At 35.7% G+C, this 70,000-nt stretch overlaps 4 protein-coding genes and 2 pseudogenes across 10 annotated transcripts; all 6 read right to left on the bottom strand.

Annotated features, from left to right (window-relative positions):
- Positions 1-10,701: 10,701 nt before the first annotated feature.
- Positions 10,702-19,197, bottom strand: LOC112017132 (elongation factor 1-gamma-like; annotated as a pseudogene).
- Positions 19,198-21,459: 2,262 nt separating this feature from the next.
- On the bottom strand, positions 21,460-25,956 carry LOC136069924 (uncharacterized). 2 transcript variants are annotated; one of them, XM_065779047.1, is made up of 5 exons: positions 25,788-25,954; positions 25,370-25,435; positions 24,382-24,520; positions 24,216-24,283; positions 21,460-21,528 (listed from the first exon to the last, which is right to left on the bottom strand). In XM_065779047.1, exons 1-4 carry the CDS (start codon positions 25,883-25,885, stop codon positions 24,254-24,256), a joined length of 333 nt encoding a protein of 110 aa, XP_065635119.1. In that variant the 5' UTR covers positions 25,886-25,954; the 3' UTR covers positions 21,460-21,528; positions 24,216-24,253. The 2 variants fall into 2 exon arrangements, with proteins under 2 accessions (XP_065635119.1, XP_065635120.1); XM_065779048.1 differs by lacking the exon at positions 25,370-25,435 and having other exon boundaries at positions 25,788-25,956.
- A 19,615-nt stretch (positions 25,957-45,571) lies between these two features.
- On the bottom strand, positions 45,572-48,329 carry LOC136069916 (elongation factor 1-gamma-like; annotated as a pseudogene).
- Positions 46,309-56,791, bottom strand: LOC112017121 (elongation factor 1-gamma). Of its 6 annotated transcripts, none has more exons than XM_065779042.1 (15): positions 56,581-56,791; positions 56,196-56,257; positions 55,466-55,677; positions 53,273-53,412; positions 53,115-53,174; positions 52,492-52,702; positions 51,460-51,593; positions 51,024-51,125; positions 50,325-50,766; positions 50,139-50,205; positions 49,990-50,040; positions 47,733-47,882; positions 47,574-47,634; positions 47,227-47,477; positions 46,309-47,040 (listed from the first exon to the last, which is right to left on the bottom strand). In XM_065779042.1, exons 6-10 carry the CDS (start codon positions 52,523-52,525, stop codon positions 50,180-50,182), a joined length of 738 nt encoding a protein of 245 aa, XP_065635114.1. In that variant the 5' UTR covers positions 52,526-52,702; positions 53,115-53,174; positions 53,273-53,412; positions 55,466-55,677; positions 56,196-56,257; positions 56,581-56,791; the 3' UTR covers positions 46,309-47,040; positions 47,227-47,477; positions 47,574-47,634; positions 47,733-47,882; positions 49,990-50,040; positions 50,139-50,179. The 6 variants fall into 6 exon arrangements, with proteins under 6 accessions (XP_065635114.1, XP_065635115.1, XP_065635113.1 ...); XM_065779043.1 differs by having other exon boundaries at positions 46,309-47,142; positions 55,491-55,677; XM_065779041.1 differs by having other exon boundaries at positions 55,491-55,677.
- Positions 56,792-56,912: 121 nt separating this feature from the next.
- LOC112017131 (uncharacterized) lies at positions 56,913-58,033 on the bottom strand. The gene is made up of 2 exons (XM_024049599.2): positions 57,743-58,033; positions 56,913-57,646 (listed from the first exon to the last, which is right to left on the bottom strand). The coding sequence occupies exons 1-2, from the start codon at positions 57,790-57,792 to the stop codon at positions 57,151-57,153; spliced, it is 546 nt and encodes a 181-aa protein (XP_023905367.1). The 5' UTR covers positions 57,793-58,033; the 3' UTR covers positions 56,913-57,150.
- Positions 58,034-68,413: 10,380 nt separating this feature from the next.
- Positions 68,414-69,301, bottom strand: LOC136069914 (uncharacterized). Its single transcript, XM_065779033.1, has one exon. The coding sequence runs from the start codon at positions 69,299-69,301 to the stop codon at positions 68,414-68,416; it is 888 nt and encodes a 295-aa protein (XP_065635105.1).
- Positions 69,302-70,000: the final 699 nt, after the last annotated feature.

Here is a 70,000-nt window from a genome sequence, read left to right as displayed (position 1 = left end):
CAAAGTGTCTACTTTGGAATTAAACAAGTTTTACTTAGAATCCACCTTTGTGCAAAAGATATGGTAAGAGATCATCAATTCATCATCTTTCAGTCTTTAGCATATTAAATCCGTTATTATCTTTGAGTAGCTTCTAAAACAAACTCAAGTATCAAGTTAGTGTTTATTTTGTCACAAACCCAATATCTAGGAATCAATTATTCCAATGAAAAATTTAATCACCAACTTAATGTTATATTTGATGGCTTGGATTATTATTGTGTACCATGTCGCTTGGGATAATTGCCCATTGAATTCCCAACCCGGCTTAGATATCCAAGTTCAACTTGGAATTGATGTTTTGAACCTCATGTGCTCAATGTATATTGATTGGTTTGGAATAGTAGCAAAGTATATATGAGATGAGTTCTACTTTAAGTAGACTTTGTCTTTACTTGAATTAGTATTTTGCAAGTGAAGGAATACAATTCTATTGATTGAAGGACTTGTATCTTCACCGACTTAATATCCTATATAAGCAGTGTGTTGTGGCAATTGAAAAGTGTGAAAATAGAGTGTGTGGGTGTGAGAAAAAGAGACTCTCCTTTGTTTGGTTCTTTGATATTTGTGGGTTGCAATTTGGAATAGTGAGAGAAGTTTGTTGCCGCTTGGTTTTGGTTCTGCGGTTTGGTGATTTGCTCTCTCTTGGTGCGTTGCAACTTTTGGATTTGATTTGTGGTTCTCTCTTTGGTTTGTGTGCAATTCACATTTGGTATTTGGTATTTATGAACCTTTTAATTTTTTGGTTCGTATTTGTGAGAGAGAGTTATTTGGGTGTATTTAGGATTTGGGTTTGTGAGAATGCCTCTACACCAATTTGTATTATCCCAAATTTGTTATAATAAAATTTGTTCGCTGTTGCTCGTGGATGTAAGTTATTACCGAACCATGTAATTCTTGATGTTTTGTGTTTATTTTCTTTTTGATTAATTTTCTTCATTCCTATTATTAGTTTGAAGATCTTTCACAAGTCTAAAATATTTTCACAATCAATCTTGGTAATTTGAGCTTCCGCTATTTTACAACACTTAATACTTGAGTTACATTAATGTACGGGTGATATATATGGTTAAAACCACTTGATTATTACATTTAATAAAATAAAATACAAAGGAACTATGTATTCTATACACCAAAGTGTGTATCTAAGTAAATAAAGAATTCTTCTAAAAAACTTTAATAAAATAAAAAAGAATTCAAATAAAACCCTTCTATTAGACTCCAACAAAGGGAAACTATCTCTTATTCTTGTCTGCATCTACTATTTTACATTTATTTTCATAATTGATGTAAAATTGTTAATATATGAAAGTTATCGTAAAATAACAGACATATAAAATAAGTGCAACAATACATTATCCTAAGTCCTTACAAGATAAAATGAGTGCACCACAAGTGATTGAAATTAATTCAGACCGTGGAATAGTATTGTACTTTAACTAGTTGTTGAGATTAAAAGTTAATTCACTTTTAATAACCCTTGAATTGATATATATGTATATGCATTTATATATATATATATATATATTAACCCTTTGAACAATTTTTTTTTTTTCATGTGTGCTAATTATACACACGTTACAATACATAGGATTTAAATCCCAATAGAATTATCTTAGCAGGTCAAAACACAAACATAAACCATATAAGAGGTGGTCCCGAGCTTTAGAAAAGATAAAATAAAACAGATAAGTGATTGGTAAGAAATGCATGGAATCAAATAAAAGATTCATCCGATTTAACTCACCAGAGCCATGTCTTCACTGAAAGAAAAAAAAAAACGTCTCTCTCAGATCTCAAAAGTCAAATCTGCCTTTACAAAACAAAAAATAAAACATACACACGTAAAGTAATTAATAAGGGAAAAACAAGGCGTTTGATTCTCTAAGGACAAAATTTTCAGAAAATATCGAATAGTTCCATTGAAACGATCAAGGTATAATCCGAGAGAAGAGAGAGAGAGAGAGAAATAGTGTAAGACCTATGAGTTTCTGGGAGAGAAACTGAGAGTGAGAGATGAGAGAACCAAACAATGGGTTTTGTACGGATCCAATGCAAACAGTGTTTTTATAAAACAAAAAATAACTTCTTTTTTTTTTTTTTGGTGTTTTGTTCACTATTCTTCTATCCTTTACCCTTTACGCTTTTTCGTTTTTGAATAATCTAGCTACCACAACCATCATCATCATCATCATGGTCTTGTCTTAATGATTAGCATTATTCTATCAATATTTTTCTTAATGATTTGTTCGTTTTCACAACTTTTGTATTATAAAACATTCATTTCTTTTGCTTTTGTCCGCCACCTTTCAGTTTCATTATCCATCTTATCGCAATTCGCAATCAATAATACAATGTTCACTGTAGTCTATCTTTGTATTTCCAATTTTCCATACCCGTGCAAAACCTTCTACACATCCATTTTCTTCTACGTATACCTTTGTATTTTCATAACTGTTTGATGTTTGTTATTGTGTTGATGATTCTCTAGAGGAGATGTAGAGTCTAGAGGAGATGTAGAGTCGTAGGTTTACTCTTTCAAGGTCAATCCTCCCAGACCAGAGAGCTCTACCTAGTCTGGATGGTGAGCATGTGTTTGATGTTATTAATTCCTCAAGATTCACCATTGATAAATAACGTACTGTAACCTCTAGATAAGGTGAACAACGTGCTTACTACACAATAGGCGGTTTCCAAGGTGTCGGTGATAACTATGGTTTTGGTGTACGTAGTTGCCACTTTGTGACGTGGGAAACTCTTCAGAGCAGGCTCAATTTTTTTTTTTTTTTGGTCGAAGAAATAATTTTTTTTATAGAAAATTTTACTAAGGTAATCGTATTTAGAGTAGCAATAATGTACACCAAAACTCCAAATTTGATTATCTTAATAAATTTTCCACTTTATTTTTTAGAATTGCAATGATGTACTCCAAAAAACTCCAAATTTGATTATCTTAATAAATTTTCCATTTCTTTTTATAAGAACCAAACAGTGGTTTTAGACTAAAATAATGATTTTTAGACTAAATTGCAAACTACCACCTAAAATTTGGAGTGTTTGGATTTTATATTCTAAAATTTTAGAATTTAAATTTTACCCATTGAAGTTCTATTCCATTTGTATCAACAGTCCCCTCATCCATATTTTTCATTAAGTACCACATAAGCTCGTCACACGTATTTAATCCATTCATATTATGTTATGTCATTTAAAAAAAAAATTAAGCTACAAAAATGATGTAGCATTATTTTATTGAATAAACTAATTAAACACGCGTAAATATTTATGTGACACTTAACGAAAAATATAGATAAAAAGACTGCTAAATGAAATAGAATTATCATCTTATACTTGTTTACATCTACTATTTTACATCAATATTTATAATTGATGAAAAATATCCACATTTTAAAATAAGAAAATAAAATGATTGAGATTCAAACCGTGCAATAGTATTTTTAATAGTTGAGATTGAAAGTTAAAAAATTCAGTTTTAATCTTTTAACTCTTGTATGAAAATTTTTCTAAAAAAAACTCTAGTATGAATTTTTAAATTAGTTTTAAAAGAAATCTTAACCCTTAGATCAATTTTTTCAAACTTCAATTATTATTTTTTTTAATCATTTACACGTTACAATACACCGGATTAAAAACCCAATAGAACTATCCCAGCATGTCAAAAAACAAACATGAACTATGAGGTGGTCCCGAGCTGAGAAAATAAAATAAAATAAAAACATGAACTTCTCCCACATGACCTAGTGGATGAAGAAGAAGAACTGAAGAACATCAACTTCTCCCTCCATCACTACTCTCCTCCGTCAATTGCAACACACTTGAACATGACGGCAATGGCGACAATAAAAAAAAAAAAAAATTAGGTTAAATTTGACATGTTATATTGACACATAATATAAATGTTAGAGACTAAAATAATAATTTAACCTAAAAAAAAAAACATATCTTTCTTTCTTTCTCCTCCAGTTACCCACAAAAATCCATTATATTTATATATAGATAAATATATTTTCTTCCTCCTTACGCCAAGATATTTTTTATTAAGAATTCATATATTGAGAGAATCTAAACTTATTATTTATTAATATTATTATTATTATTTGATAGTTACAATAAGTACAGAAAATTTGAACCTTAGAACAGTTAAGCTATAATTTTCTTGACATCAAGCTAAACTATTATTATGAGATCATGTCTTTTGGGGGGATAAAATATTATTATGAGAGCATTAATATGTAATTGAGCATTTAATGTCATATTGCTTATTTGAGTTGTCTTGCTCTCTAACGACATCGCTCACACCGTAAGACGAGTGTAATTTATTAGGCCCTGATCTCATGATGTCTATGATTCATTTTTTAGAAGAATGATGTCGATGATTGGTGCTACTAAACATTTTTCGAGAGGAAAATGGTTATGCTGATATTTAGGCCGTCATGGAATGAGTGCTATGTGGAAATTAGTAGTGGTTTAAACAAGCTGTGACCTATGCAGTGAAGCTGCCCTACGTTTTTTGTTGGATATTTCGTAGGGAGAAAAATTAGCTTCTCTCTCAACAAAAACAAAAAGTAAAAATAGCCTCTTCGGCCCACTTTGCACAATCCCTGAATTAGCTCCCCTTAGGCCCAATAATCCTAACCAAATTTATTTCAGTCTTAAGCATTTTTATGCCTCTGTGAGCCCAGAATAGAATATGAGCAGAGCAGGAGAGACACGGTCTTAGACATTATTCTTTTTGGCCCTCTCATAATTTAGATCTCATGCACATTTTATTACAAGTTTACAACTCCACACGGTCTCTCTCTTTATTTTCCTTATGTGGACAGTTGACAGTACATACAGTTAAGACAAAACCTGTTAATATTCACAAGCACATTCAAATGACACGTACGGTATATGCCCAATAAAACTGATTCAATTAGACAGAGAGTTACAATATTCCAAATTTCCAACATAATACAACACAGAAAGAAAAAGCTGCAAAACCTCACAGTACATCCTCACGATACCCTATTACACACAATCTTCATCTTAAAATTTTAATTGTGTAAGAATGTATGCAACAAAATGTGTAGAATAAACGCTGCCTATTTTAATAAGAGTTGTGTTAACAGGTATTATAAGATGCTCGTTAATAGCAATTCTGACCTTTTTTTTGTATAATTTTTTGTCTTTTTCTATAATTTTATGTTATATTTTTTGCGTGAGGCCAACTTCGTAGGGAGAGAAAATATTAAAATAACTAAAAAGATTAGTTCAATGTCCTTTTCTTTTATTTAATTAATTTTTTTATTAAATAGTACGACTTTACTACCTACGCTGTTAACCTTTTAATAAACCAACAAAAACCAAACTCCTACTTCGTGCATGGACGTACTTACTGTTCTTCCACAGGTAGATATGCTGGTAATAATAACTAGCAAGCCATGGCGGGACTCACGGCTAGGCAAGTTGGATAACTTGGATCTATAGTGATTTGGGCATTAATGTTGGGAGCACCAACGCCATCATTATCAGCAATGCTCACCCTGGCCGGAGTTTGGCCACCACTATTGGAATTATTATGTTTAAACTTGCGTAGCTGTAGTGCAAAACTGAGTATAACAACGAGGAAGAGGAGGTAAACTAGATGCTCAGCAATCTCAAGGTGCAATAGCCACTTTTCCTCCCTGAGCATACAGAAAGAAATGGTATCAAATAATTAAACTGGGGAAAATAAAATTAGAGAAAAAAAATTATTCAATTACATATTTATTCCTTGACCTTTGCTTTATATTTCAAAATAACACTCATCCCTTGAAATGTTTCATTTTAGTAAGTTCATATAAAAAAACTCCCTATTTTTGTCTATTGTTTTGATTTTCTCTATCTCCGAACAAACATAAAAGAAACAAAACAGATTGAGTATTGTTTTAATTTTCTCTATATGGATCATTTTTTAAAGATGGGACAAAAGTTGAGAACTAAATATGTAGTTGAAAAATAAAATGTATAAGTGCCATAGTTATCATTACCTGTTGAGAGGAGTCGACGGTAAGAGTGGATTTGGCATGGGAAGAACCATTCTAATTGAATCTTAGAGATTTTTTTGTTGTTGTTGTTGTTGGAATGGTAAAATAGTGGAAAGAAGATTTGAATTCTTATTTTTCTAATAAATGAAAGTAATTAATCTGGGCAATGAATTACAAAGCTTGTAACGATTTTTTTAAGCTAGCAGTGTGTGTGTGTTTCTTAAGGAAAAAAGCAATCCGGATAGAACAGTATTATGGAAAGGAGAATATATTTATAGTTACCTCTTCACGAGTTGACCCATCTCGTTTCGAAACGTGATCTATGGAACTAGTTTTACCGGATAAGAACCGAGTGGAGAAAAAAAATCAACTAAAGTAAACCGCGTGTTTTATGATAGTCAAACAGATAATGACTTATATATGTGTGAAAATGTGACAATAGTAATTAAGAATATACACATTTATGTTTAGTCACCTGTCACCCAAATGGTTGCCAAAGCAAAGTTGCTCGGTTGCTCTTGAAGAGAGCAATAGCCACAGCATTTGTTTTTTAGCATTTGTTTCAACCATATTCAGTGAACCATTGAAAAAATGGGTTGAAACAAGTCATGTTTTTTGTAGTGAGGACCCACAGCCGGACCCATGGAGAGAGAGAGAGTATGGGAAAAGGAATTTGGGATACTCACGCCAATATAAACTCATGCCAATATCAAATGTACCCCCTGAATTGGCCCCAAATAAATTATGTATAATATTTTTTTAATCTTGTTTTTGTTTTGACCTTCCTAAAATAAAATTTTAAATACCTTAATCCTAGATTTTTTAAGCCTAGTTAACTCAACTGGTAAAGTCTCTGATGGTTGTATAAGAGATCTGGAATTCAATCTCTGCTTTCACCAAAAACTGATTAATGTCTTAGTCTGATAATAAAAAACTATCATCAGGAGCGAACGCCATAGGTTAAAAACTCTCTCAAAAAAAAAAAAAACACCAATATCTTGGCATTTTTAAACACACAAAAAAAAAGGGTCAATAACAAACCAATTTGATCTCAAATCTAAGAATTTTTTTTTTTTTTTTGATAAGTCCGATAAACAAAAGTAAAAATTTGTTAATCTTAAATCTTAGAAAAAACACATTTTGATCTTAAATTTTTTTTAAATAAATCAATCAAATGAGAGATTAATAGATGAATAATTGCTTGACTGTGTACATTGAAAAATATGTAACTCGTAGAATTGATAATAAAAATATTTTGTAATGATTTCAAAATATGAAACATCGTAAAAAGTAATTATAAAATTTTATTTATTTCAGTTTTTTTTTTTTTTTAAATGTCGATATATTCAAGTTCTCTTTTGTTTTAAATTTTGTATAATTTATATTTCTTATTGGCCCCCCTAAAAAATAATCCCAGAGCCGCCACTAAATATAAACACAGTGTTTCTCTTCCTATCTTAATTACTGTTAGATTAAATGAATAAATTAACTATTTTTTAATGCTTAAGTTTTTTGAAAAATTAGTAATTTAACACTAATGATCCTAATTATTTTGGTTAGGTGGGTTCGTAAGATCCTACTATCTGGATCCCAATTTTGACAATCACGGTATATAGAACTAGTTTTGCCAATAAGAATCTAGTGGAGAAAAAAGAATGAAAGAAGCTGCAATAAGATAGTCAACAAATAATGACTTATATGTGTGTGGAAAGGGGAAAAGAGACTCTAGTAATTAGCCACCTAGTTCATTTTTCATTAATTATAATTAGCGAGAAAATGAGCAATTATTAATAATACTTATTTTTAGGCTTAAGTTTTTTGAAAAATCAGTAATTTAACACTTACGATCCTGGTATGATCCTAATTATTTTGGTTAGGTGGGTTCGTAAGATCCTACTATCTGGATCCCAATTTTAACAATCACGGTCTATGGAACTAGTTTTGCCAATAAGAACCTAGTGGAGAAAAAAGAATTAAAGAAGCCACGGTATTATAGTCAACAGATAATGATTTATATGTGTATGGAAAGGGGAAAAGAGATGCTAGTAATTAGCCACCTAGTTCATTTTTCATTAATTATAATTAGGGGGAAAAGAGCAATTATTAATAATACTTACTTTTACGCTTATGTATTTTTTTGAAAAATCAATAATTTAGAACCTACAATCCTAATTATTTTGGTTAGGTGGGTTTGTAAAATCCTACTATTTGGATCCCAATTTTAACAATCACGTCCTATGGAACTAGTTTTGACAATAAGAACCTAGTGGAGAAAGAAGAATAAAAGAAGCTGCAATATGATAGTCAACAGACAATGACTTACATTTGTGTGGAAAAGGGAAAAGAGACACTAGTCAACAGATAATGACCATTTTGATACAATAATGGTCACCCCATTTTGATACGTACAATAATCGGTCCCCTATTAATGTGATATTTTGTTGTTATTTGGTGCACCAACAAATGATTCTTATTTCTTCTTGGTCAGTGTTTTTGATAGAGTAATGCTTGTGCCATATAAAATGGTACAATTTGTGCTACAACTTGCTTACATGGTGAGTTGTGAGGGGTAGAAGTGTATTCCCATATAGACCCACTATCACACCTTTAACACTCACAATTCACCACATGGGCAAGTTGCAATACAAGTTGTGCTATTTTATGTGGCATCGTCATTACTCTTTTTGATATTCCCAATTTGCCCCTTTGAGATTGGACTCAATCCACCGACATGTTTCTTTTTCGCTTATGAGAAAGCCATTTGGAACAATTCCTATTAATTGACACCTTCTAATGCACAAAAAGTCTAGACAAGAAAGTTTTCAAATTGCAATGCACAGAAATTCTAGAGGAGAAAGTGTTCAAATTACGGAATTAACAACATGTTATAATTATCATTAAAAAAAATAAATAAAGGATGAAAACCATTGGGGGGGTTTTTCATTTTCAGATTGAAAACCAAACAAATGGAACCCTCCAGCAACTTATACTCAAAGATGTTATATTAACCACACATTTTTATTATTACTAGTCAATGTGGGACTTATTTAATTGAGTAATGTTTATTACATACAAACTATTTTATACATACCCAAAAACAATTTCATATTGAAAATTGTGACTTTAAATCTTGATTTTAATTGCTTTTTGGGATGTGTTTAAAACTATGTAAAACAATGTGTGTGAGCAAATTTAACCCTATTTAATTAATTACATTACTCACATATAAATATTATATATAGGTTTGTGTACTCAAACATAACACACATTGTGCAAGAAAAACATATCTAAGAACCTGTTTGCCTTAAATGGTTTTTATTAACTATGGACAAAGTTACAGCTCCACTCAAAATTCTTTTCATTAGATGTAAGTTTTAACAAATCTACTATTAGATTACATTTTCTTTTTATATCCTTCATGCTTGTAAAATTTCAAAAAGATCAAAGATTAATAACTATATCATCAATCAAATGTTTAAATTTCAAGTTTTTGTAGTCTAAAATTAAATTTCAAATAGTAAATAACATTCAATTGAGAAACTTACGTTGAGATGTTGAAGTATAACTTACCTTGTTGATATGTTCAACTTCTTATTAGTTTTCATTTAGGCCCATCATTAATAACATCACTTTTTTATTTACCAATAACTACTCACCACATTAGCAATTTGTAAATTTTTTGTAAAAAAATTAATCTCTGACATTACTCATATGAAAAGAGTAATGCTGCGATCACAAACTATTTTATAATATTTTTACGAACTGCTTATGTGTGCAACTTCTTATTGGATGAACTACCACATGTGGGGGATCTCAATTGTTTTGAATATAAATAGAATACATAATACTCCAAATCTATCAAAGCATGTAATTAACCCCAATTCAACAAAACAAAATATAAACCATATCAGGTCTTTTATGTTCTTTTTGGGGTTTTTTTTTTTTTTTTTTTCTTCACTCTATCATGAAATCAAAGTTATGTTTTGTCCTCTCTCCTCTTTTCTTTTTTTCTTTTTTCTTTTTTCTTTTTTTTTTCCTCCATAACATGGTATCAAAATCATGTTTATCTTTTTTAATAGGTGAGATACAATAGATCGGGAAGTAAACTCTACAGAAGGATTGAAACGCTTCATTATAAATGATAATTAGACAAAGTTTACAAGTGATCTATTTAGAGGCCTAAAGAGGAACACTTACATCACTACTCATTCAATGAGGAGTAATATGAAACTATTATGTATGTATTGTATGCTGTTGTAAGATATCAGAAATTTCATCACATCACTATTCTGAAACCAGAAACTAAAGTTAGGATCGAAATCAAAAATATATGTGCAGCCTTAAATAAGAAAACCATTGCTAGAAAACAATTAATCAGATAACAATCCATTAGTTTAAAATGATAAAAACTCTGTTAATTTACATTTGCATACCATCAACATGCAACCATATATATAGCACAAATGATTCTATTATATAGAATATTGAAACAGCAGAAACATACTTAGAAATATACCAAGTCGCTCAAACCAAAAAAGGCTAGACTTTAGTCTGTTTTGGACAAAGTGAAGAAAAACTCTACTACAAAAACACACAAAATACAACTTTTAATTCAGGGACTAATTGGGGTCATTCACTTGAAGCACTTGGCATCAAAAAGAGGCTTGCCCTCAAAAGGTTCGTGATCTTCAATCATCTGATTCACACGTTCCTTTCGATCTTCATCTGTGATATCAACCTTCTTCCAGTCATATAGCTCCATGTTATAGCACTCATCAAGCACAAACTGTGGTATTTCTGGCCCACGAAAAAGCCAGTCCTTTCACCTTGAAGGGTGGCTCTGATCATCACTAGTATCTTTCCAAATGCATATTTGCGTGCTAAATCCGTCCTCTGAAGAAATTCACCAACCTTGTTTGGTGTTACTAGACATGGCAAAATGGGTCAGAATTTGTGAACCCGACCTGACCCAACTAGAAAAATACCTGACTCATACCCAATTTTTTTTACCCAAAACAAAAACAGGTTGACCTGTGACCCAACCCAAATAACCCCTAACCCAACCCATTAAAAAAATTCACTAAGAAAATATTTAGACTACATCCCAATACTAGGTACATAAAGCACAAAGCACCAGAACCAATAGTCAATAGATTATAGATATAGATAACGAACAATACAATAGCTTCACATTCAATTTAACTATTTGAGCTTCACAATTAATGAGAGCTTCAGAGACATGAGAGTATGAGAGAAGACAAGACAAGACAACCATTAAAAAAAATCTCATTCAATTTGACTAGTTGTAGTCCAATTCCAAAGGCACAAATGTGAAACATGACAAACCACAAAGGCCAAAGCTTCCTCAATTCCTCTACTCTTGCACCTCTGCCCTTCTTTTCACACTTTCACACATTTCACACTTTTTCAATTTCACAAAAAGCTTGCGCCTCTACCATTGATTTCCTTAATTGATTTTATTCATTCTCTCTAAACAGTTTATCATTGATTTGTTTATGTAATTGAAAAAAAAAAAAAAAAAAGCTTGTTTGAAAAATGCGGGTTAACCTGACTCAACCCGATTGACCCGTTTAAAAATAACTCGTTTTGACCCACGACCCGATTGACCTGACCCAAACCCACCCACCCGTTTTGCCATGTCTACCGTGTTACAAAGAAAATGGTATTCTCATCATTCTACCTATAAAAGCATTAGTATTGGTGGTGGTAAAAAGCTATATTACTATTTTTAGCACTACCAACACTAAAAAATATGCTGCAATAGCGGTGTTGTAGCTAAAATTTTTCAACCTCTTACTCATAAGCTAAACTCAAATATTATTTGTTATTCTCACTCTCATTAAAAGAATATTTATTTATTTCTTCTTTCTATTTCTTTTATTCCTCTGCAGTTTCACACTCATTTTCTCTTTCTCAAGACGAAACTCTCGTACTCTCACCTGTTTCTCATTCTCCTCAAACTTTCACCTTCGTTTTATCCATCATCCTCACCCATCATCCTTCTCATCCATCATCCTCACTGATTCGTCATCCTCCTCGTTGCTACCACCGATCGAAGCTCATGCACCATTGCCAACCCGATTCATCATCCTCCTCACCTATCTTCGAAGCCCAGCTCCGTTCATCAATCATCCTCATCGAAGCTCACCAAAGCTCTCTGTTCAATCAGCCAAGACCCACGCTCCATCACCGACCCAGAGAAAGTATCCCTCAGTATACATGTCCCAGAACTCTACAACAAACAAACATGAAACAAGAATGAATTAAGAGAAAAATTTTCATGCAGCAAGTGACATATAAATGTTGTTAACGAGATCAAGCTGTATAAATAAGGATTATTAATGCATGGCGGACTGTAGTGTTTCAAAATAAAAACATGGCCAAGGTACTGGAATTCGGAACTGAATATTCGATATAGACTAAATTACACTTTTAATTCTTATAGTTTAAGTTGTTTTCATTTTGGTCCTTTAAGTTTAATATATTCATTTCGGACCATCAAGTTTGATTCAAAATGGTTATTCCATCCATTTTCATGACTACTTTAACCGTTAAGTACTGCCAACAAAATGACATCCCCCTCTTAGAGCATTCGCATCAGCTCGTTTATAAATTTTTCCATATTACACGTTTAAAACCTACTTTTTCTATTTTATACATTTATTTTTACAAAACACTCACACCAGTTTGTTTATTATACACATTTATTCAAATAAAATATTAATTTCTTTCCCACACAGCCATCGACCCACACCCACGATCCACACCGGAATCCACACAACTCACCGGCAGAAAACTAGAAAAACAAAATCCACAGAATCCACACAACCCACAAAACCCACTAGCAGAAACCCACACAACCCACCGGAATCCACACAATCCACAAAATCCACTGATGATTTGATGATTTGATCGGCGTGGTTGGTGATCGGCGTGGTTCGATGATCAGCGTAGTTCGATGAATGGCTGCAATGGATGATCAGCGTGGTTTGATGATCGGCGATCGCGTGGCTTGATGATCACCCACCCAACCCGAAACCCACTAACGATTTGATGATTTGATCGGCGTGGTTGGTGATCGGCGTGGTTTGATGATCGACATGGTTCGATGAACAGCGGCAATTGATGATTAGCGTGGTTTGATGATCGGGGATCGCGTGGCTTGATGATTTATCGGCGGCAAGTAACAAATGATCGGCAGCAATGGAGGATGATTTGATCAAATGAAGAAAGGGAGAGTGAGGTGAGAATCGTGAGATGCGGATGACCAAGAGACAATGAGAGAGAATAAATTATTAAAATAATAAATAGAAGAGCACAGTAACCGTGTAAAGATACACGGTTACTGTAGCATGTGAATAATTTTATACATTTTTGCACGTTTATAGAAGAACTGATGTGGAGCATTTTAGAGGTAAAATGTGTAAAAATGAGGACTTTTTCTATTATACAAGATTATACATACACTGATGCGAATGCTCTTAACCGCTAGATAAGTCATGAACATATTCGGAATGACCATTTTGAAAAAACAAAAATAACTTTTGATAGACTAAAAAAATCTAATTTAAAGAAATAAAATGAAAATAGTCCTAAATTTTTATGATAAGAATTTAGTCTTCAACCCATTGCCATTTTCTTCAATTCATGAACATAATTCAAGCATACCACTTTAACAAAAAAGATACATACATTTAAAAGATAGGAATCTCAATAAACAAATAACTTCAAGAAGACCTTCGAGAAAATATACAGATAGGAACTAAAATTATAGGCCATGTTGATGAATGCAAATGGTACCAATTATGCCTTCATGTCATTATAACCAACAAGTTTAGGTATGTGTGTATTTGGCTTCAGTTTAAAAAGTCAACTTATTTTATTATTTAGCTTATTTTCGCTACTATTTATGGGCTCCACTGCACTTTTTGGTATTATTTATAGGTCTCACTGTACTATTTCAGCTAACTTTTACATTTATCTACAATACTTTCAACAAAAAGTTTCCAGTTTCAACAAAATAAGTAAATCCTAAACAGACTCTATGTGTGAAAATGATCTTTTACTAATCACAGTCTACCACCTCAAATTTTGCGAAAAAAAAATATAAAATTTATTTTGCAGGTAAAACACCTGTTGCACACACACATTCAAACACGTCTGTACACACTCAAAACAACGGTTGAAAACACAATTTCAAATGGCATGTAATAAACACTACCCATACCTTTAATAGCAACCTCACTGAAGTTGGTCTTGATATTTGAGTACAGCCTCTTCCACTCCTCCATTATCATCTTACTTGGAGGCAGTAGATCAGGAGGATTCTTAGGTTTGGTCTTTGGTGCCTGCTCTTCTTCACCAACTTTTGTTTTGGGCCTTGTTGGCTCCTCCTTTTCGGTTTCATCCTTAGGCTTTGATTTAGAAGATTGTTTTAGCTAATCAGAAGGACTCTTTGTAGATGTAACTAGTGGAACAGGTTTAGTCTGTTTCACCTCACCTAAAATCTTCTTGAAAATTGGTTTATTAACCAAGGGCCAAAAGTATCTCTCCACGTAAGGGAACTTAGATGTAAAGCTCTTAGGCAAGAGCTTGGTGAAGCCCTTATTAGATAAGTATATAACGTTAATTATTATTCCTCCGTCATATGACTTCTTTTTTAATTATCATTGTTTACTAGTACTGTTAAAAGGCTAAAAAAAATTTAAAAAAAAAAAAAAAAAAAAAACCCTGGCTTCTCATTCTCATTCAATTTCTCATTTTTGCTGAAGTAAATGAAATCCATGTGACTGCTTCCTATGTTTAAAAATTAATATTGTAATATCATTGTTAGCTACGTCAACACATTTCATTTATCATTTTACAGTAAAGACTATTTTTACAAATATCAAAATATTAAGGACTAAATTGATGCATTTAGCATATTAGTAACTAAATTAACACATGGTGTAGGGTCTATTTTTGTAGCTCAAGTCCAAAAGATATAGATTGAAAGCCCAACGAACCCGGGACAATAAATTAGTAGAGAGTGGGCGAAAGAGCTAGGCTGGTTATGAAGTAAACAATGGTTGGTTAGGTTAATTGCAGTGATGATAACATGAAATGATGCCTGAACAACTCCATGAATGAATGTCCGAAGAGATGTTTTATTAAGTGAACAGTGATTACAACATTCAGAGCTACAGTAAAGCTTTTTTCTCTCTTTTTCTCTCTCCCCCCCCCATTATCAGAGACCCTTCCTCTTTATATAGCATACTCTCCTATCATCTCCATCGTCCACCTGTTCTTCATCTGTGTATCTACTCAAGTGCATATCACGTTATGTGTCTACTTTAGTTCTTTGTGAGTGGCGGTAGCCGAGATTACACTGTTCAGGGGTCTTCTCCACATAAATGTGGCCAGAAAAGTTGTTGCAGTGCATTAAATACGGTGATAGCAGCTTTTTCTTTAGATATTTTCTAGGTCTGATCCTCTCCGGATCCACCCAGAGCTTATCATTATCATTGGGATTGTTATGAAGATTATTCGGACCTTCCACACGTTTGTTTGATCAAGGCTATTTGTGGCCGAGGAGTAAGACGTTTTCGGACCAGTGATGACCTCTTCGGACGGTACTCCCCCTTTACTTCTAGGCTTCCTGCTTCAGATGGGCCGCCCCAACCACCTATTGCTTCTCGGAAATACAATAGTTCTTAACAGGGTGTCCCGGGCCCATTAAGTAGCTCTGGACCTTTTCCCCCCACACATGGTATAAATGTTCAAGACAAATAATAATTTACCCCCTCCAAAAAAAAAAAAAATTTTTTTTTTTACTCCTTTAGTTACCCATGAAATACATTGTATTAAAAAAACATATATTCTTTCTCCTTAAGCTAAGGTATTTTTTTTTATTGAGCATACATATATTGAAACAAGCTAAACTTTTTTTTTTAATAATTCGATAGTTTACAATGAGAAGAGGAAATTCTTTATTAATTAAAAATATCATAATATATCAACCAGTTGAGCTATAAAGCTCTTAGCATTGAAGCTAAGCTAATCTTACGAGAGCATTAATATGGTATGGGATTGAGCGTTGAATATCTCCATCCTTAATTGAGTTGGGTTGCTCTCCAACAACATACATTCCCACGACTGTAATTTCTTAGGTCCTTGATCCCATGGTGTTTATGATTGGTCTATGATTGCGCGCAATACTCTTTTTTGAGGCTAATGGTTAGGCTGATATTTTGGGCATCATTGGCATGAGTCCAAGTGGAATCTGAATTCTTTTAAAACAAGCTGTGACCCTGTGGAGCTGCCATTCCTTTTTGTATCAGGCTATTCTGTTGGATATTTTAAGGGATAAAAATTGAACCAAGTTAAAATTCACCCCTTATTGAAACTCCACGGTCTTTCTATTTATTTTCCTCATCCTCCCGAGCACAGTACAGTTATACTCAGAAGTTACAACATTTCAACATATGTACCCAATAAAACTAATTCTGCCAGACACAACGTTACAACATTTCTAGACAATACAGTTAAAGGCAACAAAGCTGCAAAACCTCACACACCTCCTCAAAACAGTTGATTTTTATGAATACAAACCCTCCTCTTGTATCACTTTTTGTATTCCACCATCAAAACTTACTGTGTTTAATTTGTTTTTTCATTTTAAACTTTGACTATTTTATAATAAAAAAAAGTCAAATAAACACATGACAAATTATGATTGATGAAACATAAAGTATAACACAAAAAGTGATATAAAGAATTTGTATTGGTTATTATACCCTATTTAATAGTATTTAACAAACCAACAAGCATAGAATTCTAACTAATATTATGCATGAACATAACAACTTCAATTAACAAACCATCTTAGTCTCAAGGTAACAACTTTTACTTCAGCATGAACATGATTTTCTTCGACAGTTACGTAGAAGCTTTGGTAATCAGCAAGCCATGGTGGAATTCAGAGCTAGGCAAGTTGGTTCGATAGTGATTTGGGTATTGCTAGTAACATCGCTCGCAACGTTGATACTGGAATTATTATTTTTGCCCAGCAACTTCAATGTGCAATAGCATTTTTTTTTCTCTGCATACCCAAAAACAATTTGTATCAAAACTAGGAAAAAAAAAAAAAAAAAAAAAACCCAGAATAAGTTGCTCGCCCTCTAAACATTCATGATCTAAAATCATCTGATTCACACGTTCCTTTTGGTGTTCACCTGTGATATCAACCTAATTCCAGTCATATAGCTCCATGTCATAGCACTCATCAAGCACAAATTGCGGTATTTCTAGGCTCTAGCCAAAGAAAAGCTACAGTCCCTTCAACTTGAAGGTGGCTCGGAACTGATCACCAGCATCTTCCCAAAAGCATATTTGTTGCTAGATCCATCCTCTGAAGAAATCCACCAACCTTGTTTAGTGTTACAAAGTATTCTCATCATTGTACCCAGAGATAGCAGCAAGTAACATATAATGTAGAGAACAGGCTCATGAAGAAAAAGCATGACAAATGGTAGACTCATAAAGGTGCTAAAACAAACGAAATGGGCCAGGTGGTTGAACTGAAAACTTAACGAATGCTACTATTATATAAGCCAGTCACTTTCTTCAACTAATGTACATAATCTAAACACACCCCCTTTTTTAAACTGATCATACAAACATTTAAAAGATGGCAACTTCATCGTATGAATGATAACTTCAAGGGGACTTCTTGAGAAAATTAACACATAGGAACTAAAGCTAAAGGACAGATTAAATGCAAATTATACTACCAATGCCTATATATCATTATCAAAGGAAGATGACTAAAGCAGAGGTTAATAGCAACCTCACGGAAGTTGGTCTTGGTGTTTGAGTACAGCCTCTTCCAGCCATCCAGTATCAATTTGGGGGCAGTAGATCGAAAGGATTCTTAGGTTTGGGCTTTGGAGCCTCCTCTTCTGCACCAGTTTCTGGCTTGGGCTTTGCTGGCTCCTCCTTTTTGGCTTCTTTTTTGGATTCATCCTTAGGCTTTGATTTAGCAGATTCTTTTGGCTGAGATGGCTTCTTTGTAAAAGCCGAAAAGCCAGGACAGACTCAGTCTGATTCACCATGGTTCCAGAAGTATCTTTACACATGAGGGAACTCAGAGGTAAAGCTCTTAATCATCAGTTGACTGAAGCCCACATAATTTGTATGGTGTAACAATGTCAGCCAGGATCACGGAATGCCCAACCATGAAAGTGTTTTGAGGCAAGACTAGTGTTTAGAGCACCCAGTTCTCTCTTCAATGAAGAAGTTGCAGCTTCCTCGTTCTTCATGCAAAAGTTATACGCATCAGATATGGCCCATATAGGCAGTGCATAGTGATGCTGGGATTATGAGAATTTAGAATTTTTATGTAGGATATATATAGCCTGCATTAATTTTTATTTTACATTAAGCTTGGTCATCATTTAGACGCCAAAAAAGAATTAAAACAATTCCATAATAAAATAAGATGTAACTAACAGGAGGATGGAATACTGCACGTCCAATTCCAGGTCTATAAAATGCTAGAATAATAGCAACAATCTCAAATGATGCAAAATCAATCCACTGCTGTAAGTGGACCTGAAAATTTATGCATATGTAACAATAAGCATCATAACACACGCACATGCAGAAAGAGAGAACACCATCAGTAGTTATAAACATCTCACATCATCAATACGACAAGAACCATATAAAGGATTGTCAGCCTTCAGGGCTTCAGGTGAGTAACTGCAGCAAACGTTAAAAAGCCCATAAGTCCCAAAATAACAATCTTCAGAGAATCACCAAAATTAATGGGTGGGGGGAGGAAAGTCCCTGGTCTTACCATAATGTGCTATAGCATTGCTCTCAAATACTGGACCATAAGGTGTTTCCAACACAGGAACCAACAAGGATAATAGATTTATTATTAAAGTGTTTTATAATACTAACATACGATAGTAGTATAGATTACCACAAATTCCACAGTATAGAACAATACCTTCCAATAGGGTTCATCTTGAGATACCAATCTCAAAATTTGGGGCCAGTTTGACTTTCTCGTGCATGTACTCCGCAGCAATGGCCGATGAAAATCTTGTAAGAATTTTTTTTGTCTTCCCAGCATGCAAGGTCTGCAATATAGATCATACAGCCCTATTAGCAAAGAATGATCACCAAATACATTGAATCCAGAACAAAAAAGATTTAAAAATTGTGATGGGTTAATGGATTCAACAACAATTTCCTGACAGTTGCATATGCACTCATGGGATGGTCACAATTATCATCATCCGATGCAACCTTCAATAAAAAAAATAATAGAAAAAAATGATGTGATTCAGTGATTCTTTGGCAACCAAAGTAAAGAACATTGATTGTGCTCGAAGGAAAATGTGCCACAGTTGAGCCAGTCTCCCCCTGCCTTTAACACCAGGAACCAGAGGATTTGTTGTGCTAGTACACCCAAAGAGGAACAAAATTCTCTCTCTCTCTCTCTTCTCTTGTCGCCAGATCTCATGGCATATCAGAACCATCAAATTCAGTATTCCTAGTCCTAAATTGGGTCAGAAATCAGAATACTAAACAATTTCAAAGCAGAAGGTTTGCTTTTTGAAAAATACAATCAAAAAAATTTTATAAGTGCCAAAATAAAAGGCTATAATATATATTTTTTAAAATTATGGTATGAAATTCCAAATAGTCCCCCTTAAAAACCTCCAACGAAATAGTCCCTTTCAAAAGCCAAATGGGAATCCCTAGTGGTATGAACATTAGCATCAGTCACTGCAATCCCCAAAGATGTAGGAGTTGGTTGCTCAAGAAAACCACTGCCAGGTTGACAGGTGTCATAGAATTATTAGCACCATCTAGGGAGGACTCCATCATTGTGGCACCATCAGCAAAAGACAGATCAATACTAAGTTATGGAGACAAATTTGGACGCACATTCCACGTGGTACCTGACAGATTAGGGACAACACTAGAGCCTGCCATGTCACAATGTGACAGAAAATCAGTAACCGCACCTAGTCCAGATTGTCATAACTTTGCTATCGGTAACCACTCCCTGGAGAAAACTGTAACGGAATGAGGCTTTTCATCCATCCCCAGCTGAATCAGTGCAGTGGAAGCAACAATCTGCAAACTTTGCACCAGGGACATGATAGCCTCTTTGTAAAATGGACGATCCATATAATGTTGGCCAGGCAAGTAATGAAAGACCATCACATTAAAACGTGAACCAGAACAGAAAATATGGACAGAACGGATGAACACGAACAGAATGCAGAGGTGCAAGATACAAAGCATGGGGAAATTGATGGTGGACTTGAACACACACACAAAAAAATAAAAAATAAAAAAATCTAAAGAACGAGAAGGAAGAAGAAAATTCTGAAGGAGAAAATTTAATAATGAATAGGCTGAAAGTGGCTGTCAGACACAAACCAAGGGAAAAAGAATATTAGAATGGCAAAAGTGGTATTAAACAGACAAGCACATGATATTAAGAAAAAATATTAAGATCTTGAAGGATGTACATGGTTCAAGAACAAACAGTAAGTAAAGACAGAATACATGATGTAAAAGAGATTAGAAATTCAAAAGACTACAGAAAGGGAAGACAGAATTGACATGATTTAAAAGAAAATAGATTCAAAAGACTAAGGAAAACAGAAAATATGAAGAGAGCAGATAAACAGGGAAACAAAGGGAATAAGATCAAATATAAATAAGAAAAGGACAGAAATTCAAACAGAAACAAAAACAGTGACAGGGAAACAAGCTGAAACACAAATAATCCACAGAAAAGCAAACCCACAGAAGACGAACAAGAAAGAAACGAATAACAGAGGGATGAATCAACTATGGATTCAGTATCAATCCTTACTTGCCAGAGGCATTGAAGGGATGAATAGACTTGTAAAGAGACAAATTTGAAATGAAATGAATGCTAACTAACAAGCCCAACAAAATGAAATGAAATCGTAATTAGTTCTTCTATAAAAGTCAAGTACTTTCACACTCTAAAGACAAAATTTTACTTTTCCCCACTAATTTTCTGGGCAACCAAAAACATCTTTACCACAATGAAATTGCCGAAAGAGAAAATACCCATAACAGATTTTTTATTTCATTCATAGAATTGAGATGCACCAGAGCCATGGCTTCAGAGAAAAACATTTCTCTCAGATAAGATCTGAGCACCAAAAAACAAAACCTTTAAAAGAACTTAATTGAAAAATGACTTATTTTGATTCAAAGTAAATAATTCTCGGAAAATTGAAAGTTTTCTATGGAATCATTTTCTGTATAAACAAAAAGATTTCATGTATATAGAGCGACCTAAGGATTTCCTTAAAAAAAAAAAAAAAAACATGTACTCCGCAGCAATGGCCGATGAAAATCTTGTAAGAATTTTTTTTGTCTTCCCAGCATGCAAGGTCTGCAATATAGATCATACAGCCCTATTAGCAAAGAATGATCACCAAATACATTGAATCCAGAACAAAAAAGATTTAAAAATTGTGATGGGTTAATGGATTCAACAACAATTTCCTGACAGTTGCATATGCACTCATGGGATGGTCACAATTATCATCATCCGATGCAACCTTCAATAAAAAAAATAATAGAAAAAAATGATGTGATTCAGTGATTCTTTGGCAACCAAAATAAAGAACATTGATTGTGCTCGAAGGAAAATGTGCCACAGTTGAGCCAGTCTCCCCCTGCCTTTAACACCAGGAACCAGAGGATTTGTTGTGCTAGTACACCCAAAGAGGAACAAAATTCTCTCTCTCTCTCTCTTCTCTTGTCGCCAGATCTCATGGCATATCAGAACCATCAAATTCAGTATTCCTAGTCCTAAATTGGGTCAGAAATCAGAATACTAAACAATTTCAAAGCAGAAGGTTTGCTTTTTGAAAAATACAATCAAAAAAATTTTATAAGTGCCAAAATAAAAGGCTATAATATATATTTTTTAAAATTATGGTATGAAATTCCAAATAGTCCCCCTTAAAAACCTCCAACGAAATAGTCCCTTTCAAAAGCCAAATGGGAATCCCTAGTGGTATGAACATTAGCATCAGTCACTGCAATCCCCAAAGATGTAGGAGTTGGTTGCTCAAGAAAACCACTGCCAGGTTGACAGGTGTCATAGAATTATTAGCACCATCTAGGGAGGACTCCATCATTGTGGCACCATCAGCAAAAGACAGATCAATACTAAGTTATGGAGACAAATTTGGACGCACATTCCACGTGGTACCTGACAGATTAGGGACAACACTAGAGCCTGCCATGTCACAATGTGACAGAAAATCAGTAACCACACCTAGTCCAGATTGTCATAACTTTGCTATCGGTAACCACTCCCTGAAGAAAACTGTAACGGAATGAGGCTTTTCATCCATCCCCAGCTGAATCAGTGCAGTGGAAGCAACAATCCGCAAACTTTGCACCATGGACATGATAGCCTCTTTGTAAAATGGACGATCCATATAATGTTGGCCAGGCAAGTAATGAAAGACCATCACATTAAAACGTGAACCAGAACAGAAAATATGGACAGAACGGATGAACACGAACAGAATGCAGAGGTGCAAGATACAAAGCATGGGGAAATTGATGGTGGACTTGAACACACACACAAAAAAATAAAAAATAAAAAAATCTAAAGAACGAGAAGGAAGAAGAAAATTCTGAAGGAGAAAATTTAATAATGAATAGGCTGAAAGTGGCTGTCAGACACAAACCAAGGGAAAAAGAATATTAGAATGGCAAAAGTGGTATTAAACAGACAAGCACATGATATTAAGAAAAAATATTAAGATCATGAAGGATGTACTTGGTTCAAGAACAAACAGTAAGTAAAGACAGAATACATGATGTAAAAGAGATTAGAAATTGAAAAGACTACAGAAAGGGAAGACAGAATTGACATGATTTAAAAGAAAATAGATTCAAAAGACTAAGAAAAACAGAAAATATGAAGAGAGCAGATAAACAGGGAAACAAAGGGAATAAGATCAAATATAAATAAGAAGAGGACAGAAATTCAAACAGAAACAAAAACAGTGAAAGGGAAACAAGCTGAAACACAAATAATCCACAGAAAAGCAAACCCAGAGAAGACGAACAAGAAAGAAACGAATAACAGAGGGATGAATCAACTATGGATTCAGTATCAATCCTTACTTGCCAGAGGCATTGAAGGGATGAACAGACTTGTAAAGAGACAAATTTGAAATGAAATGAATGCTAACTAACAAGCCCAACAAAATGAAATGAAATCGTAATTAGTTCTTCTATAAAAGTCAAGTACTTTCACACTCTAAAGACAAAATTTTACTTTTCCCCACTAATTTTTTCTGGGCAACCAAAAACATCTTTACCACAATGAAATTGCCAAAGAGAAAATACCCATAAAAGATTTTTTATTTCATTCATAGAATTGAGATGCACCAGAGCCATGGCTTCAGAGAAAAACATTTCTCTCAGATAAGATCTGAGCACCAAAAAACAAAACCTTTAAAAGAACTTAATTGAAAAATGACTTATTTTGATTCAAAGTAAATAATTCTTGGAAAATTGAAAGTTTTCTATGGAATCATTTTCTGTATAAACAAACAGATTTCATGTATATAGAGAGACCTAAGGATTTCCTTAAAAAAAAAAAACTTTTCTAACTTTTAGTCAACCATTCAAATAACTAATAAAAACCAATTTTAGCTCACCTAATTCCACACACATAACTACCTAGAAGAAATTCATAGTTTCAAATCAAAATCACAAAAATTCAACTTTATAAAAAGAAATCAACCCAAAAACGCGAAGAACCCACTAAATAAGTAAACATCAAATACCAAACAAATCTCAGCAATAAGTGAAACAGTTTCTCTATGAAACTTGAGCTAGAAGATGGAGGTGGTGTTAAGAGAGAGCTTTACTGGGAATTATGTTAATTTTCTGGCAATTGACAGAAACGGTTGCTTAATGATAGGGGTAGCCCCTATTAATGGAAAGATGAGGGAGAGTCATTTGAGATGGTTTGGTCCCAAAATAACAATCTTTAAAGGATCACCAAAATTAATGGATCGATGAGGAAAGGAAAGTCTATAGTCTTACCATAACTCTCTATAGCATTGCTCTCAAATACTAGACCATCAGGTGTTTCCACTTTCCACCATAGGAACCTACAAGAATAACAGATTTATTAGGAAAGCCTTTTATAAAATTAACATGCAATTAGTAGAGTATAGATTACCACAAATTTTCCAATATAGAACTATACCTTCCCAGGAGGTTTCATCTTGATAAACTCAGGAGGTTTATTAGAGACACCCATCTCAATAATTTTGGCTAGTTCAACTTTCACAGAAGTGTATTCCGAATAGTGATGAGTGTCTTGTACGAATTTTTCTTTGTCTTCACTGCATGCAAGATTTGCAATATTTATCATACAGCCTTATCAGCAAAGGAAGATCACCAAATGCATTCAATCCAGAAACAAACAAGATTAATCAACTGTGATGGATGTAGTTGCATATGCACACTAGTAATTTTCAAAATTATAACCATCCAAATGCAGCCTTTAATTGGGGAAAAAAGAGAGTAATACAATTCTATCGAAACCAAAATAAAAACAGTCTATAGAAAATGTGTCACGATTGAGCCATTCTCCATCTGCCCTTAACACCCAGAAACAGAGGACTTGGTGTGGTAGCACACCCAGATAAAAGCAAAATTATTTCCCTTAATTATTATTATTTTTAATTGGAAAGTTAGACAAGCACCCACAACATGATCCACACCACACGTTCATTCATGTGGAACAAGTATGAACTGACACTTGAGCCAGACCTCATTGGCATATCAGAACCATCAAATTCAGTATTCTTAAGTCCTTAATTGGGTCAGAATACTAAACAATTTCAGATCAAAACACTTATAATAAAAAAATAATAATTAAAAAAAAGGAAAATATTTTGATCTGAAATGCAAAACTTTAAGAACTTCAAAAATTGAAATTGACATCAAGCAAGCAGCAGAATATGCAAAGCAATCAGATCTGTGACCAATTTTATGGTAATTGCTAGCTAACAAGGCTAACAAAATGAGGTCATAATTAGTCAGATTCAATAAAAGTCTAGTGCTTTCAGATCCAAAAACAAAACTTTTCTTTTCCCAAACAGTTTTCTGGCCAACCAAACACATCTCTACCACACCAAAAAAATTCCAAAAAAAAAAAAAAAAAAAAAAAACCATAACAGGTTACATACACAGAATCGAGACACGCCACAGCCATGGCTTCACAGAAACACGTTTCGCTCGGACCGATCTCAGATCTGAACACCAAAAAAACCAAAAACGATAATAAAATTGTAACTTAAAAAGAATTGAATTGAAAAGTAACTCGTTTGATTCAAAAGCGAAACATTTTCGGAAAATCGAAGACTTTCTATGGAATTATTTTCTGTAGAACCAAACAAATCTTTCCAACTTTTAGTCAACCATTCAAAAAAATAGCAAATAAGATCCAATTTCGCCTCAACTAATTCCACGCACTTAACTTCCGAAAATAAATTCATAGTTTCAAATCAAAATCGCATAAATGTTACAAAAAGGAAATCAACCCAAAAAAAAAAAAAAAAACACTGAATAAGCAAACGTGATTTCAGTAAAATGATGAGCTCTGACAGTTGCGGCTTCCTATGTCGTGAAACCTGATGATACTGGAATTCCAAGTTGACTCGGTGGAAATCGGTATTACCGAGTTTTTTAGGGCAGAGATTCATAAGGTTGTGGTGCCCTTAACTTGGGTCAGGCTGAGGACTTTGATTAACGTCGGTAGTTTTTTTGAAATACGTGGAAAAAAAAATTGTGTAACGTTGTTTAAAAATTAAAAATGAGTTGTTTAGGAGCTGTTGTTATTTTCATAATTCATAATTTAAAATGGAAAATGTTAATGAGTACTCTCAGGGCACTGATTAAAAATTTAGTTAAAAAAAATTTTTATGGGAAAAGAAAAAAAAATAATTAATATTTTGACAGTTTTTTTTATTTCCCATAAAAGTGATGTCAAAACTTTCCTAAAATAGATTGTTAACAAGTGCCCTAAGGGCACTCGTTAGCATGACCCATTTAAAATTTGTAGAATTCATTGTTGAGAAGTTCGTTTGAATTTTGTTTATAGTTTTTGCTTTTATCACTCAATTATCTGATTTTTGAGTGGTAACTGGTAAGTTATGGAAACTGAAAACATATTTTTAGGTGTTTTCAGTTTCCATAACTCTATTTTCAATAGTATTTTCGTAATTAAAACTACATACTGAGTCCCACGTTCAGAGTCAGCCACAACTTTTGAATTTTTTTTTTTTTTTCACTGGGTTCTGCGTTGGTTTCTTCGGATTCAGATCCTCTAAATTTTCTAGGGTACTCTGCCAGTAGATTTTCTTAAATCCTAACCACTCTTTAATGATTTAATGGTCTAGATTCTGCTATGTTAGCATTCCACTAACAATATTCTTAAAATAATAAAATAATGTTGCAAACAAAATAATTAAGATTATTGTTAGTGGAATGCTGACATGGCAGAATCTAGACCATTAAATCATTAAAAAATTGTTAAGATTTAAGGAAATCTATTTGATAGAGTACCCTAAGAAATCTAGAGAATCTGAATCCAATTTCTTCATCAACTTTTTTTTTTCCTTTTCCTTTCACACCAATGGCTTATTCTTCTTCTTTTTTTTCTTTTCCCTTTCACACTGGGTCTTGGTCTTCTTCATTAAGTTTTTTTTTTCTTTTTTCCTTCTTTCACTGGGTGAGTTTGGGTACTAGGGGTTGAAGGGAAAAAAAAAAAAAAAGGTAAAAGTTGCACCAAGTTATAGGTATGGGGCCTATAAACAATTAAAAAATTTGAGAAATGACAAACTAAGTGATGGTGCCAAATAAACTTCGTGTTGGGAGTTGGAATATTTTAAGTGAAGAATGATAAGTGAGGAATGAGGAATGAGGAATGAGGAATGAGAAGTGATGAGTGAAGAAAAAGAAAAATTCAAACAGGGCATTAACAACTCTACCAGAACTTCGACTTTTCCAAACTTTTGGGAACCTCGTTAAGATACTAACGTACAAAATGAACTTACCCTTTTGTCGTCTCTGTGATGTCATGCTACTTTGTCTTTTCCTTTTTCTTTTTGCTGAATGATGTCTTGCTACTTTGCCCCGAAGATGGAAACACGTTGTAGTATTACTGTTTTTATAGTTGATGTAAATCAATAATTATCCTTCTTTAAAATATTGACAACTTTAACGGTATTGACTTTGACTATTGGGTTTGCAAATTACAACTACCAAATAACCGATTATAAAAGTTATTTAAATATTTATTTATGGGTAATTGAAACTTACTGTTTATTATCGCATCATTTTGTAAAGATTCTATGGTAATAGTTGTAGTGTATTTAGGATTATTAGAAAATATTATAAGTCATGTCATTAATATATAAATTACTGCAATTAGGATCAGATAAAATAAAACGTGTCTTAGTTAAATATAATGACGTGGAATATGGGATAATGAATTGGCCAATCAGATCAGCTCATAGAATAGTGAAATTACACATGCCAAATTCAATTTACTCATCCAGACAGAGAATTACAAGAGTTCCAACACAATACAGGGGAAAAGGAAAATTGCAAAACCTCACACACACACCCTATAAAATATATAAGAGAAGTATATTATTTACTAGCCTCAACAATATTTTTATAACACACACTACTAAACAAACAAATAAACAGCGCCAAATACGGGAACTCGACTTAGAAACTTCTATTGTTACTTAAATACGAAAGGCATAGTGGCAGCTAGCGAAGTTGGATCATAGCTATTTTGCCGCTGATGGTACCGCCATCATCATCACCCGCGACATCGAAACGAACTTCCCCAGCGAATTGGCCGCCCATTGTATCATCGACAATGGCATGAACTTCCCTAGCAATTTGGCCGCTGATGGTTTCGCCCCCATTACCACCATCACCACGGACAACGTTGGCACTCCCAGTAGTTTGGACATGGCGACCACCTCTGCGATTACGTTTCCACTCTCCTAAATACAAAAGTACCAAAACAACGAGGACCAGTACATATAGAGCTTTCCCAGCAACTTCAAGATACAATAGCATTTTTTCTTCCCTGTTACCAAGTAAAAAAGAAATTGTATTAATTATTCAAAACTAAACTAAACAAAACAAAAAGATTAACCATAGCTACTGTTCTGTTTATTACCAGCTATAAGGAGGAGAGGAGTATGAAAGCTTGGGCATAGATCGTCTCATTCCAATTTGCTGATGAATTTAGAAGACGGGGCTTAGCGTATGATGATGTCAAAATCGTCAGTTGGATCACTCGTTCAATCCGGAGCTTTAGACGATCTTATAGGACCTGCAAGATAAAGAGAGTTGATCGAAGAGACCACCAGGTTGTGCCTGGTGGAGGAGCCTCCGATGCTTAAGTTAGTATCAACCCATATTTTTCATATTTAGATGGTGGTTTGTAGTAGCTTTTGACGTACCTCCACAAGTGAGACGGACTATCCCTTTTATAGGTGATTTGGATAGCTGTTGTACATAATTGGAGGTGATTATTACCCATGTGTAACAGTCATCGTATTGATGGAAAAAAAAAAAAAAAAAACACTGAATAAGCAAACGTGATTTCAGTAAAATGATGAGCTCTTACAGTTGCGGCTTCCTATGTCGTGAAACACGATGTTACTGGAATTCCAAGTTGACTCGGTGGAAATCGGTATTACCGAGTTTTTTAGGGCAGAGATTCATAAGGTTGTGGTGCCCTTAACTTGGGTCAGGCAGAGGACTTTGATTAACGTCGGTAGTTTTTTGAAATACGTGGAAAAAAAAAAATTTGCGTAACGTTGGTTAAAAATTAAAAATGAGTTGTTTAGGAGCTGTTGTTAATTTCATAATTCATAATTTAAAATGAGAAATGCTAACGAGTGCTCTTAGAATATTGGTTAAAAATTCAGTTAAAGAAAATTTTTATGGGAAAAGAAAAAAACAATTAATATTTTGACAGCTTTTTTTATTTCCCATAAAAATAATGTTAACTTTCCTAAAATTGATTGTTAACAAGTGCCCTAAGGGTACTCATTAGTATGACTCATTTAAAATTTGTGGAATTCATTGTTGAGAAGTTCATTTGAATTTTGTTTCTAGTTTTCGTTTTTATCACTTAATTATCTGATTTTTTAGTGGTAAGTTATGGAAACTGAAAACACATTTTAAGTGTTTTCAGTTTCTATAACTCTATTTTCAATTGTATTTTCGTAATTAAAACTACATACTGAGTCCCACGTTCAGAGTCAGCCACAACTTTTGATTTTTTTTTTTTTCACTAGGTTCTGCGTTGGTTTCTTCGGATTCAGATCCTCTAAATTTCCTAGAGTACTTTACCAATAGATTTTCTTAAATCCTAACCACTTTTTAATGATTTAATGGTCTAGATTCTACTATGTCAGCATTCCACTAACAACATTCTTAAAATAATAAAATAATGTTACAAACAAAACAATTAAGATTATTATTAGTGGAATGCTGACATGGCAAAATCTAGACCATTAAATCATTAAAAAAATTATTAAAATTTAAGAAAATCTATTTGGTAGAGTAACCTAAAAAATCTAGAGAATTTGAATTCAATTTCTTCATCTACTTTTTTTTTCCTTTTCCTTTCACACCAGTAGCTTCTTCTTCTTCTTTTTTTTCTTTTCCCTTTCACGCTGGGTCTTGGTCTTCTTCATTAAGTTTAAAAAAAAAAAAAAAAAGCCTTCTTTCACTGGGTGAGTTTGGGTCCTAGGGGTTGAAGGGAAAAAAAAAAGTAAAAGTTGCACCAAGTTATAGGTATGGGGCTCATAAACAATTAAAAATTTTGACAAATGACAAACTAAGTGATGGTGCCAAACAAACTTCGTGTAGGGAGTTGGAATATTTTAAGTGAAGAATGATAAGTGAGGAATGAGAAATGAGAAGTGACGAGCGAAGAAAAAGAAAAATTCAAACAGGGCCTTAACAACTCTACCAGAACTTCGACTTTTCCAAACTTTTGGGAACCTCGTTAAGATACTAACGTACAAAATGAACTTACCCTTTTGTCGTCTCTGTGATGTCATGCTACTTTGTCTTTTTCTTTTTTTTTTTGTTGAATGATATCTTGCTACTTTGCCCCGAAGATGGAAACACGTTGTAGTATTACTGTTTTTATAGTTGATGTAAATCAAATATTGACAACTTTAACGGTATTGACTTTGACTATTGGGTTTGCAAATTACAACTACCAAATAACCGATTATAAAAGTTATTTAAATATTTATTTATGGGTAGTTGAAACTTACTGTTTATTATCGCATCATTTTGTAAAGATTCTATGGTAATAGTTGTAGTGTATTTAGGATTATTAGAAAATATTATAAGTCATGTCATTAATATATAAATTACTGCAATTAGGATCAGATAAAATAAAACGTGTCTTAGTTAAATATAATGACGTGGAATATGGGATAATGAATTGGCCAATCAGATCAGCTCATAGAATAGTGAAATTACACATGCCAAATTCCATTTACTCATCCAGACAGAGAATTACAAGAATTCCAACACAATACAGGGGAAAAAGAAAATTGCAAAACCTCACACACGCACCCTATAAAATATATAAGAGAAGTATATTATTTACTAGCCTCAACAATATTTTTATAACACATACCACTAAACAAACAAATAAACAGCGCCAAATACGGGAACTCGACTTAGAAACTTCTATTTGTTACTTAAATACGAAAGGCATAGTGGCAGCGAGCGAAGTTGGATCATAGCTATTTTGCTGCTGATGGTACCGCCATCATCATCACCCGCGACATCGAAAAGAACTTCCCCAGCGAATTGGCCGCCCATTGTATCATCGACAACGGCATGAACTTCCCTAGCAATTTGGCCGCTGATGGTTTCGCCCCCATTACCACCATCACCACGGACAACGTTGGCACTCCCAGTGGTTTGGACACGGCGACCACCTCTGCGATTACGGTTCCACTCTCCTAAATACAAAAGTAGCAAAACAACGAGGACCAGTACATATAGAGCTTTCCCAGCAACTTCAAGATGCAATAGCATTTTTTCTTCCCTGTTACCAAGTAAAAAAGAAATTGTATTAATTATTCAAAACTAAACAAAACAAAAAGATTAACCATAGCTACTGTTCTGTTTATTACCCGCTATAAGGAGGAGAGGAGTATGAAAGCTTGGGCATAGATCGTCTCATTCCAATTTGCTGATGAATTTAGAAGACGGGGCTTAGCGTAGAAGCTAATTAAGCTGCATAATCTATCAGAGCGAGAGGGAGAGAGGTATCCCAGAATTTAATTAAAGCGAAATTTATAGCAGTCTTAAATAGAGGATTGTGTCCCATCAAAAGAAAAATGAGGATCCATTTCAGTTGCGCCCGGTCGGCGGACTCAGCACAACTAAAATTTATGGAGAAAGTAAAAAAGTAATTCAAGCCGACTTTTTTTTTTTAGAAACCATCCAAAGTCGACTTGATTCATCGATCCTAGCCTTTCATTTATGCACCTCGTGATTTACGAAAAGAAAAAAAAATCATCCAAGCCGTTCGTTTACTTTAACGGATTAGAAAAATGGGTTGGCCTTGTGTGGAAGCGTCCAGTCAAGTCTTGGTGGGGACCCAAGTTCAAATTCTTTATCCACAGTAGTCGTCTACAGTAGTCGTCCACGGTCATCACATCTATAACTTGACCACATCCAAGAAGGCCGAAAGAGAGAACAAGCAATGGCATTGCATGTAGGAACAATACACGTCTCTTTACAATAAGATCATCTAATTCCAGGATAGTCATCCATAATACAAAGACAAAGACATAGACAACCAAGGCATGGACGACCAGATAATACTAGATGAATCTTACAAGAACTTCTCATAAAATTCTTTATGATCTGACCATGATGTGCTACTCTTAAAATGTGGAGAAAATTTCTCATAATTCGCTCCACGTACCCTATTTATCCACTTTCTCCATTAACTACTCACGTCCCCCATAATGGTGGTGGATCCGAACAAGTAAATTCACTTCAAACTCCCTATAACAAGTCTCATTCACCCAAGGTAACTTTTTCACCATTCACTATTCCTATTCTTATGTTCTAGAGAGAAAACTGACTTAACCGTCGGAGAGTCCTTGACCAGGTTGCACTGGTCACCCTTGATAGTTCTTTCTTTCTTTTCAGGACCTACAGCCATCACCATAGCCCAAAGCATTTCAGCCTACTAATTTTTGTGCATCATTAGTTAGTGCTGTATGTGGGAATGTGAAAAAGTTTCTAAGTGTTAACTTCTTTGCTTTCCAAAAAAAAAATGTTGCATGGTTCGGACTAGGTCGATGGCCACCAGTCCAGGACACCAAAAGAGTGGGAATGCCTCCAGTCATCCAAACCATGCACTAGCACCCCCGATGACTGTCCAACAACAATTGCAGTCCATGGCAACTGCAATGGTAGAATTGATGCAATATAACTAGGAGTTAACTAGAGAAGTTAATAAACAGCATCAGCATTGACGTGGTGAAGAACGGGGAAAAAATTCAAAAAATGAAGGGGCTAAGAACAATGCTGAAAGAAATCAGTCCAAAGGTACCATTACTTGTAGGATACCACATTAGAGATGGATTAGATGAAAAGAGTCATGGAAAAAATGAAAGATTCCATAAGAAGAGCAAATCATGTGGATGACCTTGTCCAAATGATTGATTCCCCCTTCATTGCGTCCATCACAAGTCACCCCTTGCCTTCCTAGTTCAAAATGCCTACCCTGGACTCATATGATGGGAAGCGTGATTCTTGTGATCACACTGCCACATTCAAGACAACCATGCGTCTTCAAGGTGTACCGGATGAAATCATGTGTAAAGAATTTCCTACCACATTAAAAGACCCAGCCAGAGTATAGTTTGGTAAGTTACCACCAAACACCATAACCTCTTTTCAATAGTTAAGCAAGTTGTTTGTTAACAACTTTGTTGGAGGTCAGAGGCAAAAGCGTTCCTCGTCTAGTTTGCTAAGCATAGAGCAAGGAAAGAACGAGAACCTACGTTCTTTTATTAGCCAATTTAACAGAGAATCCCTATTGGTGGATGAGATGGATGACAAGATCCTCTTGGCAGCTTTCTATAATGGAGTTAGTTTAGATTTGTTCATCCATAAGCTATATGATCAGGAGCCATAGACAATGGTTCAGTTGATACATTCAGCCCAAAGTGTCATGAACGCAGAAAATACGATTATTGCTAAGAAAAAGAAAAAGCTGAATGACTGGAAAATTGTTATATACACCATCTAGAGCAAGGTCCTCATCTAAAGAAAGCCAAAGTATGAGAGAAAAGGGATCACGACTAGAAGAAACCAGGGGCAACCTCGGGAAGATACTCCAACTACACTCCCTCGAATACTCCACTTGACTAAATGCTGATGCAGATCAAAGATGATCCATCCTTGAATTGGCCTGAGAGGACGAAAGGAGACCCTAGCAAGCAAAACAAAAGCAAGTACTGTCATTTTCACCTTGACCGTGGACATGATACGAACGAATGTTATGACTTGAAGCAACAGATTGAGGCTCTCGTTAAGCAAGGAAAGTTTTTTTTTTTTTTTTTTTTTTTTTTTTTCTTAGGCGAGACCACAAGGATGAGAGACAGCCAATGAAGTGTAAAGCAGAAAAACTAGCACACCAACCGCTTGGAGAAATAAGGATCATTATAGGAGGCACATCAATAAGCAACTCATCCAAAGCCAAGAAGACCTACCTACGGGAAGTCCAGAATGTTCAGATATCTAGACGACCACCAAGGATGATCAAAGAAGTTGAACTGGCCATTATTTTCACAAAAGAAAATGCAAGACAACTACACCATCCTCACGACGATACAATTGTTATTACCTTGATGATTGCAAATTATACAACTAGAAGGGTGTTAATAGACAATGGGAGTTCAACAGACATCTTCTACTATCCAGCCTTCTTGCAAATAAGGATTAACAAGGAATTACTTCGACCAGTGAGTGTGCCATTGATCGGGTTTAAAGGAATGAAGGTTCTGCCAATAGGCACCATCTCCTTGCCAGTCGTGGTTGGTTCTTATCCACGACAAATCAATAAAGAAGTGAATTTCCTCATTGTAGATTGTTCATCTGTGTACAATGCCATCATTGGACGCCTAACTTTGAATAGTTGGAAGGCTGCAACGTCCACCTACCACTTGTCTGTCAAGTTCCCAACAGAGTATGGCATTAGGGAAGTATAAGGAAACCAATTGACTACTAGAGAGTGTTACTTAGCAATGTTGGCAATGGACAAGCAGATACAGACAATGAACATTAAAGAGAGAAGAACATTGGTTGTGCCGATTGAGGTATTGGAAGATGTACCCTTGGATGAGTCCAACCCAGAGAGGTTCACCAGGATTAGGACGAGTATAGGGGAGAAGATGAAGTAAGATCTCGTTGGGTTCCTCAAAACGAGCATGGATGTTTTTGCTTGTAGTCATGAAGACATGTCTAAGATTGATTCAAGTGTGATTACTCATCATTTAAACGTCCCTGTCTTACAAGTCCGTCCGTCAGAAGAAGAGAGTATTTGCCCCAAAACGAGATAAAGCCATCAAAGAAGAAGTTCTCAAGTTAGTCACCGCAAAGTTCATTCGCGAAGTTTGCTATCCTTATTGGCTAGCTAATGTAGTGATGATCAAAAAGGCAAATGAGAATGTGTGTAAATTTCACAATTTAAACAAGGCATGCCCCAAGAATAGCTATCCTCTTCCACACATTGATCAGTTGGTGGACTCACCAGCTAGACACTAGCTACTAAGCTTAATGGATGCATTCTCAAGGTACAACTAGATTAAGGTTTGTTTTCTTACAAAGTGGTGTCGTTTGGTCTGAAAAATGCAGGAGCTATCTACTAGAGGCTAGTCAATCATATGTTTCGTTCGCAAATCAGGTGAAATGTTGAAGTTTATGTAGACGACATACTGGTCAAGAGTGCAAGGGAGACGCAACATCTGGACAATCTTCAAGAAACCTTTGATACACTTAGGCGATATAAGATAAAGCTGAATCCAAGCAAATGTGCCTTTGGAGTTGCATCAGGGAAATTCCTTAGTTTTATGGTTTCGCAGAGAGGAATTGAAGCAAATACTAAAAAAAAATCCAAGCGATCCTAAACATAGAGCCCCTGAAGAATGTCAAGGATGTCCAGAGCCTCACAGGACGAGGAGCTTCCCTTAACATGTTTGTTTCAAAAACTACTGACAAATGTTTACCGTTTTTCAAAGTATTAAGGAAAGCATTTGAATAGACAGACAAGTGTCAACAAGCATTTAAAGATTTGAAGGCTTATCTCGCTTCAACTTTGTTGCTGAGCCCGTCCAAACCAAGTGAAGAGTTGTATCTCTGCCTAGTGGTGTCCCCCCATGCAAGGAGTTCAGCCTTAATCAGAGAAGAAGGGAAGGTTCAGAAGCTTATCTACTACACCAGCAAAACTTTAAAGGGAGCTGAAGGACGATATCCGACAATGGAAAAGTTAGCATTTTCATTGGTGATAGCAACAAAGAAGCTCAAGCCTTATCACTGGACGAGGAGTTGCCCTTAACATGTTTGTTTCAAAAACTACTGACAAATGTTTACCGTTTTTCAAAGTATTAAGGAAAGCATTTGAATGGACGGATAAGTGTCAACGAGCATTTGAAGATTTGAAGGCTTATCTCGCTTCAACTTTGTTGCTGAGCCCATCCAAACCAGGTGAAGAGTTGTATCTCTGCCTAGTGGTGTCCCCCCATGCAGGGAGTTCAGCCTTAATCAGAGAAGAAAGGAAGGTCCATAAACTTATCTACTACACCAGCAAAACTTTAAAGGGAGCTGAAGGACGATATCTGACAATGGAAAAGTTAGCATTTTCATTGGTAATAGCAACAAGGAAGCTCAAGCCTTATTTTCAAGCTCATATAATCAAAGTTCTAACAGATCACCCGCTAAAGAAGGCCATGAACAAACTAGAGGCCACTGGGTGACTGATCCAATAGGCAGTGGAACTTAGTGAGTTTGATGCGTGGTACAGATCAAGAAAATCAATAAAAGCTCAAGGCCTTGCAGAATTCACTCCTGACAGTAGGTAGCAAAATGGAGACAAAGGGCAAAGCAACGGGTCGTCTGTGTAGATGGCTCGTCCACACAACATGCAGGAGGAATTGGGATAGTTTTACGCTCACCAGAAAGGAATCATTTGGAGTATGTAGTCCGTCTACAATTTCAAACAACCAATAATGAAGAAGAATATGAAGCCCTACTCCAAGGCTTGGAGTTAGCTAAATCACTTGGAGTGGATTCAGTCGTTGTCCAAGGAGACTCGCAGTTAGTGATAGGCCAGGTGAATGGAACATGTGAAGCTAAGGAAGAACAGATGAAGAGATACTTGGATAAAGTTAAACAATGAATTAAAGGTTTCATAACAACCCAGTTTCAACAAATACCAAGGGAGGAAAATGCAGAAGCTAACGTCTTAGCCAAGACGGCATTAGCAAACCAGATAATAGATGATCAAGTCAAATTCCAGTATATCCCAAGTATTGATATTCCAGATGTGAATCAGAGATGAAGTAGCTAACTGGACCACTCCAATCGTGTCTTATCTTAAAGACGGGCTCCTCCCGTAGGATAAAGAAGAGGAAAGGAAGCTAACGGTCAGAGTAGTAAAGTTCATCCTTATAAATGAGGTGTTGTGTAAAAGGGGTTTCTCTCAGCCCTATTTGAGGTGTTTAACTCCGGACGAGTCCCATTACATCTTAAGGGACATTTACGAAGGAGCTTGTGGAAATCATTCAAGGGCTAGATCTCTCGTCTACAAGATAGTCCGTACAAGATATTATTGGTCATCCATGCAAGCAGACGCCAAAGCCTATGTCAAAGTATGCGATAACTGTCAATGCTACAATAACATGCCTAGACAACCATTAAAGTACCTCACCCCAGTGGTGGCCCCTTAGCCCTTTGCTCAATGGGGGTTAGACATCCTTGGTCCCATTCTCATGGGGACAAGACAAATGAAGTTCTTGGTGGTAAGGCTTGATTATTTTACCAAATGGGTGGAAGCAGAGCCATTAGCAAAAATTACCAAACGGAACATTAGAAGCTTTGTCTAGAAAAACATTATATGTCGCTTCAAAATCCCCAGCGCGCTCCTCTCAGACAATGAACACCAATTTGACAATACACCTTTTAGAGAGTTTTACGAGCAGTTAGGGATTAGGAATCACTATTCCTCACCTTCCCACCCACAGGCTAACAAACAAGCTGAAGTTGCAAACTGATCCTTGCTAAAGATCATCAAGACTCAACTTGAGGGGACAAAAGGGATATGGCTAGATGAATTAACTAAAATCCTATTGTATGATGCTATGTATGTTATTATATATGACATTATATATGACTTAATATTGTGATTCATAAAGTTGCTTTATTATTATCTAAAATGATGGTAACATGAATATTTAGACATTATCATATAGTCCATGAGATGCGTAGTATATGATTTATGTGTAAAGTCACAGAAGATATAAATCACAAGTTCTTTGTAAACTCAGAATTTTAGTTCGTAGTCGATGATGAAATTGGGCATTTCATCTGTGAAGACTATAACATAACAACTAAAATGATTTGTCTTGATCATAAAAATGGAAACTTCTAACTAATATGTTGATATGTTTTAAGAGTTAAAACATATTGAACTAAACCACTGTGAGATTTATTATTTTCCTAACGACTATCAAATGAATAATAAATCTCACGACTGTTATTTACATGAACTCTTAATCTTGAGAGAATAATGGACTTAATTATGAAATGTAAGTTGCTTTGATATATCAAGAGTGAGATCTAAAGTTACTAAAGTATATATTTATGAAATTTGATTTCATAAATATATGATGAATAATTTAAAGAATTAAATTAGGTACTCAAGGATTAAAATATAGTAATTTACAAAGTAGTAGTCTATATTTATAACTTTGTATTACTACGAATATATTTTATGAAAGAGTTGCATGTACAATAAAGTCTTAGGATATAATTTATTAATAAGGCCTAGAGTGCAATTATATTTATATAGTGGTATTAAATATAATTAATGATAACTTTTGACCTATCAAGAGTTGACAGAAAAACCCAAGGCTCATTGAGCTAATATCTTATTTGTTCCCTTTTGGTCCCACTCCAAGCCACATACTAGAGTCCAATTAGAAAAACCCAAAAGGCTAGCCTAATTAGATAATCAGTTATAAAGAGAGAAACATATAGAATTTTAGTAAGATACATGAAATGGTTTGTATGTGAGTATTGGATACTCTCTAATTCTCCCTTGAACAAATTTATATAACTGATTGAGAGACCAAACTTCTTAAGCATTTAGTGGAATTGGAGTAAAGATTAAAAGTGTTCCCAAGTACTTCTAACTCTCTAATTCTCCCTTGAACAAATTCATATAACTGATTAAGAAACCAAACTTCTTAGGCATTTAGTGGAATTGGAGTAAAGATTAAAAGTGTTCCCAAGTACTTCTAATCTTTGTTTTTAAATTCACCATACCAAGATACACTCTCTTATTCTTAACTTCTAAAATTTACATAATATATGTAATCAATTGCGAATAAAGTAGATCCATTAATTTTTTCGCAACGTATGTTTTGTATGCGATACAAACATGTATTTTTTCAATAGTATGTGTAGGGTTTTTTTCTCACAATCCTAAACATATATAAGACTTATTTTAAAGACCGTTATACATGGAGAACATGTACAAAAAGTGACCTATTATTTTAATTTACAGCATCTTTGCGCCTTAGGGTTTTGTAACCAAGTGCTTCTTGATCTTCATTATTGATGAAGTGAAGAACTTTGCAGCCAACAACATCTTCTTCAAGTTGCTAGAGTTACTTACGTACTGAGATTCTTGCAAAAGGGTGGTGTTCATATATTGATGAGTTCAGAGATTTTAAAGCGGTAGAAAATTTTTGCTGTAAATTCATCTACTAAAATAAACAATTATAACAGTCTACTTACAAAAAATTAGTACATTTAGACTTCCTATTATAACCTCTAAAAAAAATCTTGTTTGCCTTCCCACCATAATGACCCTAGAAGTTCTAATATCCTTCACATGAACTTCCTCCACGAGTGAACCTCATCCACAACCAAAACTTCAAACAATGACACCTTCGAGGAGAAACTCGAAAAAATATCTCATATGGAGAAAACACTTTGTAAAAAGGAATTTAGTATTCTTTTGACTCAATAAAAGTTTGTACTCAAAGTAATTAACATTAATACAACAACCTCTCTAGTCTCTCCTCTCAATTTCAAAAATATGGGTTGGTTTTATATAGGGAATCATTAGGTTAATTTGTATGGCTTCAAGGTTAGTGTGATGTTTGCTGGAATAAGTATCGAGTGAGAATTTTTTTGCTTGAGCGAAACTCTCTAAGAGAACCATTGTGACAACTTTGAATGACTATATCTCATTCATTCTAAACCCAAATTGGGTCAAATTTATGTGTTTTTTGAAGATCCAAATGTCTACTTTCAAATTAAACAAGTTTTACTTAGAATCCACTTTTGTGCAAAGATATGGTAAGAGATCATTAGTTAATTACTTTTCAGAGCTTCAGCATATTAAATCCCTTATTATGTTTGAGTAGCTTCTAAACCAAACTCAAGTATCAAGTTGGAGTTTAATTTGTCACAAACCCAATATCTAGGAATCAATTATTCCAATGAAAATTTTAATCACCAACTTAATACTTGAGTTACATTAATGCACGGGTGATATATATGGTTAAAAACCACTTTTTTTTTTTTTTAGAAATAATTATAACATGCTACTAACCCTGTAACTCGAACCGTTTCTCCCCCCCCCCCTCACCAAAAACCCCCATGCACTTTGTGCATAGGGAGATGCCAATTCAGTTATAAGGTTTTTGGCAAGTTAAAAACCACTTGATTATTACATTTAATAAAATAAAATACAAAGGAAGTCCGTATTCTATGCACCAAAGTGTGTATCTAAGTAAATAAAGAATTCTTCTAAAAAACTTTAATAAAATAAAAATGAATTGAAATAAAACCCTTCTATTAGACTCCAACAAAGGAAAACTATCTCTTATTCTTATTTACGTCTACTATTTTACATTTATTTTCATAATTGATGTAAAAATGTCCACATTTTAATATATGAAAATGATCGTAAAATAACGGACATATAAAATAAGTGCAACAATACATTATCCTAAGTCCTTACAAGACAAAATGAGTGCACCACAAGTGATTGAAATTCAGACCGTGCAATAGTATTGCACTTTAAATAATTGAGATTAAAAGTTAAATTCACTTTTAATAACCCTTGAATATAAAACAGATAAGTGATTGGTAAGAAATGCATGGAATCAAATAAAAGATTCATCCAATTTAACTCACCAGAGCCATGTCTTCACTGAAAGAAAAAAAAAACGTCTCTCTCAGATCTCAAAAGTCAAATCTGCCTCTACAAAACAAAAATAAAAACATACGCACCTAAAGTAACTAATAATGGAAAAACAGGCGTTTGATTCTCTAAAGACAAAATTTTCAGAAAATATCGAATAGTTCCATTGAAACGATCGATCAAAGTATAATCCGAGAGAGTAAGACCTATGAGTTTCTGGGAGAGCAACTGAGAGTGAGAGATGAGAGAACCAAACAATGGGTTTTGTACGGATCCAATGCAAACAGTGTTTTTATAAAATTAAAAAAAAAAATATATATATATATATATATATATTTTGTTCACTATTGTTCTATCCTTTACCCATTACGCTTTCGTTTTTGAATAATCTAGTTACCACCGCCATCATCATGGTCTTGTCTTAATGATTAGCATTATTCTATCAATATTTTTCTTAATGATTTGTTTGTTTTCACAACTTATCGCAATCAATAATATAATGTTCACTGTAGTCTGTATCTTTGTATTTCCATACCCGTGCAAAACCTTCTACACATCCATTTTCTTCTACGTATACCTTTGTATTTCCATAACTGGTTGATGTTTGTTATTGTGTTGACGATTCTATGGAGAAGATGTAAAGTTGTAGGTTTACTCTTTCAAGGTCAGTCCTCCCAGACCAGAGCGCTCTACCTAGTCTGGATGGTGGGCTTACTACACAATAGGTGGGTTTGGTGTAGTTGCCACTTTGTGACGTGGGAAACTCTTCGAGTTTTTTTTTTTTTTTTGGTCCAAGAAATAATTTTTTTAATAGAAAATTTTATTAAGGTAATCATATACTCCAAAACTCTTGATTCTCTTAATAAATTTTCCATTTTATTTTTTTTATAAGAACCAAACAGTAGTTTTAGACGCACATAATGATTTTTTCAGGCAAAATTACAAACTACACCCCTAAAATTTGGAGTATTTAAGTTTTACACTTTAAAATTTCAGAATTTGAATTGTATCCCTTAAAGTTCTATTCCATTTTTATCAGCAGTCCCATTATCCATATTTTTCATTAAGCGCCACATAAACTTGTCACATGTGTTTGTTCATCCATATTATGTTATATCATTTTTTTTAAGCTACAAAAATGATATGACATTATTTTATTGAATAAACTAATTAAACACGCATAAAATGTTTATGTAACACTTAACGAAAAATATGGATAGAGTGACTACTAAACAAAGTAGAATTATCCTTTTATACTTGTTTGGGAAAAATGCTATATACTCCTTAAATTTTGGACTAGTGGCCAAAACACCCCCTGAACTTTTTTATTGGCTAATTTACTCTCTAAACTATACACACTAAATCAATACCTCAGTTAATTTCACATTAAAACAATAAGAAATAAGAGCACGTGGGAAACATGTGACCTTTAAAAACTAACTAAATCATAGAAAGAAAGAGACTAACCGCAGAGGGGAGAGAGTGTGAGAGAGAGAGAGGCAGTAGAACCATAAGAGAATATCTTTTTTCTTCCTTAAGTGGGATTGAATGGAGAAAGACAAGGATAAGCTTGTCATCATCTTTAGTTTCTATGTGGTCTTCGGCAGGGTCTTTTGGAGGAAAGCTCTATAATGGAATGGGCCAGCACAGAGGAGACTAAATTGGGTGGCACATCTGGGTTTTCATTGCTGGTTTACGCTTAGAAGAGATGAAAGCTGTGGAGAGGTTTTGCCTGGATTATCTTTCACAAATTTGTTTTGTCATTTGTTCATGAACATAGAAGAATTTAGTAACTTACAAGATAATATATATGGATTTCATTAATACATTCTTAGCTAGATCTAACAACTTCTTTTAAAGAGTACTGAAATTAATGCTCTCTCTTTCTTGTGGCGTGTATTGTTCTTGGATCATTAATACAAGAATGTTTTTTTTTTTTTTTTTGGTTATGATTTTGGTGTACAAGAATTCTCTCTCAAATTCAAATTGTTATTATCATCCATATTTTATTTAATGTATTTTAAATTGTGTTTTTTTTTTTTTTTATATTAAAGATAGAAGTACTATTAAAAGAGAAAAAAGAATTTACAGAGAGAAAAAAGTTTACAAAGAGAGGCGGCCTAGCTGCGAAGCAACACAACTCGCCTAGAAAAATCCCCATGCTAGAAATTCGAAAAAAGAAACTGCAAAAAACCCGGTGAGTCTTTCTTGCTAGCATTTTTTCTGGGTATGAGTTGTCCGATCTATATATGTTGGAACTAAGATCCAAGCTTTTCCTCTGATGGATCTACTGCCTCTCTCTCTCTCTCTCTCTCTCTCTCTGCCGGTCAGACTCTCCTCTCTCCTCTTTCTATCGTGTTAACAGTAATTTAGTTAATTTTGAATGGTGACATGCTTCTCACATGCTATTATTCTATTAGTATTTTAACATAAAATTAACTGGAGTATTAATTTAGTATGTGTGTATAGTTTAGAAAGTAAATTGGCTAATTGAAAGCCATAGCAGTCCAGAGCATAGCAGTCCAGAGCATTCAAGTCCTAAGGAAGAAGAAGATACAGCCCAGAACGGTGTCGTATACAAGGCTGGGAAAACACAAAGGAAAACTAAAGCAAAACGGTGACGTTTCTCATTAAAAGGAACGGTGCCGTTTTATATATTTGAGAGACATTTCCACGGTGTCGTTTCAGTATGTATATTAAACTGTTAGCAGTTAGTTATAAGCTGTTAGTAGTTAGTTAGTAACAGAGCACGTGTGTGAGGTTGTTAGAAGCACGTGTGAATCTGTTATTCATCTCCCTCGTGCTCTTCTTCTCTCATTCAGTGATTGTATAAATATAACCTGTAATCTTCATTATTGAATGTAGTGTGAAATATATTCAGTTACAAAATTCTTGCAAAATATCTCAGCTCTCTCTTCCTCTCTGTTTTCCTTCTTTTCTCTGGTTTTATAAAAGTCTGAAACGCCATCTCAAGTTCATTTCTCAAAGATCTTCTCAGCTGGGTTCTAGCGGAGTCTTTGCAAAGACATGGGTTCTAACTTCTGACTTCTAAGAGGAAGCACACAGCCATACATAAATGATAAATCTCGTTATCGTGAGCTTTTCTTGATTTTTTTTTTCTTTCTTATCTTCTTTTTCCTTTTGTTTTTTTCTCTTGAGTTTTTTTCTTCTCGCCTCCTCATCCTTCCTTTTATTTTTCCCCCCTCACCGTGGCTCATAAGATTTTTCCTTGTATTCTGTCAATTTATTTTCACATGAAACTCATTCCGGCCGAATTCATAATTTCGGCCGGTATTTTCCGAAATCACCCGAAACGGCCGGATCAACCCGGAATGACCCGGAATTTGTTCCGAGGTGGAACAAGGGGGTATACCATTCCGGTTTACTTGCTGGAACGGTATTTTCCGGCCATTCATTTTCCGGCCATCAACACGGTCCATATTTTATAATTGATGTGAAAATATCCATATTTTAAAACATGAAAATGAATGTAAAAAAAAGAGTGTCATTGCCCTTTCCATAATACAATGTCTTATCAACACAAATAAAGTACACTAGAACTGATTGAGATTCGGACCGTGTAATAGAATTTTTAATAGTTGAGGTTGAGAGTTAAAAAAATTCAATTTTAATCTATTAACTCTTGGAGGAAAATTCTTTTAAAAAAAAACTCATGTATGAATTCTTAATTTAGTTTTAAAAGAAATCTTAACCCATAGATCAATTTTTTTTTTAACTTTAATTATTTTTTTATCATGTGTGGTAATTACACGTTACAATACACCGGATTAAAAACCCAATAGAACTATCCCAACATGTCAAAAAACAAACATGAACTATGAGGTGGTCCCGAGCTGAGAAATAAAATAAAATAAAAACAGATAAGTGATTGGTAAGAATTTCTTCACTGAAAGAATATTAAGATATATCCAATGAATTGAACTTACCAGAGTCATGTCTTCACTGAAAGAAAAACGTCTCTCTCGGTCTCACATACCAAAAGTCAAATCTGCCTTTTGAAAAAGAAAAAGAAAAACACAAAAACGAAGCCTTAAAGTAATTTTCAGAAAATTCGAATAGTTGTATAATCAAATATAGAAAGAAAGAGGTGAGAGAACCAAACAATATATGAGTTTGGTACGGAGCCAATATGCACAGTGCTTACAGCTTACAATACACAAAAGGGGGTACCCATGGCCATACGAGGATAGGGTGATGTGGGCTTATGGGTTACCACTTTGAAATATGGTAAACTGTCTATTTCGCGATTGTCTAGATTTATTTATTTTGCAGTACTGAACCTAGATTTTCAGTATTGTGACCATTGTCTTCCAGTTTTAAAAGGGATCCCATGATTAGGTTGGTCTTGGTCCAACATTGTTGACATTTGTGGTGCAGTCTGAGTCCGACATTTTTAACATGAGTGGTGCCATGGATACAACTGCAAATGTGATTGGCTGATTGCCTTACAAACTAATGTTTTGTAATCTTTTATGTAGTAAAATTGGTAGTAGTTTATTAAGACTTCCAAGTGTATGATATGGCAAGAAACATTTGAGTAGTCTTGTACCAAACCCAAAAATAAATGAATGTAAAAAAAACTTATGAAACTAATCAAACTCCGTGGTAACGTGGCACGAAACCCACAATGTAACCCTTAAGAGTTCTATTTTATTTTTTTTCCAAAATTATTATTAAATAGAGTAGTAAATAAAGAGAATCTGTATTGGATGAAATCTTTTTATTTTTATTGGGTATTGCAAGATATATATACGACAATATCACCATTCTGAAACCAGAAACTTAAAACTAGGATTGGAATAAAAAATGAACAACCTTAAATCAGCAAACCATGCATGACTAGAAATTAGAAAACACTTGATCGGATAAAAAACCATTATTAGTATAAAATGGTGGACAACTCTTAATTTAATTTTTGCATACCATCAACAAGCAACCATTTATCTAACACAAGATTCTATCATATAGAATATTAAAATTTTGAAACAGCAGAAACAAACTTATAAATTATACTAGACCTCCACAGGCTCCACTCAAACACAAAGACTAAACTTAGTCTCTGTTTAGAAGTTAGAACAGCGTCAATAAAAACTCTAGCAGCAAAAACACACAAAACTACAACTTTTAATCCAGGGACTAATTGGAGTCATTCACTTGAAGTACTTGGCGTCCAAAAGAGGCTGGCCCTCGAAAGGTTCGTAATCTTCAATCATCTGTCTCATACGTTCCTTTTGCTCTTCATCTGTGATATCAACCTTCTTCCACTCATATAGCTCCATGTCATAGCATTCATCAAACACAAATTTTGGTATCTCTTGCCCACGGAGAAGCCACAGCAACTTCACCTTGAATGGTGGCTCTGAACCGATCACAAGCATCTTTCCAAAAGCATATATGCGTGCTAGATCCGTCCTCTGAAGAAATCCACCAACCTTGTTTAGTGTTACAAAGGAAACAGTATTCTCATCATTGTACCCAGAGATAGCAGCAAGTGACATATAATGTAGAGAACGGGCTCATATGGGGAAAAGGCATGACAAATGGTAGACTCAGGTTTTAAAACAAAAGGAATGGGCTAGGTGGTTGAACTGAAAACAAATCTGCTAGTATATAAGCCAGTTTCTTCAATTAATTAATGTACATAAACATTTAATATATAAGCCGCCCCTTTTTTGAACTGATCATACAAACATTTAAAAGATAGCAACCTCATCGTATGAATGATTACTTCAAGGGGACTTCTTGAGAAAATTAACACATAGGAACTACCAATGCAAATTATACTACCAATGCCTATATGTCATTATCAAACGAAGATGACTAAAGCAGAGGTTAATAGCAACCTCTCGGAAGTTGGTCTTTGTGTTTGAGTACAGCCTCTTCCAGCCATCCAGTATCATCTTACTTGGGGGCAGTAGATCAAGAGGATTCTTAGGTCTGGGCTTTGGAGCCTCCTCCTCTTCTGCACCAGCTTCTGGCTTGGGCTTTGCAGGCTCCTCCTTTTTCGGCTTTTTTTTTTATTCATCCTTAGGCTTTGGTTTAGCAGATTCTTTTGGCTGAGATGGCTTCCTTGTAAAAGCCTAAAAGACAGGACAGACTCAGTCTGATTTACCATGCTTCCAGTTGCATTGTTACACATGAGGGAACTCGGAGGTAAAGCTCTTAATCATCAGTTGAGTGAAGCCCACATACTTAGCATGGTGTAACAATATCAGCCAGAAGCACGGAATGCCCAACCATGGAAGTGTTTGAGGCAAGACGTGTGTTTACAGCACCCAGCTCTCTCTTCAATAATGAAGTTGCAGCTTCCTTGGTCTTCACGCAAAAATTATACACATCAGATATGGCCCATACAGGCAGTGCATAGTTATGATGGGATTATGAGAATTTAGATTTTTTATGTAGGATATATATAGCCTGCATTAATTTTGATTTTACACTATCATTTAGATGCCAAAAAAGAATTTAAACAATTCCATAATAAAATAAGATGCAACTCACCAGAGGAAGGTATACTGCACATCCAATTTTAGGTCTATAAAATGCTAGAATATTAGCATCAATCTCAAATGGTGCAAAATCAATCCACTGCTGTATGTGGACCTGAAAATTTATGCATATGTAACGATAAGCATCATAACACATGCAAATGCAGAAAGAGAGAGCACCATCAGTAGTTATAAACATCTCAATCATCAATATGAAAAGAACCATATAAAGGATTGTCAGCCTTCAGGGCTTCAGGCGAGTAACTGCAGCAACAGATAATAAGCCCATAAGTCCTAAAATAACAATCTTTAGAGGATCGCCAAAATTAATGGTTGGGGGATGAAAGTCTATGGTCTCACCATAACATGCTATAGCATTGCTCTCAAATACTGGACCATCAGGTGTTTCCACCACGGGAACCTACAAGAGTAACAGATTTATTAGGAAAGCCTTTCATAAAACTAACATGCAATTAGTGGAGTATAGATTACCACAAATTTTACAATATAGAACTATACCTTCCCAGTAGGTTTCATCTTGATAAACTCAGGAGGTTTATTAGAGACACCCATCTCAAAATTTGGAGCTAGTTCAACTTTCACAGAGTGGTATTCTGCAGTGATGAGTGTCTTGTATGAATTTTTCTCTCTCTTCACTGCATGCAAGATCTGCAATATAGATCATACAGCCTTATTAGCAAAGGAAGAGCAACAAATTACAAATGCATTCAATCCAGAAACAAACAAGATTAATCAATTGTGATGGGTTAATGGATTCAGGTGGTTTCCTGTACCTAAACTCAATCAAATTACACACTAGGGATTTTCACAATTATAATCAATCAAATGCAGCCTTCAATTGGGGAAAAAAGAGAGTAATACAATTCTATCGAAACCAAAATAAAAACACTGAACATAGTAAATGTGCCGCGGTTCAACCATTCTCCCTCTGACCTTAACACCCAGAACCAGAGGATTTGGTGTGGTAGCAAACTCAGATAAAGCAAAATTCTCTCTATTTATTATTATTATTATTTTTAATTGGTAAGATACACCAGCACCCACGACATTCATATGGGACAAGGAACTGCCACTTGAGCCAGACCTCACTGGCATGTTAGAACCATAAAATTCAGAATTCTTAGTCCTAAATTGGGTCAGAATACTAAACGATTTCAAACCAAGACATTTTAAAAAGAAATAAATAAATAATTTTTCATTGTATCTTCAAAAAAAATAAAAAGGAAAATCTTTTGATCTGATATGCAAAAATTTAAGAACTTCAAAAATTGAAATTCCCATCAAACAAGCATCAATATATGCAAAGCAATCAGATTTGTGACCAATTTTATAGTAATTGTCAACTAACAAGGCTAATGAAATGAGGTCATAATTAGTCAAATTCAATAAAATTTAAAAACAAAACTTTTCTTTTCCCAAACAGTTTTCTCCGCAACCAAACACATCTTTACCACGAAGATGTGCTGCAGTTGAGCCAGTCTCCTGCCTGCCCTTAAAATGCAGAACCAGAGGATTTGGCATGCTAGCACACCCAAGTAGAAGCAATAAAATTTTAATAATGAATAGGTTGAAAGTGGCTGTCAGACACTAACCAAGGAAAAAAATATATATTAAGATCATAAAGTATGCACATGGATCAAGAATAAATAGTAAGTCAAGACAAAATCAACATGATGTAAAAGATGATAGAAATTCGAAAGACTAACAAAAACAAAAAATATGAAGAGAACATACACACAGGAAACAAAAAGAGGATTGACGAAGAGGGCACAAAGCGAAAGATAAATAAGATGAGGACTGATATGAAAACGGAAACACAATAGAGACAGGGAAACAATCTCAAATAATCCAAAGAAAAGCAAGCCTAGAGAAGACAAACAGGGCAAAAGCGAATAACAGAGGGATGAATTGACAATGAATTCACTATCATTCCTTACTTGCCAGAGACATTGAAGCCCCTAGAAAGAATTTAATTGAAAAACAAAAATGAAACCATTAAAAAGAATTTAATTGAAATAATGCGTCTGATTCAAAGGAGAACATTTTTGGAAAATCGAAGATTTTCTATGGAATAATTTTCTGTAGAAACAAACAGATTTTGTGTGTGTATCCCAATACCACAAAGAACCCCCCAAATAAGCAAACATAAAATACTGAACAAATCTTGTCAATAAGTGAAATCCAGAGCTCTTACAGCTTCTCTATGAAACGTGAGCTAGATGATGGAGGTGGTGCTGAGAGAGACAGATTTTCCAGGAAAAAGGTTAATTTTCTAGCATTGGAGAGACATGCCTGCAAATTTGAACCCCATTATCTAGTTTTATTACCTGAGTCTAGATTCGAATTACAAAAAGTGGAAAGTGATTTTGAACTCCCACATTGATTTTTATTTTACATCAAGAGAAAAAATTCCTCACTTCATTCCTTTTACACTTCATCTAAGTTTTCTATAAAGCTTGGTCATCATTTAATGGCATAACGGAAATAGAACAATTCCATAATAAATTAAGATGTAACTCACTGGAAGAAGGTACAGTGCATGTCCAATTCTAGGTATAAACCATGTTAGAACATCAGCATGCGAAATCAATCCACTGCTCTATGTGGACCAGAAAATTCAAGCATACATAATAATAAGCATCATAACACACGCATTCACAGAGAGTTCAAGCATACATAATAATAAGCATCATAACACACGCATTCACAGAGAGAGAGAGAGAGAGAGTAGCATCAGTAGTAATAACAGTCTCACATAATCAATATGAGAAGAGCCACAAAGGATTGTCAGCTTTCAAGCGAGTGCCTGCAGCAACAGATAAAAAGCCCATAAGTTCCAACATAACCATCTTCAGAGGATCGCCAAAATCAATGGGTTACGGAAAGAAAGTCTATAGTCTTTACCATAACGTGCTATAGCATTGCTCTCAATCTCAAATACTGAATCATGAGGTGTTTCCAACACAGGAACCTTCAATAATAACAGATTTATTAGAAAAGCAATTTATAAAACAAACACGCGATCAGTAGTACAGATAACCACAAACTCTACATATAGATTAGTAGTATGCAATTTTAGTATCATCTTACTTTGGGGAAGCAGATCAAGAGGATTCTTAGGTTTGGGCTTGGGAGCCTCCTCTTCCTCACCAGCTTCTGGTTTGGGCTTCGCTGGCTCCTCCTTTTTAGCTTCTTTTTTTGGTTCATCCTTAAGCTTTGGTTTTGGTTTTGCAGATTCTTTTGGCTGAGATGGCTTCTTTGTGATAGGAATGACAGACTCAGCCTGTTTCACCTCTCCCAGAATCTGCTTGAAATTTGGTTGATTCACCATGGTCCAGATGTATCTTACCACATGAGGGAACTCAGATGTAAAGCTCTTATTCATGAGGTGGGTGAAGCCCATATATAAATTGCAAGTTGTAATAATGTCAGCCAGGGTCACGGAATGCCCAACCAGGAAAGTGTTTGAAGCAAGATGATCATTTAGAGCATCAAGCGCTTGCTTCAATGAAGTAATAGCTTGTTCCTCAGCCTTCACACAAATACACATTGTACACATCAAATAAGGGCAGTGCATACTGCATAGTTATTAGCAGATTATGAAAATTTAGATTTTTTAAGTTGAATATACATATAGCCTGCATTAATTTTGATTCTATATCAAGGAAAAAAAAATTGTCATTTCATTCCTTTTATACTTTGTCTGAGTCTTCCATAAAGCTCGGTCAACCTTTAGATGAAAAAAGGAAATAGAACAATTCCCTTAATAAAATATAAGAAGTAACTCACCGGAGGAAGGTATACTGCACACCCCATTCTTGGTCTATACCATGACAGAAGATGAGCATCAATTTCCAGTGATGCAAAATCAATCCACTGCTCAATGAGGGCCTGAATATTCAAGCATGCATAACAATGAGAAATATAACACCATCAATATGAAAAGAACCATATAAAGGATTGTCACCCTTCAGGGCTTCAGGCGAGTAACTGCAGCAACAGATAATTAAAAAGCCCATAAGTCCCAAAATAATACTCTTCAAAGAATCACCAAAATTAATGGGTGGGGGGAGGCAAGTCTCTGGTCTTACCATAACATGCTATAGCATTGCTCACAAATACTGGACTATCTAGTGTTTCCAACACAGGAACCTTAAAGTGATTTATAATACTAACATAGGATTGTGGAATTGATTACCACAAATTCCACATTATAGAACTATACCTTCCAAAAAGGTTCATCTTGAGATACCAATCTCAAAATTTGGAGCCAGTTTGACTTTCTCGTGCATGTACTCCGCAACAATGGCAGATGAAAATCCTGTAAGAATTTTTTTTTGTCTTCCCAGCAAGCAAGGTCTGCAATGTAGATCATACAGCCCAATTATCGAAGAATGATTGCTAAATACATTGAATCCAGAAACAAACAAGATTTATAAACTGTGATGGGTTAATGGATTCAACACGATTTCCTGACAGTTGCATATGCACTCATGGGATGGACACAATTATCATCATCCAATGCAGCCTTTAATATAAAAAATAAAAAATTGACGTGATACATTGGCAACCAAAATAAAAAACATTGATTGTGCTCAAAGGAAAATGTGCCACAGTTGAGCCAGTCTCGCCCAGCCTTTAACACTCAGAACCAGAGGATTTGGTGTGCTAGTGCACCCAAAGAGGAACAAAATTCTCTCTCTCTCTCTCTCTCTCTCTCTCTCTCTCTCTCTCTTATTGGTAGGTTACGCATGCACCCACAACACAATCCACGCATTCTTGTGGGACAAGGAAGTGCCACTTAAGCTAGATCTCATGGCATATCAAAACCATCAAATTCAGTGTACCTAGTCCTAAATTGGGTCAGAAATCAGAATACTAACAATTTCAAATCAGAAGGTTTGCTTTTTGAAGGATACAATCAAAAAAAATTTGTAAGAGCCAAAATAAAAGGTTATAATATCTCTTTTTTAAAATTATGGTCCGAAATTCCAAATAGTCCCCCTCAAAAACCTCCAACCAAATAGTCCCCCTTAAAAGCCAAATGGGAATCCATAGTGGTATGAACATTAGCATCAGTCACTGCAATCCCCAAAGATGTAGGAGTTGGTTGCTCAAGAAAACTACTGCCAGGTTGACAGGTGTCATAGAATTATTAGCACCATCTAGGGATACTCCATCATTGTGGTACCATCAGCAAAAGACAGATCAAAATTAGGTTTTGGAGACAAATTTGGACGCGCATTCCACGTGGTACCTGACAGATTAGGGACAACACTAGAGCCCGCCATGTCACAATGTGACAGAGTCAGTAACCACTCTTAGTCCAGACCGTCATGACTTTGCTATCGGTAACCGCTCCCTGAAGAAAACTGTCAACGGAATGAGGCTCTTCATCCATCTCCAGCTGAATCAGTGCAGTGGCAGCAACAATCCACAAACTTTGCAGCTTGGACATGATAGCCTCTCTGTTAAATGGACAATCCATATAAAGTTGGCCAAACAAGTAACGAAAGACCATCACATTAAGAAGTGAACCAGAATAGAAAATACAGACAGAACGGATGAACACAAACAGAATGCAGAGGTGCGCATGGGGAAAATGATGGTGGACAAAAAAAAAAAAAAAACCATACCCAAAGAACGAGAAAGAAGAACAATCTAGAGGAGAAAATTTTATAATGAGTAGTTGAAAGCGGATGTCAGACACAAACCAAGGGAAAAGGAATATTAGAATGGGGAAAGTGGTATTAAACAAACAAGCACATGATATTAAGAAAAAATATTAAAATCCATATGTTCATCAGTTCCAAAATAACAATCTTTAGAGGATCACCAAAATTAATGGATGAGGAAAGGAAAGGAAGTCTATAGTCTTACCATAACATGCTATAGCATTGCTCTCAAATACTGGACCATCAGGTGTTTCAGCCAAGGAACCTACAAGAACAACAGATTTATTAGCAACGCCTTTTATAAAACTAGCATGCAATTAGTAGAGGATAGGTTACCACAAATTTTACAATATAGAACTATACCTTTGTTTCATCTTGATAAACACAGGAGGTTTATTAGAGACACCCATCTCAAAATTTGGGGCTAGTTCAACTTTCACAGTGTATTCCACATTGATGAGTGTCTTGTACAAATTTTTCTTTGTCTTCACTGCATGCAAGATCTGCAATATAGATCATACAGCCTTATTAGCAAAGGAAGAGCAACAAATTACAAATGCATTCAATCCAGAAACAAACAAGATTAATCAATTGTGATGGGTTAATGGATTCAACGGTGGTTTTCTGTAGTTGCATATGCACACTAGGGATTTTCACAATTATAAGCAATCAAATGCAGCCTTTAATTGGGGAAAAAAGAGAGTAATACAATTCTATCGAAACCAAAATAAAAAACACTGACTATAGTAAATGTGCCACGGTTCAACCATTCTCCCTCTGCCCTTAACACGCAGAACCAGAGGATTTGGTGTGGTAGCAAACTCAGATAAAGCAAAATTCTCTTTCTTTATTATTATTATTTTTTTTAATTGGTAAGATACACCAGCACCCATGACATTCATATGGGACAAGGAACTGCCACTTGAGCCAGACCTCATTGGCATGTTAGAACCATAAAATTCAGAATTCTTAGTCCTAAATTGGGTCAGAATACTAAACAATTTCAAACCAAGACATTTAAAAAAGAAATAAATAAAGAATTTTTCATTGTATCTTCAAAAAAAACAGAAAGGAAAATCTTTTGATCTGAAATGCAAAAGTTTAAGAACTTCAAAAATTGAAATTCACATCAAACAAGCAGCAATATATGCAAAGCAATCAGATTTGTGACCAATTTTATAGTAATTGCTAAATAACAAGGCTAACGAAATGAGGTCATAATTAGTCAGATTCAATAAAATTCAAAAACAAAACTTTTCTTTTCCCAAACAGTTTTCTGGGCAACCAAACACATCTTTACCACATAGATGTGCTGCAGTTGAGCCAGTCTCCTGCTGCCCTTAACATGCAGAACCAGAGGATTTGGCGTGCTTGCACACCCAAGTAGAAGCAATAAAATTTAATAATGAATAGGTTGAAAGTGGCTGTCAGACACTAACCAAGGAAAAAAATATATTAAGATCATAAAGTACGCACATGGATCAAGAACAAATAGTAAGTCAAGACAAAATCAACATGATGTAAAAGACAACAGAAATTTGAAAGACAAACAAAAACAGAAAATATGAAGAGAACGTATAAACAGGAAACAAAAAGAGGATTGACGAAGAAGACTAAGGGAACAAAGTGAAAGATAAATGAGAAGAGGACTCATATGAAAACGGAAACACAACAGAAACAGGGAAACAATCTGAAACTCAAATAATCCAAAGAAAAGCGAAGACAAACAGGGCAAAAGCGAATAACAGAGGGATGAATTGACAATGAATTCACTATCAATCCTTACTAGAGGCATTGAAGCCTCTAGAAAGAATTTAATTGAAAAACAAAAATGAAACCATTAAAAAGAATTTAATTGAAATAACGCATCTGATTCAAAGGAGAACACTTTTGGAAAATCGAAGATTTTTTATGGAATAATTTTCTGTAGAAACAAACAGATTTTGTGTATGTATCCCAATACCACAAAGAACCCCCCAAATAAAGCAAACATAAAATACTAAACAAATCTCAGCAATAAGTGAAATCCAGAGCTCTTACAACTTCTCTATGAAACTTGAGCTAGAAGATGGAGGTGGTGTTGAGAGAGACAGATTTTCCGAGAAAAAAGTTAATTTTCTGGCATTGGAGAGACATGCCCGCAAATTTGAACTCTATGATCTAGTTTTATAACCTGAGTCTAGATTCGAATTACAAAAAGTCAAAAGTGATTTTGAACTCCCACATTGATTTTTATTTTACATCAAGAGAAAAAATTCCTCACTTCATTCCTTTTATACTTCATCTAAGTTTTCCATAAAGCTTGGCCATCATTTAATGGCAAAAAGGAAGTAGAACAATTCCATAATAAATTAAGATGTAACTCACTGGAGGAAGGTACAGTGCATGTCCAATTCTAGGTATAAACCATGTTAGAATATTAGCATGCAAAATCAACCCACTGCTCGATGTGGACCAGAAAATCCAAGCATACATAATACTAAGCATCATAACACACGCATTCAGAGAGAGAGAGAGAGAGAGAGAGAGTAGCATCAGTAGTAATAACAGTCTCACATAATCAATATGAGAAGAGCCATACAGAGGATTGTCAGCTTTCAAGCGAGTGCCAGCAGCAACAGATAAAAGGCCCATAGGTTCCAACATAATCATCTTCAGAGGATTGCCAAAATTAATGGGTTAGGGAAAGAAAGTCTATAGTCTTTACCATAACGTGCTATAGCATTGCTCTCAAATCCTGAATCATGAGGTGTTTCCAACACAGGAACCTACAAGAATAACAGATTCATTAGAAAAGCATTTTATAAAACGAACATGCAATCAGTTGTACAGATAACCACAAACTCTACATATAGATTAGTAGTATGCAATTTTAGTAATACAATTCTATAGAAACCAAAATAAATGACACTGATTATAGAAAATGTGCAACGGTTGAGCCATTCTCCCTCTGCCGTTAACGCAGAACCAGAAGATTTCAAATCAAAATAAATTTTTTATTACAAGTGCAAAAAAGAAAACTATTCATTTGAAATGTAAAACTTTAGAAACTTCAGAGATTTAAATTGACATCAAGGAAGCAGCATACTATGCAAAGCAATCAAATTTGCGACCAATTGTATAGCAATTGCTAAGTGCTAACTAATAAGGCTAACGAAATGACATCATAATTAGTCAGATTCAACAAAACTTTTCTTTTACCAGACGGTTTTCTGGGCAACCAAACACATCTTTACCACACAAAAATTTTCCGAAAGAGAAAAAAAATCCATAACAGATTACATACATAGGAACGAGACACGCCACAGCCATGGCTTCACGGAAAAACGCTTCGCTCTGATCTCAGATCTGAACACCAAACAAACAAAAAACGATTATAAAAATTACACCTTTAAAAAGAATTGAATTGTAAAGTAACGCGTTTGATTCAAAAGCGAAACATTTTCGAAAAAGTAAACCATTCAAATTAGCAAATGAAATCTAATTTCGCCTCAACCAATTCCACGCACATAACTACCGAAAAGAAATTCATAGTTTCCAATCAAAATCGCATAACTTCATGGTTACAAAAACGAAATCAACCCAAAACCAAAAAGATCCCACTGAAATAATCAAACATAGAAAACTAAGCAAATTCCAGCAATAAATTCAGTAAAATGATGATCTCTTACAGATTCTCTATGTCGTGCGATAATATTGGAATTCCGAGCTGACTCCGTGGAAATCGTTATGACTGAAATTTTGAGAGTCTGAGAGACACAGAGAGATTCATATGGTTGTGGGGCCCATAACTTTGACTTTCCAAAAGTTTTGGGAAGCGCCGTTCTCGACAGACAGAAGTACTTGTAAAACGTTTAGCACTTTCCAAAAATATGATGTCATTTTAAGATGAGACATGTCATTGATATTTAAATTACTGCAATTCGGATCGGATAAAGGTAAAACCTGTCTTAATTAAATAGTATTCAAAAGTGGAATTTGGGATAATGAATTGGCCAATCAGATCAGCTCATAGCATAATGAAATTATTGCATATGTCCAATAACAATTACCTATTCAGATGAAGAATTACAAAAATTATGCATAAATTACAAGAATTCCTACACGTATCACAGTACGTGGGAAAAATTGCAAAACCTCACACACCCTATTTAACTAAAATAAACAGCGCCAGCCGCCCACGCCGCCAAATACCACACTAAACTTTAAAAAAAAAACAAAAAAACAAAAAAACTTTATAGTTAATTAAATTCAAAAGGCATAGTGGCAGCAAGTGAAGTTCGACCCAGAGCAATTTCGCCGTCAATGGAACCGACGTCATCATCACCGGCAAAATCGAAATGGACTTCCCCAGCGTATTGACCGCCCGTTGTATCACGGACTTCACCAACGGCAACATTGGCACGGACTCTCCTAGCAATTTGGCCGTTAATGGTAGCGCCGTCATCATCACCGGCAACATCGAAACGGACTTCCCCAGCGTGTTGACCGCCCGTTGTATCACGGACTTCACCACCGGCAACATTGGCACGGAATCTCCTAGCAATTTGACCCCTGATGGTATCGCCTCCATTATCACCACGGACGACGTTGACACGGTTGGTAGTTTGGACATGGCGGCGACCACCTCCGCGATTACGTTTCCACTTTCGTAAATACAATAGTAGCAAAATTATGAGTGTCAGTAGGTATAGCACTTTCCCAGCAAGATCAAGCTGCAACAGCATTTTTTCTTCACTGTTACCAAGGAAAATAAATTGGATCAAAAGGGGACCAAAACAAAACAAAACAAAAACAAAAAAGATTAACCATAGATATTGTTCTGTTTGTTACCCGCTATAAGGTGGAGAGACGTGTGAAAACTTGTGCATAGATCGACCCATTCCAATTTGTTGATGAATTTAAAAGAAGCTTAGCTTATTCCAATTTATACGCAAAATGTCCACAGCGTTATTTTCCACAGCCATTTGCACCCACAGCCCATTGCCATTTAATCCCACACTTTTCACAACTCTTTTCCCAAAGCCGCACAGACCTCTTTTCACAATTGCCATTTAATTTGCCATTTAATCCCAAAGCCGCACAAGACCTCTTTTCACAATTGCAGACCCACAATCTTTTCACAATTGCCATTTAATCCCAAAGCCTCACAATTGCCATTTAATCTTGCCATTTGCACAATTGCCATCTCCACAGCGTTATTTATTTTCACAATTGCCATTTGCGTTATTTCCACAGCGTCACCCAAGCGCAAATCCAAGCCATTCATTCCATCCGACATGCCCACTCCAAAACCGCTAGGTGCAGTTAGAGTCACGGAGCTGGTTATAAACACGCACACCATGCAACACAACCGATGTGGGACATATTCCCACACGCAGGCATTTGAAAATTTTAAAATAAATTTTTTTTTTTATGAGAATTATGTCAAATGGATCCATAAAATAATCAAATCAATTAAATATGAGTTTCATCCTAGGAATTGCGTGACACAAGAGGAAGGGGGCAGGAAGGGAGCATATTAAATATGCGATCATTAACAATGTAAACAAACAACTATACCAATAAAAAAATAATTTCATAACGTATAATTTTATAAAATAAAACAACACTAAGTGACTCACATAGTAATACTTCATTAGTTAAGTTGTCTAACCCTTACCCATCTCATTAGCTTAAACTTGTTAATGAGTTACTTTGTTAACTTATTATTTTCGTATATATAATAAAATCATGAGGTGTTAATCAATTAAACTATGAACCTCCTAGCGCACACTTAAGTAAGGTTTAGCAAGCCATATGCAATATGCATTTTAATAACACATGTTAATCGTCCTAATTGTCAATATCCTAGAGCGGAAGAGCAATTAGTTATAAACTTACAATACAGAGGTGGCCAATTTCAAAAAGACACTTTAGTTTAATGTGACTCAAACGACTTTGGCTGCGCGGATTTACTTTTTTGGAATGTTAATGTCAATTACAATTGGATCAAAAAAACTTACAATTGACTAATAATTGGTTCACTTGTTTGCACAGGCGTGCGAAAGGGTAATTTACCGCCAATTGTCATGCAGTAGTAGCATTCACAAATAGTACTTTTATTCTCTCAAAATCCATTTTTTATATCTACTTTTTCTATTTTTAATATTTACATTTACTTTTAAACCATAGACAAATTTTCTTTTTCATTTTTTTTTATAATTACATATTTTTGCATTAATTATGAATACGTATCTGGAATAAGAGCAAGTTTAGTATACTAATGGAAATTATGATAGAAATGATAATCTTTATTGCTATAAATAAAATGTGTATTACTGCGTACCCTTGCCGCGATGATTACTTCATAAGTATAAGTGTTTGTGAGGTGTAGGAGGATAAAGGCTGGGGTTCAAGTCTCCAAGAGGAAGTTTCACACATATATACACTTACATTAAGTTAGAGTAGAATTTCTATCTTGTATTAAAAAAAAATATATATATATATATCTGTGTGTGTGTGTGTGTGTGTTAAATAGACTAACTAAAATATTCATAACTAAAATATTCATAAGATTTTTTTTTGTGAGTTGTACCACATTAAAATAAAACTTAAGATCTATTTTAGAAAATATATATCTTATTTATAAAATTATATTTTCTAAAAAATAATACTTTTTTTTTTAATATGAGAGAGAGATGCATTATTTTTTGAGAATTTTTTATTTTCATAATTGTTATGTGCTTATAGAAATTTTTTATTTAAAAATATATTAATTTTAAAAATTATTACACCTACTAAGGAATAACTATTACAAATATTTTAGAGAGGAATAGTTATTCCTCATTTTAGAAAGTGATTATTCATAAAGAATGACATTCCATGTAATATATAAGAACATAACCAAATTGCATAATAACTAAATTATAAAAATAACTGTTACATTGCGTTACAATGACAATTACAGTCTACCAAACATGTACTTATGGATGTAAACAAATGCGAAAGAATATCTTACCTTCATAAAGAAGTCTTGCATGTATTTTTAAGTCTAAAATAAAATTTTGATTTAAGTTTCAAGAAATTAAAGGTATACTAGCCTCATTTTATGGGCTTCACGCATGTCTAATAATATTATGCATTTGCAAACTATTGATGTTGGGAGTTGGAACGTAGCCATCCCATGGACTTAGGGCCAAAGAAGAAAGACTAAAGAGACACTCTCGAAATGAGAACTCAGCCCAAATCCCAACATCGAAAAGCCCAAGCCCGAGAGGTGATAACAAATCTAGACCGACTACAGAGGTAATCCAAGGAACACCCAATCGAGAAGATATTAACGAATTTACTGAGGACACAACTTTAAAGAAGACGACGCAAAGCCCAACGTAACAGTCACCTCTACATTAATTAGGCATTCCTACCTATTGTCAACCTCATTAATGATGAATGGCTGGCTTGAACAGTAAAAACACCCCAAAAGTATCCCTTCATGATTAAAAGATGGCAGTAGAGGTGTTTAACGGGATAAGCATCCATTTTTATCTAGCTAATAGTAGGGGTGTCAATGTTCGACCCAACCCGCGAACACAACACAAACCCGACACGGGTTTTTTCGGGTTAGGGTTGAGTCTTAATGGGTTTGGGTCATAAATGGGTCAACACAATAAGAAATGGGTCATAAACAGGTTAACCCGCATAACCCACAACAAACACGTTTGACACACTAATTTATTTGTGTTAACCCGAAATGACCCACTTAACACAACCTGTTTAACTCATATAACAAATAAATATTTATTTTATTTTAGATTTGTCATATACCTTTTATATCCAACATATATTTTAAATTTAAAAAGAAAAGTGAGTAATTACAAAAATTTCCAAGGGATATAATTGGAAATTGAAACTTTACAGACCCTAGAACTACTAATATATTTTTTTTTTGGCATAAAACTTACACAAATGAAATTGGATGAGCTTGTGGAAGATGTTATGAATTTGGACATCAACAAAGAATCTATGGATGATAATCGTGGTCATAGTCAAGATTAATCTATTGTTTACTCAAATTCTTTCAATATTGATACTTAGTGATAATCCTGGAAAATTAGTGGGTTGAAAATCTTCGGGCTTCAACAATCTTGAAGGTTAAGTCCTGTAAAACCAAATTTAATCAGAGAAAAGACTGGTGGAGGCCGGTCTATGGTCCTCCGATGATGAAGTTAGTGGGCTGGAATAGAGAGAAAAATATTTCTAAGACTTTCTTCTTCTTCTGTAAAAGAAATCTGAAATCTCTTACCTCTACGTAGAGAAGCGTTTATATAGTGCACATGGAACGGTTATTTGCTCTGATAACCGTTCCTATTGTCGAGGAATTCACCAAAGTCGGAGGTAACTTCCATAACTTCCATGGAAGTTACTTTATCTGAACCGGTGCTTTATCACAAACAATGGAGGTTTCGGTTCATAGGTAAGGTCCAAGTTTAAGTTCAAAACATTTGGCTCATCCGTCCTTAATTAAGGACGGACGTGCCTTGACATAAACTATGCTTGCCTCGTCCGTCCTTTGGGACGGATGAGTCCTCGTCCGTCCCCACCCAATTTATGACAGACGAGGCTTGATGGGTACGGATGAGGTAATGTTGTTGCGCCCTTCCTTCATTCTTTTTCCTAGGATGAACCATATGGACGATTTTGGAGGTCACATTTTTACAGCATCATCAGTTGCCCCCTTGTCTATGGGTCGTCCAAAGAGATGTAAGACATGTGTTGGTAGCAAATTGGTGTGCCACGTGTCATGAATTTGTTGGTGGAAAAATCTCGTCAATTGATCTAACCGAGGAGTATGCCACGTGTCTCTTGCTGATTTGGTTGCGTCGCTTCAGATGCCTGAGTTTGTTCCCTATAAATAGTGAAATACCTCTAGTACCCTCTTCATTTCTGAAATTTCTCCCCTGTTCTTCCTCGTCCTAGATACTCGTCTAGAAGCTTCTCGCGTCTATAGCTTTCCTTCGTCCTAGATACAAGTATTTCTCTTTTTCTCATCCTTAGTTTTCCTATTAAGATGGTAGACATTGTACTTTCCACGTCTAGTGATAGTGTAGATAAGGCTATAGATGAGTATAATGATGAGAGTAGCTATGACAGTTCTAGTAGCAATAGTGATAGTAGTGGGGGGAATACCACGGACGAGGAGTACGTCTCTGGCGTCCCTGGGCTTCCTATGTCATACAGGAACAGCTTAGGAAGGCCTCAGGGTTTCAAGCTGGTACCTCGTCCACTGCCCCTCGTTCTGGTCCTTTAGACGAGGAAGAGGTCACTGTATATAGTTGTGCAATAGATATCCCTTCTAGGACGGACGAGCAGAGACTAAAAAACCTTAGGGAGTGGTACCAAATCCCAGACGAGTTTAACCCTAGGTTGCCCGTCCGAGGAGAATGGTGTTGCAACCCTCACTTCGGGATTGGCGTCTATGAGGCTTACCTCTTGGGAGGTTTAAGATTCCCTTTAAACGCCTTTACTAAGGAGTTGTTGATTAGGTTAGGTTTAGGAATATGCCAATTCAACCCAAATGCATGGAGACTAATCATCTCAATGCAAATTTTATGGGGTGAAGTATTTGGAAAGGACCGTCCTCTTACTGTGGACGAGTTCCTTTATTGTTACAAACCTTCAAAGATACATCAATCCCCTGGCTTCCATCAATTCACGGCCAGGGGTAAAGATTGTAGGTTGATCAAGTCCCTGGCCTCGTCTGACAAAAAATGGAAGACGGAATTTTTCTTCGTCTCCGGCTTCTGGGCTGGGAATCCTGTAGATGTTGGCCGAGACTTGTTTGGTCGTTATACCGGGGACCTAGGAGACCTTCGTCCTGAAGGTAAGTTGCTCCCTTTTTTCCTTTCATTTTTCCCTTTATTTTTTAATATTAACGATCAATTAAAAGAAGTTTACTTGTTTCATTTCAGCTGTTGAACGACTGTCCTTAAGCAAATTTTTCCGTGACCGCGTCCACAAGGCTCGTCTCCACGCGGATAGGGACTTCCATTCTTTGGCCTCGCTTAGACGTCTTGCCAAGTGGGGGTTGGGTCCTAATCCATCCGACGAAGCAATTGCACACGAAGTCACAGTAAGAAAAAGTAAGTCTTAAGTTCCAAACGTCGTTGCACATTGCTTGCTTTGTTTTAATTCTAAAGGTGTTTTTACCTCTTCTTCTTCTTCTTTTTTTTTTTTTTAGGAATGGCAACAATGAAAGGGAACAAGGGAAAAGATGTGGCTGCTGAGGGGGATCGTCCTGAGAGTGATATTCAAACTCATCCTACGACTGGGGAGAAAAGAAAGACGCTGTCAAAGAACCTGGATTTGGGGAATCTCCCCAGTCGACGAGGCACAAAAGCCAAGCCTAGCTCGTCCCAGGTGGTCAAGCCTACTCTTCCCTCGTCTCAACAGCCAGTACATGTAGTTGACGTAGACTCGTCCACCCCAATTGAGACCACTCCGTCCTAGACCACTCCGTCCAAGACTGTGTCAACCCCGTCTCAGCCTTCTCGAATGGTCCCCTCAAATATTATTGAGAATGAGGACCTGGCCTGGGAACGTTTCAAGAAGGCTGTGACCGACGAAGATATAAATGTTTGTTATGATATGTCTCTTAAAAATTTTGAACAGTCTGGTGTTCATGATCTTTTCAAGGTAATACTTATATCTCGTCTTGACTAAGGATTCACTTTCCTTCCTCGTCTTTCTTTCTCCTTTTTTTTTAACTTTTATTTGTTGTTTCTTTTTTACAGGGCATGTCAAAATTTATAGCGGCGTTTAGGCAGGCCACGGGATTGGACAAGACGAGGATCCTGTTAGAGACGAGGGTCCAGGAGTTGAAGGTCGAGGCGAGGCAATGGGCTGAAGTGGCTGCCAAGACTATGGACGAGGTGAGAGAGTTGAAGACATTGGTTGAGGAGCTGCAAACCAGTGCCGCAGAGAAGGACGATCGTCTTGAGGCCCTGCAAAAGAAGAATGACGAGTATGGCGCTCTTCTCTCCAACGCGAAGGAAGACGCAGTGGCTGAATTTAAAGCGTCCAAACAGTATACTGATGTTTTGGACACTAATTACGCAGCAGAGTTTGAAGATTTTAGAATGGAGGCTGTGGAAAAGTTCCCTAGCATAGACTTCAGTTCCATTCTACTTAACCTGAATGCTGCTACCACTAGTTCTCTCGTCCAGACTGGCTCCGATGACATCAATGTTGAAGACGATGCTACAACCTTGCCTCCTTAGGACGCCTCCAATGTTGCTCCCTCTACTTAAAAGATTTTCAATGTATTTCTATTTGGTCCATTTTGTGACCTTATGTAATTTCAATACATTCGCCTCGTCCAAGGTTTTAGGACGAGGTTTTAAACAATTATCTTAGTTTATTTAGCAAGGATTTTTTTTTTTTTTTTTTTTTTTGGACGTTGGATATCCACCCTTGACTCAATGAATATTATTTTCCTGTTGCATATGTATGGACGAGTTTTATTTATTTTGTTTGCTTAACTTTGTCCATCTTTTACATATATATTTGTCTACCATTTTCATTAGAATTTTAAATGTAGTTCATCTATGTGAAATGGTAACAATCAACATTACTGGTCTAAGGACCTGTTGAGAAATGATAAGAACCAGCATTCCTCGTCCATGGACTTGGCTGATTTTTATGCTTAATGAAGTTTTAAGGCCTTTTCATTTTACTCGTCCATGGACTGGATTGTTTTAACAAAGGCCTTAGCAGGATTGAAATACAGCCATACATTTCTTTCGTCCATGGCTTAATATGCACTTATCTATGCATTCTCGCCCATGAATCAGACATGTATTGTGCTTTACTTCGTCCGTAGTATGGACGAGTATGTTTTGGGCTTTATCGCAATTAGCTTTAAGCACTGGCTTTGCTTCATCTTCTGATTTGGACGAGTATGCCTTGATGTTTTTCCCTTAGGAAAGCTTATCATTGTATCTCTGCACTCAGAGAATTGTCTCAACTTATGTTTTCCAAACTTTTCAAGGGTAAATTCAAACAAACGTAGTATGGGAATCAATGAATTACACAACATTATGTACATTCCACGAATATCGTTCATAACATAAGTATTGTTCATAGACGAGGCAGGCACCTTTAAAGGCCAATGCCTTTATTTAAACACAAACTATAACGTCGTCCATAAATTTAACATAATAATAAAGCCACACCAAATAATATAATAATAAAGTTTTTAATTGCTGAGCTCGTCCAAAGTCATGCTCCCCCAGGCTGGCATTCTACTGATAGTACTTCCTCAAGTGCTCCACACTCCAAGGATGCTCCAACTTCCTCCCATCAAGGGCTTCTAAGTAATAGGATCCTTGTCTTTTGCAGTTGATGACTCTGTAGGGGCCTTCCCAATTTGGTCCCAACTTCCCATGAGCTGGGTTCTTTGTTGCTAAGGAAACCCTTTTTAGGACGAGGTCCCCTATGTTGAATCGCCAATTGGCTTTACCATTGCATCATACCGCCTAGCCATTAGGTTTTTATACCTTGCCATCCTCTGCTCAGCGTCCGTCCTTACCTCGTTTATTAAATCGAGATTCAAACGTAGTTGTTCCTCATTAGCTTCGTCCTGGTAGGTTGTCACCCTATGATTGGCCACGTGCACTTCCGCGGGTATAACTGCTTCACTTCCATATGCTAGCTTAAAAGGAATTTCTCCCGTAGGAGTTCTCACTGTCGTTCTATATGCCCACAGAACACCTGGAAGCTCATCTGGCCATACTCCTTTAGCCCCCTCAAGCCGAGTCTTGATTATTTTCAACAAAGATCGGTTTGCAACTTCTGCCTGGCCATTAGCTTGCGGGTGGGCTGGTGAGGAGTAGTGATTTTGAATTCCAAAGTGTATGCAAAAATCTTTGAAAATTGCATTGTCAAATTGCCGTCCGTTGTCCGATACCAGCATCCTAGGTACTCCAAATCTGCACACAATATTTTTCCACACGAAGTTCTTGACATTTTGCTGTGTGATGTTAGCCAAAGGTTCTGCTTCTACCCACTTGGTAAAATAATCAATACCAACCACAAGGAATTTCATTTGCCTTATGCCCAGTGGAAATGGTCCCAGAATGTCCAGTCCCCATTGCGCAAAAGGCCACGGGGCTGTCATTGGAGTCAAATACTCTGATGGTTGCCTGGGGACGTTGCTAAACCTTTGGCATTGATCGCAGACTTTGACGTAAGCCTTAGCGTCAGCTTGCATATTTGGCCAATAATATCCCGCACGGACGACTTTGTGGACGAGCGACTTGGCGCCTGAGTGATTGCCACATGCTCCTTCATGAATTTCTCTCAATATGTAGTTTGCTTCGTCTGGGGCCAAACACCTAAGATAAGGCTGGGAAAAACCTCTTCGGTAGAGAATCTCGTCCATAAGAACGTACCTGGTCGCCCTTGCCCTCAACTTTCTAGCTTCGTCTTTTTCTTCTAGGAGTCGTCCGTCTTTTAAGTACGACACAATTGGAACCATCCAATTTACTCTATTTTCCACCTGTTGTACTTCTGGGATGTCTATACTCGGCATATACTGAATTTCATCAAACTTGTCTATGGCTTCGCTCGATGAGGCTTCTTTCGCCAAGGCATCAGCTTCCATGTTCTCCTCCCTTGGGACTTGAACGAAACTAACTTCTTCAAACTTTTTTATAAGGCGCATCACTCTGTTTAGATACTTCCTCATTCATTCTTCTTTAGCCTTAAACATTCCATTCACTTGGCCTATGATCAACTGAGAATCTCCCAAGACAAGGAGTGACTTCGCTTCTACAGATTTGGCCAATTCCAGTCCTTTGAGAAGAGCTTCGTACTCAACTTCATTATTAGTTGTCTGGTACTGCAAACGAACTTTGTGCTTTAGTTTGTCCCCCTCTAGAGATTGCAAAACCACACCTATTCAGCCTGCATGCAGCGTAGACGAGCCATCCACATGGACGATCCACTTGTTGTTTTCCACTTCACCTTCATCATCACAACTTAAGGTAAACTCAGCAATGAAATTTGCCAGAGCTTGAGCTTTTATGGCATGCCTTAGTTGGTACTTTATGTCAAACTCACTAAGCTCGACAGCCCATTGGATCAAACGTCCTGCAGCCTCTAACTTATTTATTGCCTTCTTGAGTGGGTGATCTGTCATGACGTTAATAACATGAGCTTGAAAATAATGCCTTAGCTTTCTGGAGGCTGTTATCAACACAAAAGCCAATTTCTCCATTAACGGGTACTGTCCCTCTGCTCCCCTCAATGCTTTGCTGGTATAGTACACAGGTCTTTGTACCTTGCACTCTTCCCTCACTAGTGCTGAACTCACTGCGTGTAGGGTGACTGCCAAATATAAGTACAATTCTTCTCCGTACACAGACGGGCTCAATAACGGGGCTTTGGTGAAATATATCTTCAAATCTTCAAAAGCTTTCTGACACTCATCGGTCCATTCAAATGCCTTTTTAAAAACCTTAAAAAATGGCAAACATTTGTCAGTAGCTTTAGAAACAAACCTGTTGAGGGCGGCAACTCGTCCGGTGAGGGACTGAATTTCTTTAACATTGCTCGGAGGCTTCATATCCAATATTGCTTGAATTTTGTCAGGGTTTGCTTCGATTCCTCTGTAGGAAACCATAAATCCTAGGAATTTCCCCGATGATACTCCAAAAGCACATTTGTTAGGGTTCAACTTCATATGATACTGCCTCAGTGTGTCAAATGTTTCCTGCAAATCGACCAAATGCCTCTCCTCGTCCTGAGTTTTTACCAACATATCATCTACGTATACTTCCATATTCCGCCCAATCTGTGGACGAAACATGTAATTGACCAGTCGTTGGTATGTTGTCCCAGCATTCTTTAAACCGAAAGGCATTACTTCATAACAAAACAGTCCCTAACTAGTGATAAAGGACGTCTTCTCTTGGTCCACTTCATCCATCCTAATTTGATTAAAACCAGAGAAAGCATCAAGGAAACTAAGCAACTTGTAGCCTGCGGTGGAATCTACCAACTGATCAATACGCAGCAACGGGTAATTGTCCTTGGGACAAGCCTTGTTTAAGTCAGTGAAATCAACGCACATTCTCCATTTGCCGTTCGCCTTCTTGACCATGACCACATTGGCTAACTAGTCAGGATAGTATACCTCTCGAATAAACTTCGCCTTAATTAACTTCTGAACTTCCTCCTTAACAGCATTATCTCTCTCAGGGGCGAACACCCTCTTCTTTTGTCGCACTGGCTTGGAGGAAGGGCATACACTCAGACGGTGGGTAATGACATTAGGATCTATACCTGGCATGTCTTCGTGACTCTAAGCAAACACATCTCTGTTTCTCTTTAAAAAAACAAATGAGGTCCTTCTTAATCTTTGCTTTCAGATCTGCTCCTACCCTGGTACACCTCTCAGGGTTATTTTCATCTAAGGGAATATCTTCCAACGCTTCTATAGGTTCTGCCACAACTTTCTTTTCTTCAATATTCATTGCTTGAATTTGCTCGTCCGTAGCCAGCATGGCTAGGTAACACTCCCTTGCTGCTAATTGATCTCCCTGTACGTGGCCTATCCCATGTTCCGTCGGAAACTTGACTGACAAGTGGTAAGTAGAAGTAACTGCCTTCCACCTGTTTAAGGTTGTAAGATGACGAGCAATCTACTACTAGGTAATTCACATTGGTAGTCAACTGTCGTGGATATGCTCCTACCACCACTGGTAATGTAACAGTACCTACAGGCTGTACCTTCATTCCTCCAAAACCTATTAGAGGTGAGTGCACTGGACGGAGCTGATCTCGTCCGATCCTCATCTGCTGAAAAGCTGGGTAATACAGAATATCCGCTGAACTTCCATTGTCTATCAACACTCCTCTAGTTGTGTAATCAGCAATGAGTAGGCCGATGACAATAGCGTCGTCATGTGGATGATGGATTCTCTCAGCTTCCTCGTCTATGAAAGTAATCGGTTGTTCGTCCGCAGACTTCGCTCTTGGCGATCGTCCTGAAAGTTGGACGCTTTGCACTTCCTTCAAGTATGCTTTCTTCGTCTTGGATGACCGTTCTGCTAAACTTCCCCCAATGATGACTTTTATCTCGCCCAATGGTGGTCGTGATGACTCCTCTACTTTCCCTTTTAACTTCTCATCCTTGTGATCTCGTCCAAGGAAATTTCTCAACTTCCCTTGCCTTATGAGATTCTCAATCTGCTGCTTCAGATCAAAGCACTCATCTGTGTCATGGCCATGGTCTTTATGAAAGCGACAGTACTTGTTCCTGTTGCGCTTGTTGGGATCTCCCTTCAATTTCTCTGGCCACTTCAGGGAAGGCTCGTCCTTGACTTGCATAAGGACCTGTTCAAGTGGCATGTTCAATGGGGTATATTGCTAGTTGCGTGCTGATGGTCCCGTCTTCTTATCTCGGTCTCTTCTATCGTCCGTCCGACCCTTCTTTGGACGGGGGCCATGTTCTGGGTGGCGATTTGCCTCCATTTTCTCTGTCCTCTTTCTTTTCTTAGCTATAATCGCATCTTCCCCGTTCATGAAGTTTTAAGCTGAATGGACGAGCTCCGCCATGGTTTGTGGCTCTTGCTCATAGAGTTTGTGGATGAACAAATCTGAATGGACTCCGTTGTGGAAGGCTGCTAACAGCAATTTGTCGTCCATCTCGTCTACTGTCAAGGCTTCCCTATTGAATCGGGTGATAAATGATCGCAAACTCTCATTTTCCTCCTGTTCTATTGTTAACAGAATGGAAGTAAAACGTCTATGACGCTGACCCCCTATGAATTTATTGACAAACAATTTGCTTAATTCTTCAAAAGAACTTACTGAATTTAGGGGTAATTTGCTGAACCATACTCTAGCCGGATCCTTGAGAGTGGTAGGGAAGGCTCTACACATTATTTCATCTGGAACTCCTTGAAGATGCATAGTGGTCTTGAAGGTGGCAATGTGGTCAAAAGGATCTCGATTCCCATCGTATGAATCTAAAGAAGGCATTTTAAACTTCGGTGGCAGGGGATGGCCATTGATGGAAGCCATAAAGGGAGAGTCAGTTCTATGAAC

Source organism: Quercus suber, unplaced genomic scaffold, assembly GCF_002906115.3.
Source record: "Quercus suber isolate HL8 unplaced genomic scaffold, Cork oak 2.0 scaffold_197, whole genome shotgun sequence".
Taxonomy (NCBI): Eukaryota; Viridiplantae; Streptophyta; class Magnoliopsida; order Fagales; family Fagaceae; genus Quercus; species Quercus suber.
Note: the sequence above shows the minus strand (reverse complement) of the source record. Positions and strands in the feature narration are given on the sequence as shown.

What these genes read in the sequence shown, in the direction of transcription:
- LOC136069924 (XM_065779047.1), bottom strand. Translation starts at nt 25,885, where the DNA reads ATGAATCTCTGCCCTAAAAAACTCGGTAATACCGATTTCCACCGAGTC. An exon ending in CGACATAGGAAGCCGCAACT is followed by an intron (nt 25,436 to 25,787) that starts GTCAGAGCTCAT and finishes TTTGGTGTTCAG; the next exon opens with ATCTGAGATCGGTCCGAGCG. An exon ending in AGATGAAACCTCCTGGGAAG is followed by an intron (nt 24,284 to 24,381) that starts GTATAGTTCTAT and finishes TTATTCTTGTAG; the next exon opens with GTTCCTATGGTGGAAAGTGG.
- LOC112017121 (XM_065779042.1), bottom strand. Translation starts at nt 52,525, where the DNA reads ATGGCGGGCTCTAGTGTTGTCCCTAATCTGTCAG. An exon ending in AAGATGAACCTTTTTGGAAG is followed by an intron (nt 51,126 to 51,459) that starts GTATAGTTCTAT and finishes TTGAATATTCAG; the next exon opens with GCCCTCATTGAGCAGTGGAT. An exon ending in GTGCAGTATACCTTCCTCCG is followed by an intron (nt 50,767 to 51,023) that starts GTGAGTTACTTC and finishes ATTTGTGTGAAG; the next exon opens with GCTGAGGAACAAGCTATTAC.
- LOC112017131 (XM_024049599.2), bottom strand. Translation starts at nt 57,792, where the DNA reads ATGGGTCGATCTATGCACAAGTTTTCACACGTCTCTCCACCTTATAGC. An exon ending in GTCTCTCCACCTTATAGCGG is followed by an intron (nt 57,647 to 57,742) that starts GTAACAAACAGA and finishes CCTTGGTAACAG; the next exon opens with TGAAGAAAAAATGCTGTTGC.
- LOC136069914 (XM_065779033.1), bottom strand. Translation starts at nt 69,301, where the DNA reads ATGCCACTTGAACAGGTCCTTATGCAAGTCAAGGACGAGCCTTCCCTG.